This window comes from Pituophis catenifer, unplaced genomic scaffold, assembly GCF_029215685.1.
Source record: "Pituophis catenifer annectens isolate HBS135680 unplaced genomic scaffold, rPitCat1.0.hap2 SCAF_10, whole genome shotgun sequence".
NCBI classification, from domain to species: Eukaryota; Metazoa; Chordata; class Lepidosauria; order Squamata; family Colubridae; genus Pituophis; species Pituophis catenifer.
Window position 1 is genome coordinate 28,667,130 of NW_027256890.1, and position 68,674 is coordinate 28,735,803.

A 68,674-nucleotide genomic window follows, 5' to 3' on the forward strand; every position below is an offset into this window, starting at 1 on the left:
TGTGCCAATAAAAATTGAAAAGGCCTATTTTCGATATCTCAATAAGATAATAAGGAAATATATATGGCAAGGGAAAAAGGCAAGAATAAGCATAAGAATGATGCAGGATACGAGATTGAGAAGTGGATTTTGGTTACCAAATTGGGAACTATATTACCAGGCAGCAACTCTGACATGGTTGAAGGAATGGGTCGAGCTAAGAAATATAAGTTTATTAACATTGGAAGGTTATGACTTGCAACTGGAATGGCATACTTTTTTGTGGTATGGTAGAAATAAGATACACACATATTTTCATAGACACTATATAAGAAATGCATAGTTATTGGTTTGGGAGAAAGTAAGAGATAAATGCTATGTCAAAATACCAGCATGGATATAGACTATGGAAGCTTTAATACACCCAAATGTTTTCAATTTTGGTAATATTGTTAGATATAAGGATTTACTAACAGACAAGGGGGAATTGAGAGGGAAACAGGAACAGAGTCCCTTGGGAGTTGGGCAGCATAGAAATTCGATAAATTAAATTTATTTATTTATTTATTTATTTGTTTAAATTTCTATACCGCCCTTCTCCAAATAGGACTCAGGGCGGTGCACAGCCTAAGTAAAAACAAAGCATACAAAATTTAAAAAACAGTATTAAAATAATTAGATATTCTGGCCGTAAATTAAAACAACCCAATTTAAAACCAATTTAAAATTTAGCTCAAGCCAGCCCAGCTAGTTGAAATAAATAAGTTTTCAGGGCCCGCCGAAAAATCCGGAGGTCTGTTATTATACGTAACTCCGGGGGAAGGTTATTCCAGAGGGTGGGCGCCGTCACAGAGAAGGCTCTCCCCCTGGGGGTCGCCAGCCGACATTGTCTGGCGGACGGCACCCTGAGGAGGCCCACTCTGTGCGAGCGTACTGGCCGGTGGGAGGCTATTGGTGGCAGTAGGCGGTCTCGTAAGTACCCCGGCCCTAAGCCGGATTTTAAATTAAATTAAATTAAACTAGAAGGACAGGGGATTGAGACAGACTGGTATATGTATATGCAGATACAAACAAGATATGAGAAAGATGCTAAACTATATGGTTTTTATATGGAAAAGGCTGAGTTGGATGGGATACTCATGGGAACAGATGATAATTTAATAAAAAAAATATAATTTTTTGCTTAGTATTGAATTAGAGGAGGAGCAAGTAAAAGAAACAATGATAGCTTGGGGAAGAAACTTTGGATATTCAATTGATTTGGAAAAATGGCAACAACTATGGGAAAGGAATTATAAATTAAGGGTGTCCACTGCATATAAGGAAAATCAATATAAAATGTTTTATAGATGGCATATGCCCCCTGAGAAATTAGCAAAAATGTTTAAAGAAAAATCAGCTAAATGTTGGAAGTGTCATCAACTACCAGGATCATATTATCATATGTGGTGGACATATCCGGAAGCTAAAAACTATTGGATTAAATTTAAGACTTGGTTGGAGGAAATGATAAACAAACGTATTGAATTTAAACCAGAGCTGTTCCTATTGGGTATCCTACTGAAATTATTAGCAAGGAAAATATTTGATAATACATGTAATAACAGCTGCAAGGATTGTTTATGCACAAAATTGGAAAGCGGAGAAAATACCTTTGGAAGAAGAAGTAATAAAAAAAATCTTAGACTGTGCTGAAATGAATAGATTAACCTTGATGATTAAAGATAGAGAAGACTCAGAATATTTTAAAATATGGAATGATTTTTATTATTGGTTGGAAAAGAGATATAAATGATTAATTATATAAGTATGCATAAATATGTGATGAGTAGAATATTGTGTTAGTGATGAAATGATATTGTGGACGGGAGAAGGATCAAGAGAGAAGAAACGACAACTATATAGAAGAAGAAAGATTTTTGGAAGAAAACACCGAGATGTCACAGGGAAGAGAAAACTGATGTATTAAATGTTCGTTTGTTTAAAAAATAAAATACTTTTTTTTTAAAAAAAGTGTTGTACCTTATGATCCTTGACGAATGTATCTTTTCTTTTATGTACTCCAAGAGTGCATGCACCAAAACAAATTCCTTGTGTGTCCAATCACACTTGGCCAATAAAGAATTCCATTCCATTCCATTCTTCTCTTCTCTTTATTCTCCTCTCCTCTCCTCATATTATTCTATTCTATTCTGTTCTGTTCTGTTCTGTTCTGTTCTGTTCTGTTCTGTTCTGTTCTGTTCTGTTCTATTCATTGGAAATTTGTTTTTGTTGTAGTCCATTGTCACGGATCACAGGAGGAGGGGGGAAATCTTTCTAGGCACTGAGGCTCTCCAAGGATGTGTCTGCAAGATAACCCTTTGCCTTTTGGGTTTCTTGCGGCCGTCCTGAGCAGTTGTGTAAACCAGATTGATCTGTGGTTTGGCAGTTTCTCAAGCAGAGGATGGGTGTGGAATGAAGGGCAGGGAGCCCACGCAGATTGCAGACAATTGTGCAAAGAAACTCACACTTCCCCTTCGCACTAAAGGTCATTGCATTGCATTCTTTTTTTTTTCCAAAAATGGTATAGAGCATAAGAATGGTAGTTTGCTCCTGAATGTGTCTTCACAGAGTTGGAAGGGACCTTGGAGGTCATCTTGTCCAAACATGCCCAAACAGGAACATGCCGGTGCATGTGTGTGCATGTACATTCACCGGAGCACCGGAAACCCGAAGTCCAGTTGGTGGGCGGGCGCATGCCTGTTTTTTAGCTATTTTGGGGGCCGTTTTCAGGCAATTTGGGGGGGGCGTTTTCAAGCCATTTTTCAAACTGTTTTCCAGACTGTTTTTGGGCTGTTTTCTGGGCTATTTTCCAGACCAGAAATGGCCCAAAAATGGCCCTGGAAAATGTCCTGGAAAACAGTCCGGAAAACGGCCGGAAAACAACCTGGAAATGGCCCAAAAACGGCCCCAAAAAATGGTCTGGTTTTTGGTTGTTTTCTGGCCATTTTCTGGCACTCCAGCACCCGCAAAGACCAGCTGGTGACAGCACACATGGACACAGAGAGGAGCTGAGGTGGCGCAGTGGTTAGAGTGCAGTACTGCAGCTACTTCAGCTGACTGCTAGTTCAGCAGATCAGTGGATCAAATCTCACCAGGCTCAAGGTTGACTCAGCCTTCCATCCTTCCGAGGTGGGTAAAATGAGGACCCGGATTGTTGGGGGCAATATGCTATTTAGTATACTGTCTTTGGTGTAAGCCGCCCAGAGTCCTCGGAGAGTGGGCAGCATAGAAATATGAATAATAAAATAAATAAATAAAATAAATAGGTTCGCCATCACGGCCCTATACCTTTTCAGATAAATGATTGTCCTTTTGGGTCTTACTTGATTCTTTCTTTCTTTCTTTCTTAATTAATTAATTAATTAATTAATTTACATTGGGCATCTTCATGAGAAACATTCTCTGTTCTTTTTTTCAAAATTATGGTTTTATGGGGCTATAACGTGCAAGCGATACATAATATTATCTCGCCTCATCTCTCGGAGCACACCTGTAAAGAAGTGGCTTTTGTTTGCCTTCCAGGTGCTTCTTGGTTATAAAATATGCAAATCTTTTCCATTCCTTCAGCTGACTTCTTCTCTCTTTTTTTTTTCTTCTGCTTATGGTTCCATTGCTGACCTCACACTGGGAGGCTCAGCTGGGCCAGCTGGCGCTCCGTATCTACAGCAGCTGCTTAGAAGCCAAGTCAAGATTGCCTTCGATCAAGGGGAATTGTTAGGAAATACGTGGGACTTCGTAGGACTTGACAAGTATGGGGACCTTATACCATTCCAGACAGGTCCAGTCTCTTCTTAAAAGCTTCCAATGATGAAGCACCCACAACGTCCGGTGGCAAGCTGTTCCACTGGTTAATTGTCCTCAATGTCAGGAAGTTTCTCCTTAATTCCAGGCTGCTTTTCACTTGGATTAGTTTCCATCCGTTGTTTCTCGTCCTGCCCAATGCTGTAGTTACATTTTAATATTAGTTAAATTTTAATATTAATTACATTTCAATATTAATACATTGTTATGTCGTTGTAATTCAGTGCTGTTATAACTTTGGAAGGTCACTAAGCAAACTGTTGTAAGTCAAGGACTACCTTCATTCATATCAGTCCAATTATATTATTCTATTCCATTCCATTCCATTCCATTCTATTCTATTCTAGTCTGTATCTATCTGTCTATCTATCTATCTATCTATCTATCTATCTATCTATCTATCTATCTAATTTATCTCTATCTCTTTCTATATCAATCCATCCATCCATCCATCCATCCATCCATCTGATCTATCTATCTATCTATCTATCTATCTATCTATCATCTATCTATCTCATCTATCACTCAATCATCTATCTATCACTTTTTTCTGCAGAGTTGAAATAGATAGGATATAGCAATATCCACATATTCCTGCCTGATTTTAGGAAGAAATACAAATCCTCATAAGATTCCCCAGCCAATCAGATCAATGGGTCATTGAATTTTGAGTGAGAGTCTTACAAGATTTTGAGGTGATATTACTGAAACCTCACGTGATTGTTTAAAATTACGACCAGGTTTTAGCAATGGAACCTTATCAACCTTTGCTCTGTGGCAGGATTGAAGGACGAGGGATTCCAGCTGCAAGATCACATTTTGTCAACCCCTGCATGGTGAAAACCTACACACAGGACTCTGTTTTATCACACAACGTCTACTAACACGATGTTCTTTGCTTGGTTCTTCAGATCTTCCTCACTGGGTTGTCCAGCAAAGTTCAGCGTTGACCCTCATGGCACAGAAAGTGGAGAATGACAAAATTGCTCTAACCGAAAAACAGATCCAGGACCTCAAGGCTGCCTTGACGATGGGGAGTTTTGACCAGCTGACCAAACGCCTACAGGATGCTTTTTCCTCCCTGGAGAACATCAGCTTAAATGTGGCCATCATTGGAGAATCGGGAGAAGACAGGGCGACCTTCATCAATACCTTTCGAGAGCTCTGTGAGGAAGACGAAGGGGCAGCTCCTACTGGAAAGACGGAGGCCCATAAAACTCCTGTGGCTTATCCACACCCCAAGTACCCTAAAGTAATCCTCTGGGATCTGCCAGAGATTGGGAATCCAGGCTTCAGTGCCAAACGTTATGTGGAGAAGATGGATGTGGCCTCCTATGACTTCTTCTTAATCATTGCTTCTCAGCACTTCAGGTCCTTCCATGCTAAGCTGGCTCATTATATCAAGAAAGCTGGCAAAGGATACTATTTTGTCCGCTCCAAAGTGGAGGCAGATCTGGAATTGGTCCGTCAGAGCAACCCATCTAGCTTCAATGAGATGGTCACCTTGCAGAAGATCCGGGAAGATTGCCTTCAAGATCTTCAAGCCGAGAAAGTGAGATCTCCCAAGATCTTCCTTATTTCCAGCACTTTACTCAGCAAGTATGACTTCTATCTTCTGGAAGAGACTCTGGAGAAAAACCTGGATCTACTGAAGAGCCATTCGTTCCTCCTTGCCACTCCCAACAGCTCCCATCGCATCTTGGAGAAGAAGAAGGACATGATGCTGGATCACTTGTGGTTGGTGGCCGTGGTGGCCTGTGGGATCCAGACTGAAGCTATCCCAGATATTTCAGTGGTGTGTAATGTGGACCTGCTGGTCGGAACCATGCGAGGTTACTGCATCAGCTTTGGCTTGGAAGAGGAGTCCTTAAGGAGGACCGCTGAACATGTAGTCCAGCCCGTTGAGCAGTTGAAAGCCCTGGTCAGATCTCCACTGGCTGCTGCAGTCACCAAAGGACTTGTGGTGGAACTGCTCATCCAAGCAGCCAGCAGAGCGCCCAATCTACCAAAGCAGCTGGTGCCCATGGCCTCGGTTGGGTTGTCGTTCGCTGTGGTCTACAGCATGTTGAAAACTTTTGTGGAGGATGTGGCAACTGATGCCCACAGGCTTCTGGTCAAGGTGTTTATGAGCCATAAGGGCACAAGTGAGCCTGGGACATCCATATCAAAAGTCTTGGAGAACCAGGGCCATTCTTAAGAGGTTTCCAAGGAGCTTCCCGTCCAAGGTGGACTCCATGAAGTTCTAGAAAAGAAGCTACATGTTTATCTTCTCCAATGTTCTTCCAAACCAGGGTTGTTTGCTTAAGAGAGTAAATCAGGAGGAACCCTCCCAAAATCTGATCCATTCCTCCCAAATGGAGTACTTCCCTCAGGTGCTTTACTTTGTTGTCCACCGTTGTCCGTTTCTCAACCTTGTTGATTTTAAGGTGGGTGGACTTCAACTTCCAGAATCCCCCAGCCAGTCATGCTTATGAAATATCTTTGTGCAATGTGTGACTGGCCATTTCTGTTTGTAATTTTCCCAAGAAATCCGGAGATTGCAAACAGTTGAGTAGGCTGCGGTTTGTACATTATTTCACAAGCGTGTCCCATATAAGGTGGCCTCCATAATATTTATAATTATAAATATTGATATTGATATTTATAGGGACAAGCTGCCTAGAAACATTTGGGGAAGAAAGATTTTTATTTTTAATGATTGCCCTTTTGCATATTGCTTTGGGAGAAAGCACAATTAGGTCAGCATTCAGTAAGTAAACTAAAAATACAAGTAGTCCTTGACTTACAACAATTCATTTAGTGACCAGTCACAGAAAAAAGTGACTTATGACCTTTTTTCACACTTGGCAACTGGCTCATATTTATGGCGGTTGCAGTATCCCAGGGTCACAGATTCACTTAACAACTATCTTACTAAATTAACAGCTGCAGTGATTCACTTAACAACTGTAGCAAGAAAAGTTGTAAAATGGGGAAAAACTCACTTAACACATGTCTCACTTAACCACAGAAATTTTGGGCTCAATTGTGGCTGTAACTCAAGGACTCCCTGTAATTCCTTTCTCTGCTCTACTCCGCCTGCCCCCAATGGTGTCTCTGCGATGTAGCATTTTCCTTCAGGATCAACATCTGGAAGGGTGATTGAGGTTCATCCCTGGAGGCTTTCAAGAAGAGACTGGACTGCCACCTGTCAGAAATGGTGTTGGGTCTCCTGCTTGGGGGGGATGGGGGTTGGACTGGATGACCTACAAGGCCAACTCTGTTAATCTAAAAATCTAAAAGGTTAAAAAACAGAATCTCTCAGCTGCGAAGGGACCCTTGGCTAATATGATGGTTGCATCACTTCGATGCATGGACAGCCATTTGTCCGGAATGATATAGTCCCGTGATGGCGAACCTACACAGCTGGCATGCAGGGCCTTCTCTGCAGGCACACGAGCCATCACCCAGTTTATGTCCACTGCGCATACACACACGTGCCTCCCACCAGCGGATTGATTTTCCAGATGCACAGGGGGCAGGGGAGAGCGCGGGTGGAGTGGCGCGCGAATTCCGGAAGTGCAGAAATGGCCCTGTTTCCGGCCTTCGGAGAGCCTGCAGAGCCCTGGGGGAGGCTGTTTTCACCCTTCCAGAGGCTCAGGAAAAGCCTCTAGAGCCTGGGGAGGGCAAAAAATAGGCCTCCCGGAAGTCCAGAAATGGGCCCATTTCCGGCCTCCAGCAGGCCTTCAAAGCCCAGGGGAGGCTGTTTTCGCCCTCCCAGAGGCTCAGGGAAAGCCTCCGGAATCTGGGGAGGGCAAAAACACCCCCCCACCGCCGCCATAGTGCAGGTTGCTAAAATTTTTGAATCCCACCCCTGGCGCATTTTGGCACCCGAAGAGAAAAAGATTAGCCACCACTGATAGAGTCTCTCCTCTTTGAGCAGGGGGTTGGACTAGAAGACCTCCAAGGTCCCTTCCAACTCTGATATTCTTTATATGAGAGAAAGACCAATCTGCTTCCATCTTCTTTGCTGTGACTGGGCCAGCCTGGCGTCTCCCCCACCATCAGTCAATGGGGACAGGCTCTGAAGGAACAGCACCAATTCCAAGGAATGGCAAAGAGAAAATGCCATTTTTCTCCCAAAAGTGATCCTATTGGAAAACTGTGAGCCTCCTATGGTAGATAAAATAAGTCCAAAAATGCTGGAGAAGCCTCCAATAAATCAGCCATCAAGGGGCACGTAGAGATAAACAATATTTCCACACCCTTCAAAATATACATCTCATTGAAGGTTCTATTCCAGAGCCCGATGGGGGGGAAATTGTATAGTAGGTTTTTGGTCCTGATGGTATTATGTTAGCTAAATAGAAAAGGATTCCTTTTTCTTTGAATTCATTCATGTGCCTGGAGAAAACCTATTTCAGGAATCAGTTGTTCGTACTCTTAGTGTATAGGCTTTTTTTTTTATCTGAGTCCTGTTAATGTTTCTATATTTATGATTTTACTGGATTGCAAGGCAGCCAGAGTCGCTTTGGAAAAAAAAGAGATGGGTAGCATGTAAATGTAGTAAAGAAAGAAAAGAGACAATGAAAACAAAAAGACTGAAACACCTCCTCCCTAGCAATCAACACCCAGATAAGCAGGGATTAACACCAGACAAACAGCCAAACAATAAACAGCAGCCTAATCAAGGAAGTACCAAGAAAAAACAACCCTCCCACCAACAGCAACACAGCAAGTCACTAAAATATCAACAGAGAACAAACCTCACTCCCTTCTAGCACAGATGATGTTACCTAGATAGGTCAGGAAGTGTCTGCAAGAACCAAGCTCAGAGAGCACCAGGAGCCTACAGTCCTCCTCCTCCTCTTCCCCCTCCCTGCAACCCCCTCCTTCTAGCACTGAAGATGTTACCTAAACTGAAAGACAAAAAGAAAACTGAACTGAAGGACAAAAACGACAACTACAAAAAATGGAAAAGAAGGACACACAGATAGCCAGAATCTGCAGAGACGAAGTCAGGAAAACAAAAAACTCAGAATGAACAAAGACTTGCAACAAAAGTCAAAGATAATAATAATAAAAAAGTTTCTTCCAACATATAAATAACTTTTGCAGAATCTCCTCCAAAGGCCTTCAAGCTTTTGTCACTGCCTTTCTTCTCCTTCTTCCTGAAATACACCCGATTACCTGCCATCCCATTTATATATAACATATAAATAAAGAAATCAAGGGAACAGTCGGTCCACTAAAGAGAGAAGACGGCAAGGAAGCTACAGGCAGCAGAGAGAAAGCAGAGATGCTTAACTCGTTCTTTGCATCGGTCTTCACGCAAAAAGAAACTATAGCCCAACCTACCAACAACCCCTTCATGGATCATTGCCTTCGCATGGTGAAAGGGCTTGTGCAGCGCAATGAAGCTAAGAGCTATGGTGGCCGTGCAGGGCCACCCAAGACGGACAGATCATGGCAGAGAGCTCAGGGCAAAATGTGATCTTCTGGAGAAGGAATGGCAACCCACTCCAATATCTTTGCCACGAAAGCCCCATGGACAGTACCAAAAGGAAAAAAAGATATGATGCCAGAAGATAAGCTCCTCAGATCAGAAGGTGTCCAATATGCTACTGGGGAAGAGCAGAGGGCTAAGAGTAGTAGCGCCAGAAAGAGTGAAGCGACTGGGTCAAAGCCGAAAGGACGCTCAGCTGTGGATGCATCTGGTGGTGAAAGGAAAGTCCGATGCTGTAAAGATCTACTCTCCATAGGAACCTGGAATGTAAGATCCATGAATCAAGGCAAACTGGACGTGGTCAAACTAGAGATGACAAGACTGAACATCGACATCTTAGGAACCAGCGAACTAAAGTGGACAGGAATGGGTGAATTTAATTCAGATGACCATCAGGTATATTACTACGGGCAAGAATCCCTCAAAAGAAATGGAGTAGTCTTTGAACTCTATAAATGGGAACTACAGCCAAGAAATTAAAAGACGCTTGCTCCTGGGGAGGAAAGCCATGGCAAAGCTAGACAGGATACTAAAAAGCAGAGATATCACCCTGCCAACAACAGTGAATATAGTCAAGGCCATGGTTTTCCCAGTTGCAATGTATGGCTGTGAAAGTTGGACCATATGAAAGGTTGAACACCAAAGAATGGAGGCCTTTGAACTCTGGTGCTGGAGAAGACTCCTGCGAGTCCCTTGGACCACAAGGCGATCCAACCGGTCAGTCCTAGAGGAGATCAACCCTGACTGCTCTTTAGAAGGCCAGATCCTGAAGAGGAAACTCAAATCCTTTGGCCACCTAATGAGAAGGAAGGACTCCCTGGAGAAGAGCAATGCTGGGAAAGATTTGAGGGCAAATGAAGAAGGGGACGGCAGAGAAGGAGGTGGCTGGATGGAGTCACTGAAGCAGTCGGCATGAGCTTAAATGGACTCCGGGGGATGGTAGAGGACAGGAAGGCCTGGAGAAATGTTGTCCATGGGGTCGCAATGGATTGGACACGACTTTGCAACTAACAACTTCATCAAAAACATAACTATAAAAGACAGACTAGAAACAAAAGTTAAAATAAGCAAAAAAAAAAATAGTAAGAGAACACCTGTCTGATCTGGATGACTATAAATCACCAGGACCTGAAGGATTACATCCCAGAGTTTTGAAGGAGCTGGCAGATGCTATCTCACAATCACTGCACCACATCTTCCAAAAATCCTGGAGCACCAGGGAACTACCAGAGGACTGAAAAAGAGCTGATGTGGTTCCCATCTTCAAAAAAGAAGAAAAAAAACCAGGAAACTACAGACCAATCAGCCTAACATCAATAGCCGGGAAGTTACTGGGAAAATAATTAAAAAACAGATCTGCTAATATCTAGAAACAAGTAAAGTAATAACTAGCAGTCAGCATGGGTTTGTTAAAAACAGATCACACTAAAGCAATCTTATTTCATTCTTTGACATAGTGACTAAATTAGTAGTTCAGCAAAATACTGTGGACATAATATACTTAGACTTCAGCAAAGGCATTCGACTAAGTAGATCACAATCTACTTCTTGGTAAGCTAGAAAAAAGTGGGATAGATAGCTTCACCACCAGATGGATTTGTAGCTGGTCTACATAGAGGGAAGTAAGTAGTTGGGTACCACAAGATTCCATCTTAGGCCTAGTACTCTTTAATATCTTCATAAACAACTTAGATGAGGGAATAGAAGGGGAACTCACCAAATTTGCGGATGATGCTAAACTGGCAGGAACAGCCAACACGCCTAGATGATGGGCTCAAGATCCTGATGGATCTTGAACCCTGGGCCCTATCTAACAAAATGAAATTCAATGGAGAGAAAAGCAAAGTGTTACACTTAGGCAAGAAAAACGAAAAGTACACATACAGACTGCGGGAAACCAGGCTTAAGAGCAGTAATTGAGCCAGCCCTGTGCAGTGGCAGCCAAAAAAGCTAATGCAATCCTAAACTGCATTAACAGAGGGATACAATCAAGATCAAAGGAGGTACTGATACCACTCTATAAAGCCTTAGTAAGGCCACACCTAGAATCCTGCATCCAGTTTTGGTCACCACACTATAAAAAAGAGATTGAGACTCTAGAAAAAGTGTGGAGAAGAGCAACCAGGATGATGAGGTGACTGGAGGCTAAAACATACGATGAACAGTTGCAGGAACTGGGCCTGGCTAATCTAGGGAAGAGAAGGACCAGGGGAGACAGGATAGCAGTCTTACAATATTTGAGGGGCTGCCGCAGAGAGGAGGAAGAGGGTCAAGCTATTCTCCAAAGCACCCGAAGGCCAGACAAGGAAGAATGGATGGAAACTGACCAAGGAGAGATTTAACCTGGAAAAGAGGAATTTCCTGACAGTGAGAACAATCTACCAGTGGAACAGAAGTTGCCTTCAGAAGTTGTGATTGAGGTTCATCACTGGAGGCTTTCAAGAAGAGACTGGACTGTCCTCTGTCACAAATGGTGTAGGGTCTCCTGCTTGGGTGGGGGGTTGGACTAGAAGGCCTCCAAGGTCCCTTCCAACTCTGTTATTCTGTTATAATCAGGTAATACAACATCTGCATGGAAACCACCAAGCTCAGAGGGCACCAAGTTTATCCTATTTGTTGACTTCTGTATTGGCCAACCCAACTCTGTTGCAAACAGCCCCTCTTCATTTCAGGATTTCCTGCTTTTCCCTTCCTTTTCCTGATGGGAGGTTGAATTTCAAAATCCAGCTGCTTAATAAATTCGTGCAAGAAGACCAGGCTGATTTGAGCTTCCTGTTTCTTCAGCCGAAGCGATCTTCCCCATCCAGGTAAGACCAACCTGTGCTCAGGGCATTTATCAAAGAAACATCAAAGAAACGCTCCAGATCCATCAGGTAAGTCCAAAATTTGCCAGAAAGGAGAATGGGGGTCCGTTGTTGGGGTGCAGATGGAAAACCCAGGAACTAGCGTGGATTCTGCAACGCACAATACTTAAAGCGTGCCTTTTTTATTTACGGTAGCAGAAAAATTGAGACATTTGTTCAATGGGGGTTGTAGGCTGCATTCTCACAACATGCTCAACCCAAGAGCCAAAGATCACTTTAAGCCCAGCATTCATAAGTCTTTTTAGAGTTCACTAGTATGTCATATAAAATTAACCTCTAATAAAGCACATAGAATAATTCTTTTTTATTGGAAGGGACTCTGGGGATCTTCTAGTCCAGCCCTCTGCTCAGACGACCCTATAACATTCTGGGTTTACTTTTAAGACTTTACTTGTTTCCCAAACTAGTCTTAACTCAGTGCCTTACCTAAATAATGTCCCCCCAAAAAATCTTTTCATTGCCTTTTTTTTATTGAAAAGTTTTACAAAAAAAAGAATCCCCCCCCCAATATTCCCCCCACCCTTTCCCTCCCCTCCCCCCCCCAGACTTCCCAGAGCAAAATACAGGGTATTTCAATTAACAATCATAAGCTTAATTAACCTATCTATCCTCAGACTACTAAATCCCCCCCTGAAACCTTAACTCCACTATAGATAACATAATACTTCTAATACTTAACGTTCATTCATAAGCTATTTGATATTTTCTTGTCTGATACTTATTTTGAATATAATCAATCCATCTTCTCCATTCCGATACGTATCTTTCTTGTGTATAGTCCTTCAAATACGCTGAGATTTTCGCCATTTCTGCTAAGTTCGTTACCTTCAGTATCCACTCTTCAACAGTAGGCAAAAAGTCCTTCTTCCAGAATTGCGCTACCAACAGCCTTGCTGCTGATATTAAGTTCAAAATCAATTTAGTCTCTAATACTGTACAATCCATCGTTATACCCAGTAAAAACAATCAAGGAGTAAATTTCAACCTTTTTTTCAGAATGTTCTGCATCACCCACCAAATTTTTATCCAAAATGCCTTGATTTTCTTACAAGTCCACCATATATGATAATAAGTTGCATCATCACATTCACATCTCCAACATTTAGCTTGCAAATTTGAGTACATTCATGATAATTTTTTAGGATCTAAATGCCATCTATAAAATCTTTTCATTGCCTTTTAAAATCCTCTGCTGTTGCTTCTTTTTGTGGCAACATTTCCCAAAGTCTCCATGTAAAACAGCAGTCTTCAAACTTGGCAACTTTAAGACTTGGGGACTTCAACTCCCAGAATTCCCCAGCTAGCATGGACAAGTCTTAAGGTTGCCAAGTTTGGAGACTCCCGATCCAACAGATTAATAGAGTTGGAAGGGACCTGGGAGGTCATCTAGTCCAACCTCCTGCCCAAGCAGGAGAACCTACACCATTTCTGACAGATGGCAATCCAGTCTCTTCTTGAAAGCTTCCAGGGATGAAGCTCCCACAACTTCCGAAGGCAGCTTCTGTTCCATGGGTTGATTGCTTTAACTGTCCGTCTAAAAGAATACGGTTTCCTTTTATAAGACAACCTCACAGGATTATGATCCAAAAATACCTTGGGAAGTAAATCTACTTTAAAAAGCTGAGTAGCCAAGTACTTTGAGATTTAAATCCTGTTTATTCATTAAAAAAAAAAAACTGTTCTTCAGGAAAGTAGGTATCAAATGCAATTTTCTCTGCCAAATCAAAGAAAACTTTTGGTAATTTGCCAGAAGTGATTTAATATTTTTCTCAGAACTCCTGCGGCAAAATCATTCGCGCCCAATCTCCCTTCAAATCTGAAAGATGGATTTCACAGCTTAAAACTCTGGAGCTCTGGTGGTTCAGCAGACTAATTAACATCCACTTACATCTGCTGCCTGCAATTACTGCAAGTTCAAATCTCACCAGGCTCAAGGTTGACTCAGCCTTCCATCCTTTCTTGTCAGGTATAAATGCTCTGCCCGTGCCAGGGATCAGCTATAGTGCAGCAGTGCAGGGGTTAACCCAGACTCCCACCTGGTCAGCTCCTCCCATAGGCCCCTCCTTACCTGAATCCCCGCCCACAGGTATAAAAGGTGGGCACACCTCTCCTCACCCCAGTTCCTGATGCATTCAAGTGATGATGTGATGAACCTGCAAATAAAAGAGTTATATTTTACCAGATGACTCAAGTCTCTTTATTGGGCCTGATCCACCATTCCTTGTAACAAAATGGTAGCAGAGGATGGTTGGTAAGGCCCAAAGATCCCAAGCCACAAAACAAGGACCCATACCTACCTGCAGAATGGCGACACCTCCGAAGCAACGGGAGAGCAACCCATCGGACTCGCCAGGGAAGGCAGGAACCTCAGCCACCCCCAAAGCCACAGCGACGGAAGAAAGGGGGGAGATCGAAAAAGGAAAAAGGGCCCACCACCACGACCAAGAGGAAGAGAAGCTGCGACTCGACGTCCTGCAGCTGCTGAAAGAGCGAGCCGGTGACAAGAACCTCCTTGCCGACCTGCGGAGCTTCATAATCGACCGCGAAGTGGCAAGGAGCGAAGAGGGCTCGGACTCTGAACTTGAGGAGCTGGACTCGGTGAGTGGATCGCCCAAAAGGGCACTTCCAACGGCCACCGAGCCCCAAAGCCCCGCTCTAAATTTGAAACGGCGGCCATCTTTGTCCACATGGTCAGACAAGATGGCCGACCCCCAACCAATCAGCGATCAGAATTCAAAATGGCCGGCGCGCGAAAAATGCCGGGCCATAAACAATGATGAAAGTGACCAGGGAGAGGGAACCGAATCTGACTCCGACCCCTGGTACACCCCCAGCGAGCGGCAAGTCGATAGGGCCATGAAGACCCTTGCCGCCGCCTTCGGCCCAGGCCTCAAAATTACCAAAGAGAAGCCGGAGAGGCCGAAGCAGAAGGGAAGACGAGGAGAGGGACAGCGGAGCGCCCACCCAAGAGCCACCGACGCCCGCGGCGATTCGCCAGCCCATCTTCGCACCCCAGGGACACCGCGCCTCCGATCGCCCAGGCCGCGCACCCCGGACCGCATGGATTGGGGCAGCTACTTACAGCCGTCACCGGAGCCCCAACGCCGCCAGGATCTTCACTCGGGAGAAGCAGCCGCTGGACGACGCCCCCAGGAGCACATCTGGACCCCCAAGTACGAAGCCGAGGCCTACCCGACCGGCAGAGGCCTCCACAGCGGAGCCGCGATGAACAGGTCCTTCCTCGGCGACGGCGGAGCTGAAATGGACTTCGCGCATGCGCTCTTCCGCCTAGAAGAAGAAAAAAGAAAAAAATTACAAAGCGGGACTTTTAAATTACCGGCAAGCGTTCCTATGCCCTATTGCTGCTATAGAGACATAAGGAACCATGGACAGCAGCCAGCAGTAAGTAATTTTACTACTAGTGCTGGGAACTTACCTGTTGACTTTCCCAAGTTGAGGATGGATGGGGGCAATATCCTAGAGTGGTCACAGCAGCTCCAGGTGGTATTTCTGAAAGAAAACATGTCTCATTTTATTAATGACCCCCCTGAGAGACCATGGACTTTAGAGCTAGATTGCATGCACCATAAGGCATTCTACCTTTTAATTGCCAGTATTTCCCCCACCATTTACCACTGTATTGGCCACAACCTCACAGTATCCGAAATCATAGGGAAAATGTTTGGGTTGTTTTATAGTGAGAGTGTGTCCACCACCACACAAATTTCCAAGGAATTCTTTTCCGCCAGACTTAAGCCAGGGACACCCATGAGTGAGCACCTAGTGTCCTTAAGCGGTACCAGAGCAGAGCTACATCTTAGGGGAGAAGTTATTTCTGACCAAATCATGAAGAGTGTGATAATCAACTCTTTAGATCACTCATGGAATAGCTTCCTGACACACTTAGACACCGTCAGCCTAGGGATGCTGTCTGTGGAGAGGCTATCCAACAGGCTCATCGCAGAAGATAATCTGAGGAGGGGCCGCCCCGGCCCTCCCAGAGAACACAAGAGTGAGAAGAGAGTAGTCTTCCAAGAGAAACAACACAACACGCCCGAGTGCTACATCTGCGGGTCGAGGGGACACATCAAAAGGGACTGCCCCAAGAACTATAGGGAGAGAGGCAGGCCAGAGCATAGGTACAGACAAACAGAAAGGCACACATCCGAAGATAGGTATAGGCGTAGAGACTCACCCATCCCCAGGGATAGGAAGGGAAACAGGGACAGCTCACGCGACAGCAGGACAGGGTCCCTATATGGGATAGGGGAGCACACACACACCACACACCAAAACAAAGACACCAGCTCTTGGCTCCTGGACTCGGGAGCCTCCAACCACACCACATACAATCAGGAACTACTCTCATCATTCAAGAGAGAGGATTTTTCTATCAAAGTTGCAGACCAAAACCAAGTTAGAGTAACAGGCAAAGGGGCAATTACATTACCAGGCGTAGGGAAAATAGAGGGGGTACTACTAGTCCCGGAGATACCCCACAACATCCTGGCTGCAGTAAAACTTAGCAGGGAATCAGGGATTGAGATGATATTCTCAAAAGGCAACGTGAAGGTTAGCAAGGACGGGAAGGATATAGGGAGAGTAACCATTGACCAAGGGTTACCATACATAACTTTCTGTGAGGATTACGCCCACAGCATAAACACCAGCTCAGAGAATGCAGAAGACACTGACCAAGGCAGGGCTGAGGGTGAACAGGTAGACTGGAGGGAGGTAGATAACAATGACAACACGACACCAGAGACACAACACAACAAATACACCCAAAGGAGACCCTCAATAGGCAAACCAATGCACGACAACTGTGCCCACCTGCTGCATCGCAAGCTTGGACACGCCAGTTTTCCTGTGATACAAAAAATGGCCAATTGTACCGAGGGTGCCATAATAAAAAACTGTGAAAACTACCTCGAGTGCTCGGTGTGCAAGTGTTCAAAACTAAAAGTAAAACCCAGACCCAAGAAGTCATTACGCGCCGCCAACCAAATATTCGACCTAGTACACATGGACCTGGTAGGGCCCCTAAGGCCATCCATAACTTATAAAAAAAGGTACTTCCTCACCATAGTGGATGACCATAGTCGATATGGCTTCGTCTACACCTTAAGAAAAAAGGATGAGGCCTTCCAAAAATTCAAAGAATTCTATAAAAGAGTAGAAATCCAAAACAACAAACAGATCAAACAGATCATGACCGACAGAGGGTCTGAGTTTCTATCTAAGGACTTCTCACATTGGCTCAGGTCCAAAGGCGTGATTCACTTTACGTCGTCCCCGTTTTCCGCCTTTCAGAACGGGGTCGCAGAACGACGGAACTCCACGCTGCAAACGATGGTCAGGTGCGCCCTAGAGGACGCGGGAATTGGCCAACACTTCTGGTCTGAAGCCCTGGTCTACTCCAACTATACATTAAATAGAACATGGTCCAGTGTGATAGACAAAACACCCTACGAGGTCATGTATAACAAGAAGCCGCAGATAGCACACCTACATGTGTTCGGTGTAACGGCTGATGTACACATACCCAAGCAGTTGCGCAAGAAAGGGGATAAGCTGTCCAGAAGGCTCAGGTTTATGGGGTACGAGCCAGGAACCAAGGGCTTCAGGTTTGTGGACAATAATAATAGGTTTGTGGTCTCCAGAACAGCGGCATTCCATGAGCAAGCCAACTGGTCCAGGTTACACCTAAATGAGGTACCCACCAAGCAGGAGGATAGCCCAATCGAGCAAACCCAAAACAAAAACAAGACAGTGAGTAAGCAGGAAGGGAGCAGGCCCAAGCCCGACCTCCAAGGCATCAAGGTTGAGGGATGGAAAGAGAATCATCCCAAGATAAGTGTCGAATCACTGACACAAAGAGAAGCCAGATATCTGCATGACACTGAGCAGGCAGCAACCAGGCCGGTCAGATCGACCAGAAACCAGCTGCCAAAAAGGTTAAATGATTACGTGATGCACGTGCATGCAAACCACGTTACGCCAAACTCATACGAAGAGGTGCTAAGACTACCCCAGGGAGAGAGGGCAAAGTGGGAGTTAGCCATGGCCAAGGAACTGGACAGCCTGAGGAAGCTGGAGGTGTACACCCCCACCAAAGTCCCAGAGGGCAAGAACACAATAGGCACCCGATGGATATTCAAAGTCAAGAACTTAGAGGGGGGCCAAAGCCTATACAAGGCAAGATTAGTTGCCCAGGGGTTTGCTCAAAGGTTTCCGGAGGATTACACAGACACCTATTCGCCCACCGTAAGAACAGAGAGCGTCAAGAGCGCCCTGGTCATCGCATCCTTGCTAGGGCTGGAAGTACACCAGTTCGATGTGCAGACCGCTTACCTGCACGCCAACCTAGACAAGGAGATATACATCAGAGCCCCCCACAGCAAAGAAACCAACAGAGGGGACACCTGGTTACTTCATAAGAGCCTGTATGGACTAAAGCAATCAGGCAAACGGTGGTACGAATGCCTGGTAGAGGCCCTGAAGTCTATGGGATTCACGGCGACCATAGCTGACAACTGTTTCTTCACCAGGAAAGAGGGGGACTCACCAGAATACATCCTAGTTTACGTGGATGACATTCTATACATCAGCAAACACGAAGCCAACCGCAACACCTTCGCCAGCAGGCTGAGCGAGCATTTCACCCTAAAGTACCTTGGGAGGATAAACCGATACCTGGGAGTACAAGTCAACCAGACGCCAAAGGGTTTCCAACTGTCGCAGAAAGAGAAGATAGAAGAGTTGCTCCATAAATGCAACATGGCAGACGCCAAGGGATGTGATTCACCCATGCAGGCGGACTTTCTAAAAAACATGCATGATGAATCACCCGAATTTGGAGACAACACGCTGTACAGGTCAATCATAGGCTCCCTCCTGTATATCGCCAACTGGACCAGACCGGACATTGCCCTATCCGTTAATTTACTATCCAGGCACGTGAGCAAACCCACCACATACCACTGGGACGCAGTGAAAAGGGTACTAAGATACCTGAAACAGAGTGTCAATGCATGCTTAACCCTAGAGCCTGAAAAATCCGAAGAACCCATCCTCTCATGCTACGCTGATGCTGACTGGGCCGGAGACGCCAAAGGCCGCAAAAGCACATCTGGGTACATATTCTACTTAAACAACTGCCCAGTGCATTGGTACTCAGGCAAACAAATCCTGGTGGCAACTTCGACTACCGAAGCCGAATACATATGCCTCTCCAAAGCCGCCAACAACCTCATCTGGTTCGACGACCTACTTGCCAGCGTGTGGAGAGAACCAGCTTACCCAATAAATATATATGAAGATAACAAAGCCGCCATAGAGATATCCATGTCCGACGCTGTAGGACAAAGGTCAAGGCACATAGACATAAAATATAAGCACGTTAGACAGCTCTCCAGAATTGGTTTCATAAAAGCCATACACTGCGATACAGAGGAACAGACCGCAGACATACTCACGAAACCCCTACAAGGCAAACAACACTCACACTTAGTTTCCAAGCTCAACATCCACCCCAGGGTACCAACTAGTCAGTCAGGCCTACAGACACGGGTCAGGCATTTAGAGGGGGATTTGTCAGGTATAAATGCTCTGCCCGTGCCAGGGATCAGCTATAGTGCAGCAGTGCAGGGGTTAACCCAGACTCCCACCTGGTCAGCTCCTCCCATAGGCCCCTCCTTACCTGAATCCCCGCCCACAGGTATAAAAGGTGGGCACACCTCTCCTCACCCCAGTTCCTGATGCATTCAAGTGATGATGTGATGAACCTGCAAATAAAAGAGTTATATTTTACCAGATGACTCAAGTCTCTTTATTGGGCCTGATCCACCATTCCTTGTAACATTTCTAAGGTAGGTGAAATGAGGACCCAGTTTGTGAGGGTAATAAGCTGACTTTGTATAAATATACAAAAGGATGAAGGCTATTGCTTAATGCATTGTAAGCCGCCCTGAGTCTCCGGAGAAGGGCGGCATATAAATCAAATTTTTAAAAAAACGATTTAAAAACAATTACTGCTGTTTGTTGAAATCTGGGTCTTGTCACCTGTGGCAGAATTGGAAAAACAATGGGCAAAAAACAATGCTTGGAAATTGGCAAGAAGGTGGATTAGACACAAAGTGTGCTTAACTGCTACAATCAAACATTGCCAGTAGGATCTTCTTGTGCAATTGCACCTTTGCACAGACTCTTAAAGGGCCCCATCTCTGCTTTTAATTCACAGATTAATTCACATTTTTCTCTAGAGGCTCCTCCACAATGAAGTCATTGGCTCTTCTGTTGCTGGCCTGGGCTGCCTTTGCAAAAGCACAACCTGCAGGTGAGTGAGTAACCGGTGGATTTGTGGGAAAGTGGCTTCTCTCCTTGAAGGTTGCTTCTCTCCTTAGTTAGTTTCCACCAGGGGTGAAATGCTACCGGTTCAGAGCGGTTTGGGAGAATCGGTAGTAAAAAATGCTACCGATTTGGGCGAACCAGTATTTCCAACAATCAGCTGGGCGATGATCAGCAATTTATATTCGCCATAATCATCGGATTTCCTGCTTTCTAGCTAATGTAAATCGTGTGGCACAGCAGGTCCCATCCCCTCACTGTTCTATTTACTTTTGCAGACTCAGAAGGCTTCAAAATGTTCCCTTTTTTAGTGCTGCGCGGGCATGCCTCAGATCCCCTCATCCTTCTTTTCATTAAACTAGACATACCCAATTCCTGCAACCGTTTATCATACATTTTAGCCAGGGGTGAAATCCAGCAGGTTCTGACCAGTTCTGAAGAACCGGTAGCAGAAATTTTGAGTACTTCGGAGAACCGACAAATACCACCTCGACAAATATCCTTCCCCCAGGAGTGGGGAGGGAATGGAGATTTTGCAGTATCCTTCCCCTGCCATGCCCACCAAGCCACACCACACACACACCAAGCCACGCCCACAGTACCAGTAGTAAAAAAAATTTGGATTTCACCACTGCTCCAGTCCCCTAATCATCTTTGTGTTTCTTCACACTTTCTAGAAATTCTTTCATCAATATGAAAACAATAATACATAATTAAAAGAACTGTTTTCATCAATACTCAGCATTGGGTTATATTGCAGGGCAAATTCAGCACAGAAAGTGTGAATTCCGTAGTGTCACTGGCCAGGATAAGGAGAATATGGATCAGAATATTATAGTATTAGTAGCGGAATAGAATGGAATGGAACAGAGCAGAGCAGAGCAGAGCAAAACAGAACAGAACAGAACAGAACAGAACAGAACAGAACAGTATATAGAATATAGAATATGGAATATAGAATATAGAATAAAGGAATGGGATAGGATAGAATAGAATAGAATAGAATAGAATAGAATAGAATAGAATAGAATAGAATAGAATAGAATAGAATAGAATAGAAGCTGGAAGGGACCTTGGAGGTCTTCTAGTCCAGCCCCTTGCTCAAGCAGGAGATCCGACCGATACCATTTCAGCCGAGTGACTCTCCAGCCTCCTCTTAAAAACCTCCAGGGATGACCAGTATTAACTTTTGCAGAATCTCCTCCAAAGGCCTTCAAGCTTTTCTCACTGCCTTCCTTTTTTTTTTTTTAATTTGATTTATATGCCGCCCTTCTCCGGAGACTCAGGGCGGCTTACAATTCTCCTTCTTCTTGAAATGCACCTGATTGCATGCCATCCCTTGAGCAGGTTTCCCTGTTTCTGAGCCTTTCTCTGGAGGGAAATGCTAAAAAATATATATCTTTTAGATTTACTACCAGTTCTGTGGGCGTGGCTTGGTGGGAGGGGTAATGTGACTGGGTGGGCGTGGCCAATTTTTTTTTTTAACTTTTAAAACCATTTTTTCTACAAAAGTTGTAAAAAAAATGCTTTCAAAGCCTCTGACGATCCCAGCTGAGTTGCCTGATCGGCAGAGGCTTTTTTTTCTTTTAAAAGCCTCTGCCGATCAGGCAACTCAGCTTGTATCGTCAGAGGCATTTAAAAGAAAAAAAGCCTCTGCCGATCAGGCAACTCAGCTTGTATCGTCAGAGGCATTTAAAAGAAAAAAAGCCTCTGCCGATCAGGCAACTCAGCTTGTATCGTCAGAGGCATTTAAAAGAAAAACAGCCTCTGCCGATCAGGCAACTCAGCTTGTATCGTCAGAGGCATTTAAAAGAAAAAAAGCCTCTGCCGATCAGGCAACTCAGCTTGAATCGTCAGAGGCATTTAAAAGAAAAACAGCCTCTGACGATCAGGCAACTCAGCTTGAATTGTCAGAGGCATTTAAAAGAAAAAAAAGCCTCTGCCAATCACGTGACTCAGCTTGAATCGTCAGAGGCACTTAAAAGAAAAAAAGCCTCTGCCGATCAGGCAACTCAGCTTGAATTGTCAGAGGCACTTAAAAGAAAAAAAGCCTCTGCCTGGCAACTCAGCTTGGATCTTTGACAATCCCAGCTGAGCCGCGCGATCATCAGAGGCTTTTTTTTTAAAAGCATTTTTTCAGCTGAAGAGGTTGTAGAAAAAATGCTTTTAAAAGTAAGAAAAAAGCCTCTGATGATTGCGCGGCTCAGCTGGGCATGGGGGGGGAGAGGGATTTTTGCTACCAGTTCTCCGAACCACCCACCTCCATCGCTACCAGTTTGGGCAACTGAGTCCAAACCGGAAGCATTTCACCCCTGAAACAAACTATCTTTACAATCCCCAACACATGTCACAACGTTTCAGCACGCCTAATCTTTGGAAAGCTGTAAAACGTGAGATGCCCTCATGCCCTACCAGGAAATATCTCCCTGGGTAAAACAGCTGGCACAAAATATTTTCAGGAAAAGGACAAACGGAGACAGAAGGATTAGGAGAAATGCGACAGAAACAAACAAACAAATGGGACAAGGAGACAGCTGAAAGTTAAAAAATAAAATCTTAAAAACCATTCAGCCGTTAAAAGATAAATATAAAGAAAACCACAGGATAGTATCCTTAAATGCAGCTAGGACTATCTGTATTTAATTCTAAAAATTAATAGTTTGGTTCTCCCCAAATGTTCAAAGCATGCCTTTTACAGGGAGTCCTTGGCTTACAACAGTTCCGTTCGAAGTGACCTTATGACCGTTTTTCACACTTACGACCTTTATAGCATCCCCATGGTCACATGATCAAAATTCAGAGGCTTTGCAACTGGCATGTACTTATGACAGTTGCAGTGTCCCGGGATCATCTGACAAGTGGGGGAGCCAGATTCATTTAACAACCATGTTACTAGCTTAACTTTCTGTCATGATTCACTTAGCAACTGTGGCAAGAAAGGCCATAAAATGGGTCAAAACTCACCACCACGGTCTCACTTAGCAACAGAAATGTTGGGCTCCAGGCTGGTCGTAAGCAAAGGACTACTAATGGAAACTAACCAAGGAGAGAAGCAGCCTGGAATTAAGGAGAAACTTCCTAACAGTGAGGACAATTAACCAGTGGAACAGCTGGCCTCCAGAAATTGTGGGCGCTCCATCACTGGAGGTTTTTAAGAGGAGACTGGACAGTCACTCGTCTGAAATAGTATAGGGTTTCCTTCTTGAGCCAGGGGTTGGACTAGAAGATCTCCAAGGTCCCATCCAGCTCATTCATTCTTTTCTACCGTTTTATCTTTTTAATATTATCAGCCGCCCAGACTCACCCGGTGGTAAGATGGGCAGCCAATCAATTTTAAAAATAAGCAAATCAAATAGAAATAACGCCCAGGGACCAATGGGCAGCAATGGGTACAACAAACATCCTTCTGGCTTTTTCATTGAGTTTACACTTTATTGCATGTTGTCTCGACAGCCTGCGGCAGCTGCGTCACCACAGATGAGAAAAAACCGCAGAAGGAAGTGAAACCGGAGTGTGACAAGCCATGCTCCAAGACAGACTGTCTTCCGAAGCTGTCCGGGAGTTGCAAAGAAATCCAGAATTCTTCTGCAAAGGCTTCAGGTGAGCAAAGAGGCCGCTTCATCCCCATCAAATCTCTCCGTTTCTGGGTACCGTATTTTTCGGAGTATAAGACGCACCGGAGTATAAGGTGCACCTACCTTTTTTGGTTGTTGTTTTTTTTAAAAGTTTTTTTAATATTTTTAAGACAAACACACCTACAAACATACAATGTATTTTCTTTGAACAGAGTATTTGGCTGGTTCACAAATTTAAACAGTGTTTAGTCATTTTAATTAAATTTACAATTTCTATATTTCCTTTTTGCCATATTTATTCCTCATCTATTTTTTTTTAAAAAAAACCAATATTACCCTTCATTCTCATCTCTAATCTTAATCAAATTCAATTTTTCCCTTCTATTCTATATTATACCCCTTCCCATTGTCATCTATTTTTATATCCATCCTCACATTGGTTAATTATGTAATATTACAATTGTTTAATACAAATTCAATATTTTTATATAAATCAATTAGTTATAACTATCTTTTTTGTACATTAATCAATATGAACATGAATATTCCAATTATTTCCATGCAATCCAATTTCTTACAAATCAATTAATTATATTTACCAATAATAATAAACCAAATAATTTCCCCCGTATATTCCTCCAAACCACACGTTAACCATTTCTGCTTTCAACACAATATACAATTAACAGTATCTCAATTATTACAATTCCCTAGTTAAATAGAGCTTTTTTTCTTTTGTGTTTTAAAATCTCCTCTTTTTCCCTAAATTTCCCGTTGTTTGCACCTACCTTTTTTGGTGAGGAAAAAGAAAAAGAAATCTCTCTTTGCCTCATTTTGTCACGTTGCAGCAAAGACCCTGCTTTACTTTCAGTTTCATTTTTTCAGCATAGCTAGGGGGAAAAAAATCTGCTCCAGCACTCTTTGCAGCAGGCAGCAGAGCCCTGCGCAAAACAGCTGAGAGCAAATCAGCTGAGAGTCGGGAGGCCGATCTAATCAACTTGTGCTAATTAACCTATGCTGAAGCTGAAAGGGGCTGTTTTTTCTTGCTGTTTGCTTGCAAGGAGGTAAGTGATGCGAGGCACAAGCCAAAGGATGGGGGCCAGTGGGTGGGCAGAGCTACATTCGGTGTATAAGACGCACCTAAATTTTCATCCCCTTTTGAGGGGTAAAAAGGTGCGTCTTATACTCCGAAAAATACGGTAATTTCGGTCCATCATAAACTCCTTTGCGATAAATGGGTGTCTCTCCCTCCCTCCGGTTTCCACCCCAGTGCAACACAGTTTGCAAGAGAGTGGCAAAAAAGTCAAAATGTTGTCCACAAATAGAGGATTGGAGGCCAACCTTGGTTTAATGGGCATTGGGAGGCATGGAAAAGAGAGGAGGGGGCTTTGACTTCATGGTCGTGGTTGCCGTTTTGACTTTATGACACCACACACACAAACACAATGGACATCCCTGCTGTGGTCAATCTGTATTGACCAGGACAGTATTAGTACCGCTTTATAAAGCCTTAGGTAAGGCCACACCTAGAATCCTGCATCCAATTTTGGTCACCACAATATAAAAAAGATTTTGTGACTCTGGAAAGAGCGCAGAGAAGAGCAACTAAGAGGATCAAAGGCCTGGAGACTAAAACAGACGATGAACGGTTGCAGGAACCGTTCATCTCTAGTGAAGGACCAGGGGAGACAGGATAGCATCTTCCAATATTTGAGGGGCTGCCACAGAGAGGAGAGGGTCAAATTATTTACCAAAAGCACCAGAAAGCAGGACAAGAAACAATGGTTGGAAAATAATCAAAGAGAGCAGCAACCTGGATCCTCATCTTGATCCTTTATTACAGGGCTCTCCAAACATGGCAACTTTAAGACTTATGGACTCCAACTCCCAGAATTCCCAGGCCAGCCATGAATTCTGGGAGTTGAAGTCCACAAGTCTTAAAGTTACCAACTTTGGAGGCTCCTGCTTTATTCAGACAAAGTTCTGCTCAAATCCAGAGGACTGTCAGTGTTGTAACGCTGGCACAGAGAGAGAGCAGAGGAGAGCGAAAGATAAACTCTGAAACTTTTGCCTGCTAAATCCCTTTGAAGCCCGGTTGTCGTGGAAATGAGGGGAGGGGGCACATTCCTGGGAAATGACGAGGAAAAGAAGTCTGAAGAATGACTTGGAAGACAGCCAATGAGAAGCAGAGATTTGGGGATCGGAAAGGGAGGGATTGGGAGGCAAAAGGTCAGTCTTCTCCGTGCGGAGTCATGATCCGGTGGCTGAGCAAAATTAAAGAAAGATTTCCTTAAAGATTGGCAGTTTGGAAATTCATTTAATTTTGAGATAGCACCGCAGTCTGACAAGGACATTTTTTTTTTCTAAATGCCAGAGGTCGGCAATCTTTCAGCCCCATTTTTCATGCCAACAGTGAGGATCTAACAGCGTTTCTCAACTTGGGCAGCTTGAAGATAAGTGAACTTCGACTCCCAGAATTCCCTGGCCAGCCATAGTTAATTTCTATGAACCTAATATGTATAGATCTGGGTTATATAGTACGGAATCATTACAGCTCTTTTTACCTTATAGTTCAAAAGTGACCTTATCCTCTACCACTTATGTAAATTGGTTATTATGAAATGTTTGTGGAAATGAAAAGCAGACGGAGGAGGAGGAGGAGGTCAAATGGAGGAGGAGAGGAGGAGGAAGAAAGAAAGAGGAGGACAAGTGGAGGAGGAGGAAGAGGAAGAAAGGAGGAGGGAAGGAGAGGAGGAGGAAAGAAGGGAAGAGGAGGAGGACAAATGGAGGGGAGGGAGGGGGAGGAGAGGAAAGAGGAGGAAGAAGAAAGGAGAAGGAGGAAGAGGGGGATGGAAGGAGAGAAGGAGGAAAAAAGGAGGAGGAGGAGGGAAGGAGAGAAGGAAAAGAGGGGAAGAGGAAGAAAGGAGGATGAGGAAGAAGAAAGAAGGAGGAAGAGGACAAATGAAGAAGGGGAGAGGAAGGAGAGGAAGAGAAGGAAGGAGAGGAAGAGGAAGAGGAGGAGGAGAGGAAAAGGAGGAAGGCAGGAGGATGGAAGAAGAAGAGGATGAGGAGGGGCGAGGAAGAAGACTGTGGGGTTCTTGGTGCTCTCTGAGTTTCTTTTCAGCCCCCAGTCGTCAGACGTTTCATTATCCAACCAGATAAGATCCTCAGTGCTAGAAGGGAAGGGGGGTTACAAAGAGGAGGAGGAGGAGGAGGAGGAGGAGGGCATTTTGAAATATCAACCATTGAGCACAAATGTATATATATCTATATATACATTTCTATATCTATATCTCCTGTGTGGCAGATGGACTGTATAACCTGACAACTGAAGATGGTGAGATCTACCAGACCTTCTGCGACATGTCCACCAACGGAGGCGGCTGGACGCTGGTGGCCAGTGTCCATGAGAACAACATCTTTGGGAAATGCACCGTTGGCGATCGCTGGTCTAGCCAGCAAGGCAACAATCCCAACTACCGCTACGGAGATGGAAACTGGGCCAACAACAACACCTTTGGATCCGCCATAGCAGCCACGAGCGATGACTACAAGGTAGGCGGAACTCATTTCAGGGGAGAGGAAAGCAAAGCAAACTTGTTTAGCCACAGGCTAAACTCAGTCTCAAAGAGATGGTAGCAATAGGCAGCGTTGGGAATAGTGTCTAATACTTGGTGCAAAAAACAACAGATGTTGTCCATCCAGTGTCATTCATGTAGACCTCAACATCTGTGGTCCCCTTGAACCTAAATGTGGTATGTCTCTCCTCTTTTCCAGAACCCAGGCTACTACGCTCTTAGAGCCCAAGATATCGCCATATGGCATGTTCCCAACAACACCCCAATGAAGAAATGGCAGGGCGTTTCCTTCTTGAGATACCACACCGAGACAAGCTTCTTGTCTGACCTAGGGGGTAACCTTCTCCGGCTCTATGAGGTGAGCCCAACCAACCTGACTTTTCTGCCTGTTGACTCACCAAATACATCCGTCTCTTGGATCTGATCTGGCTGATCCTAAAATGCTAAATATGCATTGGCTGGTTGGTTGGTTGGTTGGTTGGCTGATTGATTGATTGATTGATTGATTGATTGATTGATTGATTGAATGATTGAATTCATAGCAACCTTAGGCTTTGGTGGTTGGTTGAGAGACCATCAGAATCCCAGAACTGTGTCTTAGAACTAGGACATCTCAAAAGAGGATCAAAGCCGACTATCTCCATCTTGACATTCAGAAAACCTCTAGCTGGACCTTCACTTGGTCGTCGTAGTCCAAGAAGTCACCATGAATTAAGCTCAGTTTTGATGACTGCACCTCGGTTCATCTCAGAGTCTTACAGCCAGGTTGAAAAGGACACCATAAAATGTCTTCATCTTCTGCCTGCTTTGCTAATGGACCAGTTATGCGTGAAAATAATCCAACTGTGATTTGTTTTCCAGAGATACCCGGTGAAATATGATGGTGGTAGTTGTCCACATGATAACGGCCCAGCTATCCCTATTGTTTATGATGTTGGTGATGCCCAGAAGACTTCAGAATTGTACTCTCCCCATGGACGGAGTAAGCATCCTTGCCTCGGTTAGAGGGCTGCCCCACAATACAGGGAGGTTGAACCACCTGTGGCTCCTAGGCTGGGACATCCTCTTTTGAAGCTAAAATCCAGGAGGAAGGTAAAGAAAGGAGCTCCTTTCCAAAATTGGTGCCCCAGTTGAGATGGTTTAGAAAGCAGATCGAGCAGGTTGGGCTAACGACGTATTTTCTTATCTTGGGGGGACATTTTGTAGCCCCCCAAAATCCAGCTGCTAGGAAAAAGCAATAGGAATGGGAAGAGTTCTGTACAGTATTATGCAAACATGGCCACTTTTAAGTGGGTGGACTTCAACCCCCAGAATTCCCCAGCCTGCTTGCTTGAAGATGGGTGGACTCCAGCTCACCAACATGCTGTGGGGAATGCTGGGAGTTGAAGTCCCAGATTGTCAACTGTCATCAACCAAGATTGTGAAAATAATTATGATCCTCATAATTATTTAATATCTCAACCACATTTAATATCTCTCTACTGTTTCTCAGCTGAATTTGTCCCTGGCTTCGTTCAGTTCCGGGTGTTTAATAATGAAAGGGCAGCATTGGCTCTCTGCTCTGGCATTAAACTCACCAGGTGCAACTCAGAACATGTGAGTATATCCCGGCCTTCCCGAAAAACACATCCTGCTTGAGTATCCAAATAGAAGTCCAGGATCATTTCATTTCTGAAAACCTTTCTGTTTCTTGAATACGTGGCATGGTAATGGCGAAGTAAAACTCACTCTGAAATTCCAAGGCATCAGAACATAATATTTAACAATGATTTTCCCAGCCGAACCCCCCAGACTTCCACTTAGCTCACGTAAACAAGTTTTCTTTTTCTTTCTTATGGGAACCATCTGCCTTCTTCTTCACACCTGCTAAAATGTCCTTGAAAAGCTCTCAGACTTCCCTCACCAGCTTCACTGGAACTGGAGAAGTTTCGTTTCTCTAACTAACCCATTTGTAATCAACACCTCCCCACCACCCACCTTACTCTAAAGGCAAGATGAAACAAAAAGGCACATAGTTGCCACGTTTTTCACTCTTGACACACTGCTTGACACACATGTAAACCAGGGACTTACATACATCCTTTTGAGCTGTGCTTTTCATTCCAAGAATTCCGAATTTCTAGAATGCTGGATTTGTGTGTGTGTGAGAGAGAGAGAGATAGTTTTGTACCCTGTCATCCATGCACACACTGTGGCATTTCAGAACATAGAACATAGAATCCTCAGCTTGGAAGGGACCTCGGAGGTCCTCTAGTCCAACCCACTGCTCGAGCAGGAGAATCTATACTGTTTCAGACAAATGGCTGTCCAGTCTCGTCTGGAAAACCTTCAGTTTTTGGAGGCTTCTGGAGGCACTGATTAATTGTTGTCACTGTCAGGAAATAGACAAGATGCTTAACTCCCTTTCTTCCTCCCTTAGCACTGCATTGGAGGAGGGGGCTTTTTCGCAGAAGGAAACCCCCGTCAATGTGGTGATTTTGCCAGCTTTGACTGGGACGGCTACGGGACTCACCGCGGATGGAGCACTTCGAAGACCATCGTGGATGCGGCCGTGCTGATCTTCTACCGCTGAGTCAGCAGCCGAATCAGAATCCGGAGATGGAGGCGCCTGTCCCGGAGCAGAAAAAATTATGATTTAAACACACAATCTGACAACGCTTTGCAACAAAAATAAAAGCAGAACATTAAAATTTGGCCTCTGTTTTGTCTTTCTTTTTTCAAAGTAATCCTTGCCATTAAAGTTTACAAACGCAAAATTGAGGAAACAATAAAAAGCAAGAAAAATATAAAAAGAAAAAAAAATGCAAAATGTAGAAATCAAGGGAATGGAGATAAGAGAGAAAAGATATAAACTACAAGCATTTGCAGACGATTTGGTATTGATTGTTGAAGAACCACTAGAGACAATTCCGAAATTGTTAAAAGAGAAAGAGGAGTTTGGAGAGGTAGCAGGACTGAAAATAGAGAGGAAAAAACCTAGTTATAGTTAAAAACCTTACACAAGGTTGTGTATCTGGTAGAAAAAGTGGATTTTGAAATAGTCAAGAAAGTTAAATATCTGGGAATATACTTAACAGCAAGGTGTGCAATGCTAAAAGAAGACAATTATATGAAGCTACTTAAGCAAATAAAATTAGATTTAGAAAAACGGAAACTCAATGTCAGGAAGGATTGCTACGATAAAAGCAAATATCCTATCAAAACTGCTCTTCCTGTTCCAAACTGTACCTATAGAAATTGAAATTCTTTGATGATCTGAACAAATTGATGCTGAAATTTGTCACAAGTAAATGCCTTATTCTCCATTATGTAAATAGTATATGAACAGGGTATCAGGGGTTAACTTATTCTTCACTTCTTAATGTATTCATACTTCACCACTCCCATATCTAGCTCCACCCATTGTATATATAAGGAGCTGCATACATCCCTTCTTCGCTTCTATCTGTGAATATTCAGTGAATATAGAATGCCTTATGTAAATAAAGAGAGATATATTTGAACTCTTAATTCTCAAAATTATTTATTGAGTCTGATCCTGAAAATATCGCAACAATCTGGTAGCAGAGGATGGTTGAATTGACTCAATAAAAATTTAAATATGTCTAAAAGAGATAGACCCAACACCAGGGCATACAGCAAAGAAATGGAAACGGATCAAGAAATAATCGATGAGTCCACGAATGCAATTTCGAGAGAATCTGAAGAATACACCACAGAAGACGAAGAAATAATAAATGAAGATGATGACCAGGAGGAAAACGAAATAGAAAACAACGAACTCAGGTCAGAGATACTAAAACTTTTAAAAAGCCAAAAGAGCGATGAAAGTCTCATCGCGAAACTCCAAGATATGCTAAAAAACAACGGAGCAGTGAGAGAGAAGCACATCGCTACTGAAAAGCCAAAAGACTCAAAAATAGTGAGTGAGATGCTTACAGACAAAAACACAGTGAAGAAGAAAAACAACGATCCCGCGCAAAATTTCAAATGGCAGCCATCTTGGTTTCAACAGACCCCCAAGGTGAGCGAAGCAGAGCCAATCAGAAAGCAAGATTCAAAATTTCTGGCGCGAAAGGTCTTACTCGATAAAGAAAATAAAAAAGAAAAAATATATACCTCAGAAGAATCAGAATCAGAGAACGAAGAAGATTCAACAGACATGCAAATAAAGTCAGCAATGAAAACGCTTTTTGCTGCATTTGGACCGAAACTGAAGATTACTAAAAAATCAACCAAAAAACAAGCAAGCAAGTCAGAGCCTCAAAATCTACCCGCTCCTATCCAGACAACGAGAGCAACGACACCTGAACCCAGAGAGCCCTGCAGATACCACCCCACGCCGCAGACTGACCCAAGGACCAGCACCTTCAGCAGAAGGAAACGAGCACCCGCTACCACCAGGACTCCCAAGATCGAGCCGGAGACTGATTCATCGGAAGAAGAACAAAGCGAACGAGCTGCAGCAGCGAGAACCTCTCACGACGACTCCAGGGACGAAATGAGCAACGCGCATGCGCAAGACTACAAGGACGACCCAGGAAGACATGAGATGCGGAGAGAATCATGCAGACTCGTTGCGAGCATTCCCACGCCGTTTTGTAATTTCCAGCATTTACGAGACCACGGACTACCCCCGGTTGTAAGTAATGGACCCAACAATGTTGGGAATTTACCCAGTGACTTCCCAAAGCTGAGGATAGATGGCATTAATTTGCAAGAATGGTATCAGCAGCTCCAGGTTGTCTTTATGAAAGAAAATTTATTGTTTTTTATCACTAATCCCCCAAAAAGACCTTGGACTCTAAAGTTAGATTGCCTACACCATAGAGCATTTTTCTTATTAATTTCCAGTGTGTCTCCTGCCATGTATCACAGCATTAAGCAGAATCTGACTGTCTCAGAAATTATTCAATGCATGTTCAATTTATTTCACAGTGATAGTGTAGCTACTACCACAAGAATGTCTAAAGATTTCTTCTCTTCTAGGATAAAGCCAGGGGTTACCATAAGTGAACATTTAATATCTTTAAACAAAATTAGAGCAGAACTACATTTAAGGGGGGAGGTGATTTCAGATCAAACGATGAAAAGTGTTATCATCAACTCACTTGACCCATCAGGGGGTAATTATATGTCACATTTAGACACAATCAATCTAGGATACTTATCCATAGAAAGTCTATCCAATAAGTTAATAGCTGAAGACAACTCAAGGAGGAGTCGCTCTAACAATCACATAGAACACAAACAATATAGAAAGGTAGCATTTCAAGAAAGATATCATGAAACATTTAGATGCCACAATTGTGGGTCCAAAGAGCATAATAGGAGGGATTGCCCTAAAATTCCAAGAGAGAGGCACAGGCCAGAATACAGAAGTAAGTACAACAACAGACAGTCTTCCATTGATAGACATAGGTATAGAAGTCCACCTAATTATAAAGAACATAGAGGGGGCAGAGATAATTCAAAGGATAGAAAATCTGGTTCACTGAATGGACTAAACAAACAAGACAACACTAACATACAACAACCAGAGAACAAAAATTGGCTTATTGATTCTGGAGCAACCAATCACACTACAAATAATAGAAATATATTGTCTTCATTTGTAGAGGATAAATTTGTAATCAAAGTAGCTAATCAAGAAAAAGTCCAAGTAATAGGTAGAGGGAGTGTAACCTTACCTGGTCTAGGAAAAATAGAGGGGGTATTACTAATACCTGAAATACCTCATAACATACTTAGTGCCATAAAACTAAGCAGAGATTCTGACATTAACATTGTGTTCTCAAAGGGAAAAGCAACATTAGAGAAAAATAGAATAGATATAGGTACAGTAATAATCAAAGGAGGCCTACCTTATTTAATGACAAAGGAGAAATGGTTACACAACATTGATTCAAATATGGAAGATAGCATTGAAATAGATAATGGAAACAATAGTAACAGTGACAATGATGAATGTGAAGTAACTCATAATCACAAAGATACACACAATGAAAAAAAACCTAAAATAGGTAAGCCAATTCACGATGAGTGTGCTCATGTTTTACATAGGAAGTTAGGACATGCCAGTTTTCCTGTAGTACAAAAGATGACTGAACACGCAGAAGGTGTTAAAATAAAAAATTGTGAAAACTATTTGGAATGCTCAGTATGTAAGTCTACAAAGCTAAAAACTAGTCCCAGACCTAGAAAATCAACAAGGTCAACCAACAAAATTTTTGATTTAGTACACATGGACCTAGTTGGTCCACTAACACCATCAATTACTTACAAAAAACGTTACTTTCTAACCATTGTAGATGATTATAGTCGTTATGGATTTGTTTACACATTAAAACATAAAGATGAAACCTTTCAAAAATTTAAAGAGTTCTACAAACGTATAGAAACACAGCACAATATTAAAATAAAGCAAATCATGACAGATAGGGGATGTGAATTCATGTCTAAGGAATTCTCCCAATGGCTAAAGGACAAAGGAATGTTACATTACACATCTAGCCCATTTTCCGCATTCCAGAACGGAGTGGTAGAGAGAAAGAACTCAACATTACAAACCATGATTAGATGCACATTAGAAGATGCTGGCTTAGGCAAACAATTCTGGTCAGAAGCCCTACAATATTCTAATTACACACAAAATAGAACTTGGTCCAGCATTGTAAATAAGACACCATATGAAGTAATGTATAATAGGAAACCAAAATTAGCACACATGCACATATTTGGAGTCACTGCAGACGTACACATACCTAAACAATTAAGGCGCAAAGGAGAGAACGTATCCAGAAGACTTAGATTTATGGGATACGAGACAGGCACAAAAGGATACAGATTCATCGATAATAATAATAAATTTATAGTTTCCAGAATGGCTGTGTTCCATGAACAGGCCAACTGGTCTAAAATACATCTTAATGAAATATTCCCAAACGCCAAATCAGATTCCAAACTCCAAAAAAAAGGTACTATAGAAGAACACAGTAACAACATGTATAGAAACAAAACCAAAACATGGACAAACAGTCAACACAAAATAAAGACAGACTCATTAACAAAAAAGGAAGCAAGGTATTTACATGACAATGATAGTAAGCCTGAAAGAGCAATCAGAAGTAGCAGGAATCAAGTGCCAAACAAATATAAAGATTATGTAATGTATATGAATGGAGAATCAACAACACCTAATACATATGAGGAAGTGTTAAAACTTCCTCCTGAAGAAAAGGAAAAATGGGAATCAGCAATGACAAAAGAGATGGATAGTTTACGAGGGCTAAATGTATTTACACCTGCAATTGCACCAAAGGACAAAACCATCATTGGCACTAGGTGGATATATAAAATTAAAAATTTGGAGGGAGGCAATACACTATACAAAGCTAGATTAGTTGCACAAGGTTATGCACAGAAATATCCCGAGGATTATACAGACACATACTCTCCCACAGTAAGAACAGAGAGTGTCAAAACAGCTCTAGTTATAGCATCAGCACTCAATCTCAACGTGTTCCAATATGACATACAGACTGCGTATTTACACGCAAAATTAGATAAAGAAATATATGTAAGGGCACCTCACAGTCAATACACAAACAAAAATGAGACTTGGTTATTAAACAAAAGTTTATACAGGTTGAAACAATCTGGTAAACGATGGTATGATTGTTTAGTAAAAGTGCTTAAAACTATGGATTTCAGTGCCACTACTGCTGACAATTGTTTCTTTGTAAAAAAGGATGGTGATTCCATAGAATTTGTATTGATCTATGTGGATGATATTTTGTACATTGGTAAACATAAAGAAAGGAGAGAAACATTTGTAACAAAACTAAATGAACATTTTTCACTGAAATCTTTGGGTAAAGTAAATAAGTATCTTGGTGTTCAAATCAGTAAAACCAGAAGGGGATTCAAACTTTCTCAAAGAGATAAAATCATAGAACTCTTGAATAAATGTAATTTAAGTAATGCTAAGCCCTGTGACACTCCCATGCAAACTGATTTTCTAAGGAATGCAGACGAATCATCCCCTGAATTCAAAGATAATACATTTTATAGATCAATCATAGGTTCTCTTCTTTACATTTCCAATTGGACTAGACCTGATATTGCCTTGCCTCTCAACTTATTGTCCAGACATGTCAGCAAACCAACACTATACCATTGGGAAGCTGTCAAAAGGATATTAAGATATTTGAAGAATAGTTTAGACTTTTGTTTGTTATTGGAACCTAATAATATCAAGGAGCCCATCCTCACATGTTACGCCGATGCGGATTGGGCTGGCGACACTTCATGTAGAAAAAGCACATCTGGTTATATATTTCTCCTTAACGGTTGTCCAGTTTACTGGTACACTGGCAAACAAGATTTAGTAGCCACTTCAACAACAGAAGCAGAATATGTTTGTCTATCTAAAGCAGCAAATAACCTTGTATGGTTTAATGACTTACTTTCAGACATTTGGAAAAAACCCACTTTACCATTTATCATGCATGAAGATAACAAAGCTGCTATCGAAATATCTAGATCTGATGCTATTGGACAAAGGTCCAGACATATAGATATAAAATTTAAACATGTGAGACAGTTATCTCAGGATGGATTTATCAAAGCAGTTCATTGTGAAACATCAGAGCAAATAGCTGACATATTAACAAAGCCTTTGCCGTCCAAGCAACATAAATATTTGACTTCTAAGTTACATATTTTATATTGTTCTGAATCTGAATGTAATTGGTGTAATATATCGAATCGGCATTTAGAGGGGGATTTGTCACAAGTAAATGCCTTATTCTCCATTATGTAAATAGTATATGAACAGGGTATCAGGGGTTAACTTATTCTTCACTTCTTAATGTATTCATACTTCACCACTCCCATATCTAGCTCCACCCATTGTATATATAAGGAGCTGCATACATCCCTTCTTCGCTTCTATCTGTGAATATTCAGTGAATATAGAATGCCTTATGTAAATAAAGAGAGATATATTTGAACTCTTAATTCTCAAAATTATTTATCGAGTCTGATCCTGAAAATATCGCAACAAAATTTATTTGGCAAGGGAAAAAAGGGAGAATATCATTGAAAAAGCCACAAGAATCTAAAGAAAATAGAGGGTTTGGACTACCAGATTGGTCTTTATATTACCAAGCATGTTCTTTTAACATGGTTAAAAGAATGGATAATCCTTAGATACAAGAGACTGTTATATTTAAAAGGTCTTTCTCTTTCCGAAATAATCCTTGACATTAAAGTTTACAAATGCGAAAGTTAAAGAAACAATACAAAGCAGGAAAAATATAAAAAGAAAAAAAATCCAGAGACAAAGGAAAATAAGAAGGAAAATAGAAAATAGATATATAAAGAAATGATAGCACAAAAATCAGCAGAAGTGATAGTGCCGCTGTCTTAAAAATTTCTATAATCACACAATTAAAAAACTAATATCAAAACGGCAAAAGAAACAAAGAATGTATTTTCTACCATCTATGAAGTCAGTCAGTTCTGATTAACATTTTTATTAAATGAGCTGCATCAGAAAGCCAGAAAAATCAAGAAATACATATTTTCTTTTACAGATTTTTCTCCCTTCACCCCCTTTATTCTTTGTTCCTTTTTTAAAAAAAAACATTTTTCTTAGTTTGCATTATTTTGCTATCTTTGTATTTTTAAAGTTCAATAAAAATATTACCATTTAAAAATAAAGTCAGAAAAATATATTTCAAGGAAAACAAAACTGCCTTCCTTGGTGGGCTGGGATGGATCCTTATTTTAAAAATAATAAAGGTGGGATATAAATAAAAAGATAAATAAATTAGGCATTCTAGCTTATAAAGATCAGTCTTAAATCTGCAAAGAAACAAGATTAATTTTCTCTAAGTGTTCAAGTCAGAATGCCAGGGTGAAATACTAACAACCGCCACAAGGAAGCAGTATTCATCCATAAAACTGGTCATATCCCACAGAATAAAATATTTGTCATTCAGATAGTAAAGATTATTTGCTTAGTGTATCATCCTATGTCTCAGCAACTGTAGGATTTAGGGAGAAAACACCCATAATTCTGTGTGACTGATTGTTGTGCTGAACTTTGATGAGAAGATTTGTGGCCTAATCAAACGGATGGGTCCATGCAAAGACAACCAAGAGCATTTTTAAAATGCAAAAGTGAAATTGAAACAAAAAATGTCTGGCTTCACAATTAAGAAGGACTTTAGATGTACAACTTTTGTGAGATAAGTCATCATATCTATGATTTAAATACCTACATTATTGGTTTTCAACCTTGTCAGCTTCCAAATGGCTTGGCGTTCAATTCCCAGAATTCCCCAGCCAACCAAGGGAATTCTGGGAGTTGAAATCCACCCATCTTTTTTAGAATAGAATAGAGCTGGAAGGGACCTTGGAGGTCTTCTAGTCCAGCCCCCTGCTCAAACAGGATATCCTATACCATTTGACAAAAGTGACCGTCAAGTCTCTTCTTAAAAATCTCCGGTGATGGAGCGTCCATGATTTCTGGTGGCAAGCTGTTCCACTGGTTAATTGTCCACACTGTTAGGAAGTTCTCCCTTAATTCCAGATTGCTTCTTTTTTTGATTAGTTTCCAACCATTGTTTCTTGTCTTGCCTTCTGATGCTCTGGAGAATAATTTGAATAATCTTCTTTGTGGCAGCCCTTCAAATCCTGGCATACTGGAATCCTGCTATCATGTCACCCCTAATTCTTCTTTTCTTTAGACTAGCCAGACCCAAATCCTGCAACCGTTCTTCGTATGTTTTAGTCTCCAGGCCTTTAATCATCTTAGTTGCTCTTCTCTGCACTTTTTCCAAAGTCTCAACCTCTTTTTTGTAGTACAGTGACCAAAACTGATTGCAGAATTCCAGCTGTGGCCTTTACTAAGGTTTTATAAAGCGGCACTACTACTTCACGTGATTTATGCCTCTGTTTAAACAATCCAGGATTGTATTCGCTTTTTTGTCTGCTGCCGCACAGCACTGGCTCATATTCAAGTGATCATCCACTACGACTCCAAGCTCCCTCTCACAGCAGGGGTGAAATGCTCTCGGGTCGGACCGGATCGCCCGATCCAGTAGCAATGGCGGCAGATGATTTGGAGAACCGGTAGCAAAAATCCCTGCCCGCCCCCCATGCCCAGATGAGCCACGCGATCATCAGAGGCTTTTTTAAAAATATTTTTAAAAGCATTTTTTCTACAACCCCTTCGGCCGAAAAAATGCTTTTAAAAGTAAAAAAAAAAAAGCCTCTGATGGTTGAGCGGCTCAGCTGGGATCGTCAGAAGCTTTTAAAAGCATTTTTTCTACAACCTCTTCCGCTGAAGTGATGGTAGGGGGAAAAAAGCCTTTAAAAGCCTCTGATGATCCCAGCTGAGTTGCCTGATCGTCAGAGGCTTTTTTTCCTTTTAAAAGCCTCTGATGAGTTGCCTGACCAGCAGAGGCTTTTTTTCTTTTAAAAGCCTCTGATGATCCCAGCTGAGTTGCCTGATCGTCAGAGGCTTTTAAAAGAAAAAAAGCCTCTGCCGATCAGGCAATTCAGCTGGGATCGTCAGAGGCTTTTAAAAGCATTTTTTAACAACATCTTCGCCGAAGAGGTTGTAGAAAAAATGGTTTTAAAAGTTAAAAAAAAAAAAAGTTGGCCACACACACCCAGTCACATTAACCCCCACCACCATTAAGCCACACCCACAGAACTGGTAGTAACAAATTTTAGATTTCACCCCTGACTCACAGTTCCTGTTTTTGAGCCAGGTCTCACCTAATCTGTACTTCTACCTTTGATTTTTCTTGCCTAAGTTTAAAACTTGGCTTTTATCCACATTTAAAATTCGTTTTGTTGCGTGGGGGGCCATTGTCCAAGTTTGTCAAGATCTAATCCAGACGGAAGATTTATTATCCATGCCATCATGGGATAAAAATAAAGGCCTCCCGTGACATCCTTTGAGTAAACTTGAAAAACAGACTCTAAATTTAACTAAACAATACATTCGTTGGGGGGGTTTTATCTGTTTGGCTAAACTGTGATAAGTTTGTTTGGTTCCGGCGTTGATGCAGTCCGTAGGCATTCAAAACAACTGCGATCACATCAGGAGTAAAATGATATCGTGACTCAAACATCAGCCTCAAATACTCTCATTCCATTGGCGTGGTGTGTGAGTGAGAAGTCCCAGGTTGTGAGTCATGATAGTAGAGTGAGGTGTGTTTTCTCGCTTAGGTTTGCCACCTTCACGAACATCTAAGGCAGTGTTTCTCAACCTTGGCCACTGGACGATGTGGGGACTTCAACTCCCGGAATTCCCCAGCCAGCAAAGCTGGGAGCCAGAATTCTGAGAGTTGAAGTCCACACATCGTCCAGCGGCCAAGGTTGAGAAACACTGATCTAAGGGGTGAACAGTCAGTTATTCTGTCTCATTGAATCATAATGCTGGGAAGGACCTTGGAGGTCTTCTAGTCAATCCCCTATTCTGGCAGAAGACCCTATACCCGTGATGGCGAACCTATGGCACGCGTGCCACAGGTGGCACGTGCATCCATATCGGTGGGCACGCGAGTATTGCCCTAGCTCAGCTGATTTTTGGGCCTTCTGGGCCCACCGGAAGTCGGGAAACAGGCTATTTCTGGCCTCCAGAGGGCCTCCGGGTGGGTGGGGAAGGCTGTTTTCGCCCTCCCCAGGCTCCTAGAAAGGCTCTGGAGCCTGGGGAGAGCAAAGAATGGGCCTTCCAGTCCCGGGCCGTTCCTGGCCTCCGGAAGGCCTCTGGGGGGACGGGAAAGGCTGTTTTCACCCCCCCCAGGCTCCAAGAAAGCCTCTGGAGCCTGCGGATGGCAAAAAACGGGCCTACTGGGCCCACCACGCCATCGCGTGGCAAAAGCGGGGGGAGCACACTGAATTAAGGGTGTGGGCATGCATTGGCGCAAACCCCCCCCCCCGCTCTCCCCCACTTTTGGCACACGACAGCAAAAAGGTTAGCCGTCACTGCCCTATACCATCCGGGTCAAATTGTTGCCCAGTTTCTTTTTAGAAATTTCCAGTGTTAGAGCACTCATAACTTCTGGAGGGAAGCCATTCCACTGATTAATTGTCCTCACTATCAGAAAATTCCTTCTTATTTCTAGGTTGCTTCTCTCCTTGGTTAGTTTCCATCCGTTGCTTCTTGTCCAGTCACTTTTTTTCAGGGCCGTTGGAACTTCAGTCACTAAATGAAGAGTTGTAAGTCTAGGACTACCTGTATAGAATAGAATAAAATAGATTATCGCCTAGGGCAGAATAGAATAATAAAGTTGGAAGGGACCTTGGAGGTCTTCTAGTCCCACAAAACTCCCCCACTGAAAAAATCTGGACACCGATGTTCTCTAGAAGATGCCCTCTTGACGTCCATTCTGGGTATCTAAGCATCCCTGTACAGAAGAACACCCCCCCGAGCTCCCTCCAGGTTATTGGGCAAGACTGGTGACCGCATTGAGTTCAGGGTGCCAAAGGTTAGATGTCCTCTGGCCAAAAAAACTCTTGAGGAGCCTGCTATGCCTGGAATCTGTTTCAGATTACAAGCCAAGCTTGGCTACGGGCCCTGCATTTTTCTCAAGTATTTGCAGAATGCATGACTTGCTTAAGGGAAAGGGTGGTGGGTTAGTCCCTTAAGATCAGTTTAAGGCTGTTCTAGATGAAACGGGGCAGGGGGAATAAACATTTAAGTGTATTAAAGTTTATTAATAAGCAGGGGTCTCCAAATGTGGCCACTTTAAGGAATTGTGGACTTCAACTTCCCAGAATTCCCTCAATTGCAGACCCATTGCAGACCCCTGCCCTAAATGCCATTTCAATGCAGTGGGGGGGTGGGGGGGCTTAATTTGCAGGGAAGTGAAACAAAGACAAAGAAAGGAAGGAGGAGAAAACAGGCAGGAAAAATTAAAATGTCTCTGTTTCTTAGAAGCTTCCTGCTATTTGTACAGCCCCATTTTAAAATGCCTTCTGAGATGAGGTTGTGTTTCCTTTTGGTTTCATACTAGGTTGGTGAGCTGATGAAAACTATTATTTGATACATAATAATTTCATAATTTTATGGTGTCTTTAAAACACAAAATCACAGAAAGGAAAAAAGGAAGGAAGGAAGGAAGGAAGGAAGGAAGGAAGGAAGGAAGGGAGGAAAGAAAGAAAGAAAGAAAGAAAGAAAGAAAGAAAGAAAGAAAGAAAGAAAGAAAGAAAGAAAGAAAAGGAGGACAGGAGGGAGGGAGGGAAAGAAAGAAGGAGGGAAGGGAGGGAGGAAGAAAGAAAGAGAAAGAAAGTAAGGAAGGAGAAAGAAAAGCAAGAAAGAAAGGTGGGAGGGAGGGATGGAGAGAAGGAAGGAAGGAAGGAAGGAAGGAAGGAAGGAAGGAAGGAAGGAAGGAAGGAAGGAAGGAAGGAAGATGAGAGGGAGGGAGGGAAGGAAGGAAAAAGGAAAGAAAGAAAAAGAAAGCATGGGGAGGGAGGGAGGGAAGGAAGGAAGGAGAAAGAAAGAGAAAGAGAAAAAAGAAGAAAATAAAGGAACAAGAAAAAGAAAAAAGGAAGGGGGGAGAGAGAGAGAGAGAAAGAAAGATAAAAAGAAAGGAAAAAGTACTGAAGAAAAACAGAAAAGAAAAAAGATATCAAGAAGCTGTTTTCTCTATTTACAGCAGTTATAAATCCAAACAGTTTAACCTCTCTAAAGTTATAATCTTATTACTCTTCTTTCTGTAATTTATCTTATCTTAAACATGAAAGCCATAAATCACAAATTAATTCTTTTCATTTTTATGTAAAAAAAAAAAGTCCGCAATAGGCTTTGAATCACCAATAAAAGCACAGACTAGAACTAAAGGAAACAATTTAGAAAATATATCATGTTTTTCAATGTATTTCATAGCATTTCCCATTGCTCTGCTGTATTTCAAGTCACATTTTGACCTGTTTAAAATTCTCCTCAGAAAGGAGAATATTGGCTAGTTTTTAAGAGCACTTCTTCTTTACTTTACTTGTATTTTGCTAATTGGACTTCACTGTTTTGTTCTCTTTTACGTGCCCTTTATCTTTCATGGTTTATATTATTTTTTTTCAAATATGTAATTTAATTTTTTTTAAATTTAAATGTGTACATTTTTTAAAAAAAAGATGGCACAGAATTCTTTGCTCCACAAACTCCACAAAATGGACAAGTTTGGATCTGTCATCAAGGCTGTAAACAAAGACAAGTAAATGTGACTTTATATGATGTAAAAATAACCCTTTGTTTTATTTAATGTTTTTGGGGGCAACTTTCAAGCTCTGAGTTTTTATTTTTATGTTATTTTTATGGGTCACCCATGTCCCACATTGGGAAAGCGGTTGAGAAAAAGTCATGCCTCAAGATCTTTTTTAGCACCAGGACTATTGCAAAAAATAAAAATAAAAAAGTCGAAACATGCTAAAAAAAAAAAAAAGCAAATATATGCCATTTTATTTTGGCCAAAATTATTGCTCCTTCTTAACCTTAATCTAGAAATTGCGGCGTGGAAGCTCCCCAGCCAAGGTTAGAGTCCCTTTATCAAATATGCTGACTTATTATTGATAGGAGAGAAGGAAAAAAAATAACTACTATATATATATATATATATTTATTCAGGTTTGAAATTGAAACTTGCAACCAAAGGTGTGGGGGAGGGGCCACAAAGCAGAAGTTTCTGCAATTAGAACAGTCCCCACCCGGGACGCCGCGCCCGATTGGCGAAGAACGTAGCGTTCTTGGCTTTCCTCGGATTGGGATTGGTCGCCTTGAGCCGTCACTCAACCGCTTTTGGGTCTTTCCCGGCTGCTTGTCTTCCAAAGCACAGCCCGGCGAGGGCTTCCACACACGGTGTCCACGCGCCGCTGGCTGGCTTCCGATTGGCTGCCGGGATCGTAAACACGGCGAGGGAGCCAATGGGAGCGCTGTTCACGAGCGCAGCACGCGGGCCCACGAGCCGGCCGCATGGCGCGTGCTGAGATCAACAACGGAGGGGGGCGGGGGCAGGAGGGCGGGAGCGAGTATAAAAGCGCCGGCTGCGTCACCGCACAGGCAGAGCTGGGGAAGCAGCCGAGCAGGACGGAGGTGCTTCGCTGTGCGCTCGTCTCCCAAAAAGTGACATAAACCGCGTCCTGCATCGCTCGCCCCGCTTCCCATTCTTACAAAAGCAGCCTCGGGAATCCGGAGAGCCATTGCATTTTTTGCAATCTCTTTGCATTTTTGCAATTTTGACACACGCACACACCATGGTGGTCTTTAAGCGGATCAAGGCGTTGCGGCTGGATTTCGAGGAGAACGGCCGGGTCTATTCCAGCGGCGAGAAAGTAGCCGGCCGCGTGGAAGTGGAAGTGGCCGAAGTCACGCGTGTCTCGGCCGTGCGGTTCCTAGCCTGCGGGGTGGCCCGCGTGCTGTGGATCCGGGGGCCCCAGCAGTGCAAGCAGGAGATGGAATACCTGCGCCACGAATCGGTGCTCCAGCTGGAGGACCAGCCCGCCGGTGAGGCTTTGCACGGAGGAGGTGGGCTTTTGGGGCGGGGGACTCCAGGTCCCATGCGTCTGGGAGTGGGAGCGCCCCCCCCATCGGTGGCTTGGCATGCATGGCTGGGAAGGAGGATTGGGCACAGCAGCCGGGCATCTCAGCCACTCTTTTAAAAGAGGGGTGGACTACAACTCCCAGAATCCCCCCTCCGGCCAATTATGGGAGTTGTAGTCCTCCCCTCTTTTAAAGAGCGGCCGAGGTTGAAGATGGTCCTGCTTCTGGGGTGTGAAAACAATTGGGTAGGAACAGCAAATTTCCTCTACTAAAAAACCTTCTTTTAAAGAAGTTTTAAAATCGAATTTTAAAAACTTCTTTAAAAGATTGCACCCAAAAAAATCCCAGGGTCTTGATTCCTAAATAAACCCCAGCTTGCCATCCCTAAATGTCTAGGAACTTTAATTTATATATTTAATTATTTGTATATATATTAAAATGTATGTTTAATTTATATAGTCAACTTTTACAGCCACCCAGCTCAATCAAGTGATTGTTTATTCTGTCTTCTTTGATGTTGAAGGAAGGGTTAGGATGCAAGGAGGGAATAGATTGCTTCCAATTTAATCCAATTTATTTTAAAAAAAAAACAATCGGAGGTCACCAAGGAAATCCCTAAAAGGATGTTAAAAATGCCTTTTAAAAAAAAAAAAGAGAGAGAGATTGGACACTCATTTGTTTGAAATGGTATTGGGGTCTCCTGCTTGGAACAAGGGGGTTGGACTAGAAGACCTCCAAGGGTCCCTTCCCAACATGTTATTCTGAGAGAGGGACCGAGGTGAGGGGGACACCCTCCTGGAGTTTTTAAATTTTGCCCGAGTTCCGCTGCTTTCCAAGAAAAGAAATTCTGGATGGTACAGTATGTCCCAGGCAGGAGACAATTTTGGCAACCTTGTTTTAATCGGAAGCGAATTCCCCGGCCATCCAGGTGTTCCCTTTACAAGGGAGGCTTTAGCTGTCAAAACTTGGCTGGAGATCACAGCCAGAGAACGAAAGCTGGAAAGAGAAAAATAAATCCATTTCTGTAGCTTGTTTCTGAGTTTTTAAAAGAAGTGGGATGAACACTGGTTGCGTTCCTTATTTTTAAAAGGGGAAACCCCTTGGAAACCCTTCTTTCTCTTCTGCTGCAAATGTTAATTTTCAGCTTGGAAAAAGAATCCATAAATCTGATTTCTTCCTTTGCTTCTCGTATTTTTCTAGATAAAGATGGTTCTGTTTTGCTGAGACCAGGAAACGTTTACCAATACAAGTTCGAATTTGAACTGCCCCAAGGGTAAGTAAGAGATCAAATAAAAGACTTTAAATCGGTGTGTAAAGTCCTTTCATCCGTCATGGATCTGCCCTTGTTCTCCTTTCGTCTAACCTGCTGGGGTTTTCTTTCCAGGCCTTTGGGCACCACCTTTAAGGGCAAGTACGGCTGTGTGGATTACTGGGTGAAGGCCTTCCTGGATCGGCGCTCTTTCCCAACTCAAGAGGTGAAGAAGCGTTTCGAAGTCATGGATCAAATTGACGTCAACACTCCAGATCTGATGGTAACTATCTGCTGTTGATTTCCTTCAATCTTTCCTCTCAATCACGCAGGGTTAAATTAGTTAGAATTGCAACTTTAAATACCTGGTGGTTTTTTTTCTGTCTTTCTCCAGACCACCTCCCCAAACTTTTGGTGAAGTTTTTGGACTTTTGGGTGGGAATTAATAACCTGTGTCCAAGGAAGTAAAATGTTTCTGGATCATTAGTTTTATAACTGCCTGACTTGGAAGGAAGTTCGCTAAGGAAGAATTTGCAAAGAAAAAAAAAATCCAGTTGAATGTAGTTTACAGTGGATCAGATGATGGTTAATCAAGTTTTGTCTGACTTTGTCGTGTGTTTCTCCGTAGTCTCCGGTCTCTGCCAAAAAGGAGAAGAAAGTTTCTTGCATGTTCATACCAGACGGGCACGTTTCTGTTAGCGCCAGGATCGACCGCAAGGGATTCTGTGAAGGTGAGATTCTTGGGAGCATGGCAATTTCTCTGCCGGTTTTACCTCCATCTGGTAACTTTTATTTGTAAAAACTTTAGCTCGCCCATTGGAGGTAGAGCAGATCAAAACAGGGTTGCCAGCACTGAGTCATTTTTAAAGTCCAGATCTGGGGTTTTGATCTCTTGTCTGTGTTTCTAGGTTTATTTCAAAATCTTTTTTAAGTTTTTCTATATCCATAACATATTGCATATGTTAAAAATAATGTAACAGAGTTGGAAGGGACCTGGGAGATCATCTAGTCCAACCCCCTGCTCACTCAGGAGACCTGTACTAGGGATTCGAACTGCTGACCTTTCTGAACAACAAGCTCAGTGTCTTAGCTTGTATAATACAATAAGTTGTATTAAGTTAATATAAGTTTAAGGCTAAGTTTATCTAGGTTATCTAGCTTTTTTTGTGTAGAATCTGGGTTGATTGAAGTGTGAAGTAAAAATATAGTTTTAAAACTATTGTGGGTTTTTTCTTTTCTTTCGTTTTTGTAGAATCTGGGTGGATTTGGGTGAAAAGAAACCCTGACTAGATAAAAGTGTAGTTTAAAGCTTGTTAACGCTTTTAGTTATCTACGGGGTTTTTTTGAGTAGGATCTGGATTTGAATGTGAAATCCGGAGGTGCTTTTTTTTTAGGAAGCCTCCACTGGCAACCCTGAATAAGAACATTGAATTAATTTGAGGGGATTCCTAGGTGACTTGGAAACACAGGCTGTTAAGTGCTCTTGAGGGTCTAACCCCCACCATCTCTTCCTCTGCCTTCCTTCCAGGTGATGACATCTGCATCAACGCAGACTTTGAGAACACCTGTTCTCGGATCGTGGTGCCCAAGGCAGCCATCGTGGCCAAGCACACCTACCTAGCCAATGGTCAGACCAAGATGTTCTCCCAGAAACTCTCCTGCGTCCGAGGCAATCACATCACCTCTGGCATGTCCGAGTCCTGGCGGGGAAAAACCCTCCGAGTCAGGAAAATCAAGCCATCCATTCTGGGCTGCAATATCCTGCGCGTGGAGTATTTCCTGCAGGTGAGAGCAACCTTGGAGACGGAGCCCCACTCCTACAACTCTTAGCTCCCATTGCAGATCGGGTTAGATCCAGCTAATAAAATAAAGAGGATATTTTGTAGCTCGGGGTTGAACTGTGAGCTCCTTGGTGCTCTCTGAGCTTGCTGGCAAGCCATTTCATGACCCAGCTAGGTAACATTATCAGGCCTAGAAGAGGAGGGGGGATTGTGAAGAGAAGGAGGAGGTCCCTGGTGCTGAGTTTGATGGTTTCCTGGCAGGCATTTCACTGCCCATCTAGCTAACATCAGGAGTTAACTGCAGAGCCGTCTCTTCCAAGTGCTTAAATTAAGCTTCAGGGTCCCAGTTTTTAATTTCTTAAAAATTATCGATTCTAACCAGCTTCAACTGGTTCTAGTTTAGCCAAAGTTTGGCTCTCCCAGAACCTGTTTTTTAAAAAAATCCAGGTCTCTTCCCCCTTATTTTCAAGGACGTTCTTGAGCCAATCCTGTATCACTACCGTGTTTCCCCGAAAATAAGACGCTGTCATATATATATATATATTGAACCCTGAAATAAGCCATGCACTCAAAAGCCCAATTGGGCTTATTATCAGGGGATGTCTTATTTTGGGGAAAACCAGGTACATGTGGGATTAAACTTTTAGAGAAAGAGCCTCTTTTAATCCAGGCAGGTGTCTCTTCCACCTAGCAAGCCTCCCCACCTCACCGTTGTTCCTCTGTCCTTCCTTCCCCAGATCTACGTCAGCGTCCCCGGCTCCAAGAAGATCATCCTTCAGTTGCCCCTGGTCATCGGCAACAAGTCCAGCTTCGGCAGCCGCAATTCCAGCATGGCCAGCCAGACCAGCTCCGAGATGAGTTGGGTGGACCTCAACATGCCCGATGTTCCAGAAGGTGAGAAGCTTCGATGTCCTTGAGTTTGACCCTTCAAAAAAGGTCCAGGGGAGAGCCTTCTCACTGGCTTTGTTATTTTGAGAGCTTTCCTAGACACCTTGCAATGTCCACAACTGTCCCTTGACCCTCCAGAGCTGACCACCACCTCTTTTCCTCTCCTTTCTAATAGCACCTCCATGCTACCTGGACATCATTCCTGAAGACCATCGGATCGAAAGCCCCACCACTCCTCTCTTGGACGAGCTGGACAATTCCTTCGACAGCCCCATCTTCATGTACGCTCCCGAGTTCAAATTCATGCCGCCACCAACCTACACAGAGGTGAGGTTTCTTTTTAAGGGAATGGGGGGGGGGGAAGGGGGCACTACACAAGTCAAGTTTTGCAGAGCGCAAGTTTTTAGGTCTTGTGTTGTAAGGTTGCCTTGCCTGCTTGGGGGGGGGGCGGGATAGGGGTGTCTAGGCCCCCATCCCACCCAACCAGGCCGATCTGGGATTGAACACTGGCAAATCACCTTATGGAAAATCCCCTCATCCAAAGGGACAGTGCATCTGTCAAAGGAGGGATGATATGGGCATGCATGCAAGCCGTGGATGCAGAAAAAGTGAGAAAAAAAAAGATGGGATAAAGAAAGGATGGACAACCTCCGATCTTCTCTCATCCCTTCTGAGAATGAGACTTAAATTAACCCCCCCCTTCCATTCAAGCTATGATTTCCAGCTGAGTTAGTTCAATCAGAATAGAATTAGAAGGGACCTTGGAGGTCTTCTAGTCCAACCCACTGCTCGAAGAGACTCCTAGACCAAGGGTCTCCAACCTTGGTAATTTTAAGCCTAATGTAATGGTAATTAAGCAAGCTGGCTGGGGAATTCTGGGAGTTGAAGTCCTCCAGGATTAAAATTGCCAAGGTTGGAGACCCCTGGCCTAAGGCCATTCCAGAAAGGTGACTTGTCTAGTCTCTAAAAAAAAACCCTCCAGATTTTATTTTATTTTAGTTTGCACAAAGAAGAATGTTTTCACCTCCAGTTTACACTTCTCCCTTTCCTATCTCTCTCTCTCAGATCGATCCTTGCACTGCGAACAATAACATTGTCCAGTGAACTCTCCAAAGAAAACTCTGGTGTGGCTGTGATTTTATCCAGCTTTTTTTTTTTCCTGGACTTTCAAAAAAATTGCCCTGGTAGCAATTCTGCAACGCAGCCGAAAAAAAGGCGCACAGAGAAAAACCTTCCAGGTTTGTCAAAATTGACCTCTCAGGAAACCGAGTCAGCAAAGGAGCAAGAAAACAGGCTTCCTAGTGCCTTAGCACACACGTGTTCCAGATGACAAAAAAAAAATGGGGGACATGTATGAAGGAGGGGTTTTTTCCCCTTCCTCAAAAGCCTTTGCAGAGCAAAATGTGTGCCCCTTGCAAAACTGACCGGTGCTAATGCGATTGTAGGGGTGGTAGAGGCAGGTGTGCCTCGTTTTTTTTTCCCCTCCTTGACACAAGGGAAAAAAGGGGAAGTAGAAGAAAACTCAAAGAAGTTTTTTGAGACTTGGGTAGTAAGGGACTTCACTGCTACCGAGGCACAAAAATTCATACCTCTACACTTTTTTGTAGGTGTGACATTGTGTAGTTGACGAACAAAAAAAGGGGGGGCTTCAGCCATTTCGTGGTTAGGGTGCAAGAAGGGAGAATAATTGGCTGGAAGAGTTTCCGTTAGGGAAGGAGAGAGCTGCTCATATTGGGTGGAGGTTGAATGGAGCTGCGGGGTTTTTTTCCCCCCCAGTCTTTTAAACCCTCCCACCATCTTAATTGTGGCAGCTTTGGGAGGAAGGAGCATGTAGGGGGAGGAAGAGTGGCTAGGAAAAGGGATCAGAGGTTAGTAGAGGAGGTGGTGAGGAGGAGGCTTCCTCTCGCCAGCCTCCAGGAGAAGGAGGAGAAACGAGAAGCAAAGAGAAGTTGGAAAACTTTGCATAGCAATAAAGCTATTGCGGCATCCGAAGAGTCTATATAAGCAAATAAATAAAGCTTGTTGAACAATGCAAGATAGCAACTTGGGGTCCTCTTGAGTTGTTATCTGTTTATTTTTTTTTATAGCACTTAAATCCTGTATATTTTTTTCCTTTTGTCTATAAATCTGTTAAGTAAACAACTTTGTTTGTTTTTGGTAAGGGAGAAATCACTGTTTTGCCTAGGATCTCCAATAGATGTTCCATGTTCAGAAGCGTGGGGTAGATTGATTGACAGGTTTGGGGGGGGGAGGTCGCAGATGGGGGGGGTCAGCAGCCTTATTGAAGCCCCCCCCAGGGGCCACCAGAAGATCAAAAATGCTTTTTTGCCAAACGATGCTGCATTACAAAAAAAAAATGAATGTAGACACATATCTATAAGCAAAGAGCTTCAATATTTCAAGAAGCATTTATTTTTGGTCAGTATCCGTCCTGCGACACTCCCGACTTGTTTACCTCCAACAACTTGTGTGGTTTTTTTTGTTCTCCCCACGTCAGAAAAAAAAAAAATACGCACTTGAAATGACTCTGCACTGCATAGCCGAAGTGTTAATTCATCCCATGTTTTGTTGCCACAAATACCTTGTGTGTCACACAAACGGGTGTACTGATTATTATTATTATTATTTTTTCTTAAAACTTGTTTTTTTTGTTTCACTGTTTTGTATTATTTGCGACTCAAGTTATATTTTGTACCGTTGAACTATGGTGTATAAAAAGCCTTTTTTCCTAATAAATTATCAAAACATTAAAATGCCGTGTTTGCTTCTGATTTGGGGGTTGTGGTGCAAGATTTGATGTCAACCTCAAAAAAAAAGTTTTACATGTGCAAATGCAAGTTCCTTGTAAGCACTTTTTTTTTACAGATTTAACAGTTGGAAGGGACCTTGGAGGTCATCTAGTCCAACCCCCCACCCAAGCAGGAGACCCTACACCTTTTTGACAAATGGCAGTCCAATCTTTTCTTCAAAGCTTCCAGTGATGAAGCTCCCACAACTTCCGAAGGCAACTTCTGTTCCATGGGTTGATTGTTCTCACTGTCAGAAAATTTCTCCTTATTTCTAGATTTAATCTCTCGTTGATTAGTTTCCATCCATTCTTCCTTCTCTGGCCTTCGGGTGCTTTGGAGAATAGCTTGACCCCCTTCCTCCTCTCTGGGGCAGCCCCTCAAATACTGGAAGATGCTATCCTGTCTCCTCTGGCCCTTCTCTTCACTACACTAGCCATGCCCAGTTCAGATTAACAGAGTTGGAAGGGACCTTGTAGGTCATCTAGTCCAACCCCACACCCAAGCAGGAGACCCTACACCAGGAGTTGGAAGTCCACCCATCTTAAAGCATGCTGGCAGGGGGATTCTGGGAGTTGAAGTCCACAAACCTTAAAAATTGCCAAGCTTGGAACCCTGGTCTACCACACTGCCAGTTTCTTTTCTCCGCAGCTTCAAGACACCAACCAATGCGGGTAGTCCTCGCTTAATGACCATTCAGCGACCAAAATTATGATGGCCCTGAACGAAGGGACTTAGAGCCCAAAGGTACATCAGTTTCAGCCTTCCCTACAATCACATGATGATCTGCATTACAACCGCCTCGAGTCATGACCCTAATTCTGATCTCAATTGTGATCATAAGTCGAGGACTCTCTGTAACGGTGTTGGAAAGTCGATTTTGAGCAAAGGGTGTGCCAACTCCAGTAACCAGGCTGGGTGCAGTGAAGCCTCCATCCTGGCCTGCCTTGAGAAACGTCGGTCTCTCATGCCCTGGCCTTCAAAGGAAGCATTAATCAATAGATGTATTGATCCCTGGAGATTGGAAGGCTCTGGCAAAGATGTAGGAGAGAATTCATGGAAATGTCCCTTTTGCTGCGCCTATTTTGGGACTTCCTTTGGTCAGATCTGCTCTTGAGTGAGCCAGAAGAAGCTGTGAGATAGTTGTGCTGGGTTGTTTTTCAGCTCCCAGCAGCTTTCCAGAGACAGAATAACAAAATTGGAAGGGACCTTGGAGGTCTTCTAATCCAACCCCCTCCTCAAGCAAGAGACCCCAGACCCGTGATGGCAAACATATGGCACGCGTGCCACAGGTTGCACATGGAGCCATATCAGTGGGCACGACAGCTCAGCTCTGGGGCGCATGCGCGTGCCAGCCAGCTGATTTTCGGGCCTTCTGGGCCCACCAGAAGTAGGGAAACAGGCTGTTTCCTGCCTCTGGAGGGCCTGGGGGTGGGGGTGGGGAAGGCCCGTTTTTCTTTCTTACCTGGCTCCAGATCCTCTCTATTTATCTGGGAAGGGCGAAAACAGCCTTTCCCACTCCCTTGGAGGCCCTACGGAGGCTGAAAGGGCCCATTTCCCCATTCCCGGTGGGACAGGAAGTGACGTTTTTTCCTGTCCCCAGCCTCCAGAGACTCCTAGAGAGGCTCCTAGAGACTCCTAGAGAAGTTCTGGAGGCTGGGGACAGCAAAAAATGTCACTTCCTGTCCCACCGGGAGTCGGGAAATGGGCCCTTTCAGCCTCCGTAGGGCCTCCAAGGGAGTGGGAAAGGCTGTTTTCGCCCTTCCCAGATACACAGAGAGGATCTGGAACCAGGTAAGAAAGAAAAACGGGCCTACCAGGCCATCATGTGCCAGGAGCGGGGGGGAGGGGGTTGCGCACGCATGCGCGTGGGCACGTGTGCGCGTGACCCTCCCCCGCCCCCCTCTCCTGGCACGCGATGGCAAAAAGGTTAGCCATCACTGCCCTAGACCATTCCAGACAAGTGGCCGTCCAGTCTCTTCTTGAAAATCTTCCCTGATGGAGCACCCACAACTTCTGGAGGCAACTTCTGTTCCAACTGGTTGATTGTCCTCACTGTCAGGAATGGCTGTCCAATCTCTTCTTGAAAACCTCCAGCTCAGTGTTTCTCAACCTTGGAAGCTTGAAGATGGGTGGACTTCAACTCCCAGAATCTCCCAGCCAGCAGCACTGGCTGGGGGATTCTGGGAGTTGAAGTCCACCCATCTTCAAGCTTCCAAGGTTGAGAAACACTGCTCCAGCTTGTCTGGTTGCTCTTCCTTCAAGTTGTCTTCCTTGAGTTCTCCTGCTTCTCCATGGCAGGTCCTCCCAAGTGAAAGCAAACTCTACATCTAAAATTATACATCGTTTTCAGTGGTGGGTTGCTACTGGTTCACACCGGAGCGTTGCACGGGAGCATGCATACTAGTGGTGGGTTTCAAATTTTTTTACTACCGGTTCTGTGGGCATGGCTTGGTGGGCGTGGCAGGGGAAGGATACTGTAAAATCTCCATTCCCTCCCCAATCCAGGGGAAGGTTACTGCAAAATCCCCATTCCCTCCCGATCAGCTGGGACTCGGGAGGCAGAGAATAGATGGGGGCAGGGCCAGTCAGAATTTTTACTACCGTTCTCCGCTACCAGTTCTCCAGAACTGGTCAGAACCTGCTGAAACCCCCTCTGGCCCACACCCACGAGCAAACCAGTAGCGATGGGTTTCGAAACCCACTACTGATTGTCTTCCAGTCGTCCAGGCAAAGTTTTCTGGAAATTGATTCATGGCAACAACTGAACTTCTTTTCTTGTTTGGTGCAAAATGTTTTCCTGCTGATCCAAGTGGCTTCTTCAGTCCTGAACGAAAAAGACAGCCAGTTGCCATGACTCACCTTCCAGGAAACTCTACTGTTCATTTCGTCACTGTCAGATGTAAATGCCTTATTCTCTAATGTGTAAATAATGTATATATGGAACATCAGGGGTTAACTTATTACTTGAGCTTTAATGTATTCATATTTTACCACTCCCATTCCTGGCTCCGCCCCTTGTATATAAAAGGAGCCATCCTCCCCATTTTCCTTGCTTCTATCTTGAATATTCAGCGAATATAGAATGCCTATTATGATTAAAGAGAATTATATTTAAACCTATAACTTCTATTATCTTTATTGAGTCTGATCCTGAAAATATTGCAACAAGCTGGTAGCAGAGGATGGTTAATTGACTCAATAAGTAATTAAAAATGTCCAAGGAAGATAGGCCCAACACCAGGGCCTACAGCAAAGAAATAGAAACTGATCAAGAGATGATCAACGAATCCACTAATGCGATTTCGAGAGAATCCGAAGAATACACCACTGAAGAAGAAGAACTGATGAGTGAAAATAACGACCAGAAAGAAATCGAGATAGAAAATAACGAACTCAGATCAGAAATATTAAAAATACTAAAAAGCCAAAAGAATGATGAAAGCCTCATCGCGGACCTCCAGGAGATGCTGAGGAACAGCGGAGCAGCGAGAGAGAAAAACATCATTAAAGAAAAACCCAAAGATCAAAAAACTGTGAGTGAAATGACTACTGAGAAAATAGTTGTAAAAAAGAAAAGATGTGACCCCGCGCGAAATTTTGAACGGCAGCCATCTTGGTTTCAACGAACTTCAAAAGAGAGTGAAGCAGAGCCAATCAAAACGCTCAGTTCAAAATTTCTGGCGCGAAAAACACTATCAGACGAAGAAAGTGAAAAAGAAGTCTCAAACTCTTCAGATGAACCAAAATCAGAAAGTGAAGACGATTTAACAAAGTCTCAAGTAAAGTCAGCAATGAAAACGCTTTTTGCTGCTTTTGGGCCAAGATTGAAAATCTCCAAGACATCGACGAAGAAGCAAGAAATCAAACCGACAACTCAAGACCTGCACGCTCCCATCCTGACTTCGAAAACGACGACACCCGAGCCCAGAGAGCCATGCCGATTCCGCCCTACACCGCAGACAGAATCGAGTGCCAGCACACACAAGAGAAAGAGAAGAACCGCCGCCATCACCAAAGCCCCAAAAACCGAGCCAGAGACCGACTCATCTGAAGAGGAGCGGATCGAGAGAGCTGAAATGGAGAGAACCTTCCACAACGGCGCCAAAGAAGAAATGAGCAACGCGCATGTGCAAAACTACGTAGACGGCCCCGAAAGACTCGAACTGGCCAGAGAACCGCGCAGACTCGTTACAAGCATCCCAATGCCGTTCTGTAATTTCCTGCACTTGAGAGACCACGGACTGCCTCAGGTTGTAAGTAATGGACAAAATAATGTGGGGAACTTACCCAGTGACTTCCCAAAACTTAGAGTTGATGGCATTAATTTACAAGAGTGGTACCAACAGCTTCAGGTTATTTTTATGAAAGAAAATTTACTATTCTTTATAACTAGTCCTCCAAGAAGACCTTGGACTTTAAAAATAGACTGTTTACATCATAGAGCATTTTTCATAATAATTTCTAGCGTGTCTCCTGCAATGTATCATAGCATCAAACCAAACCTAACTGTATCAGAAATAATTCAATGCATGTTTAATCTATTTCACAGCGATAGCGTAGCCACAACCACAAGAATGTCTAAGGATTTCTTTTCTTCTAGAGTGAAACCAGGGGTTTCTATAAGTGAACATTTGATAAATCTAAACAAAATAAGAGCTGAGCTGCAATTGAGGGGGGAAGTGATTTCAGATCAAACTATGAAAAGTGTTATTATCAATTCACTTGATCCATCATGGGATAGCTTTATGTCACACTTAGATACCATTAATTTGGGATATTTATCAATAGAAAGTCTATCTAACAAATTGATAGCAGAAGACAATTCAAGAAAAAATCGTTCCAGTAACCAAACAGAACACAAATCTTTTAGGAAAGTAGTCTTTCAAGATAAATATAATGAAGCCTTTAGATGCCACAATTGTGGATCCAGGGAACACAGTAGAAGAGACTGTCCCAAAGTCCCAAGGGAGAGACATAGGCCAGAATATAGGAGCAAATACAATTACAGACAACCTTCCACAGATAGACACAAATATAGAAGTCCACCAAACTACAGAGAAAGTAGAGGGGGTAGAGAAAATTCAAAAGAGAGAAAATCTGGGTCACTAAATGGGCTAAATAAACAAGACAGCACCAAAACACAACAAGATGAGAACAATAATTGGCTTATTGATTCTGGTGCAACAAATCACACCACTAATAACAAAAGTATATTATCTTCATTTACAGAAGATAAGTTTGTGATAAAGGTAGCTAATCAAGAAAAGGTTCAAGTATTAGGCAGAGGAAATGTGACCTTGCCTGGTTTAGGGAAAATAGAGGGGGTATTATTAATCCCAGAAATACCTCACAACATACTAAGTGCTATAAAACTAAGCAGAGAATCTGACATCAATATAGTTTTCTCAAAGGGGAAAGCAACTATAGAAAAGAACAAAACAAATGTAGGCACTGTGATGATAAAAGGGGGTCTACCCTATCTGATAACCAAAGAAAGATGGTTACATAACATTGATTCAAATATGGAAGATTGTATTGAAGCAGATGATGAAAATGTCAGTAACAGTGACAATGATGAATGTAAAATAACTCATGATAACAAAAATACACACAATGAGAAGAAACCAAAAATAGGTAAACCAATTCATGATGAGTGTGCTCATATCTTACATAGGAAGTTAGGACATGCTAGCTTTCCTGTAGTACAAAAAATGACTGAACACGCAGAAGGTGTAAAAATAAAAAATTGTGAAAATTATTTAGAATGCTCAGTATGTAAATCCACCAAACTAAAAACCAGTCCTAGACCAAAAAAATCTAACAGATCAACTAACAATATTTTTGATTTGGTACATATGGACTTAGTTGGTCCATTAACTCCATCAATTACCTATAGAAAACGTTACTTCCTAACAATAGTGGATGATTACAGTCGCTATGGTTTTGTTTACACATTAAAGCACAAGGATGAAACCTTTCAGAAATTTAAGGAATTCTACAAACGCGTAGAAACACAATATAATATCAGAATAAAACAAATTATGACAGATAGGGGATGTGAATTCATGTCTAAAGAATTCTCCCAATGGTTAAAGGATAGAGGGATGCTACATTTCACGTCCAATCCATTTTCTGCCTTTCAAAATGGGATTGCAGAGAGAAAGAACTCCACACTACAAACCATGATTAGATGCACATTAGAGGATGCTGGTTTAGGCAAACAATTTTGGTCAGAAGCCTTACATTATTCAAATTACACTCAAAATAGAACATGGTCCAGTATTGTGAATAAGACACCATATGAGGTGATGTACAATAGAAAACCTAAATTAGCACACATGCACATATTTGGAGTTACTGCAGACGTGCACATACCTAAACAATTGAGGAGAAAGGGAGAAAACGTATCCAGGAGATTAAGATTCATGGGATACGAAACTGGAACCAAAGGGTACAGATTCATCGATAATAATAACAAATTTATAGTATCCAGAACAGCTGTGTTTCATGAGCAGGCCAATTGGTCTAAGTTGCACCTTAATGAAATTTTTCCTAATAAAAGCAAAGATAATATATCTTGCGAGGAAGGAACAACAGAAAATCAAAATATTAACAAAAGTAAGAACAAAACCAAAACTTGGACAAATAGTCAGCATAAAATAAAGACAGACACATTAACAAAAAAGGAAGCCAGATATTTGCATGACAACCATAGCAAACCTGAAAGAAGTATTAGAAATAATAGAAACCAAATACCAAATAAATACAAAGATTATATTATGCATATGGATGGAGAACAAATAACACCTAATACATATGAGGAAGTATTGAAACTTCCCCGTGAAGAAAGAGAAAAATGGGAACTAGCTATGGAAAAAGAAATGAAAAGTTTACAAGGATTAAATGTATTCACACCTGCGATCGCACCTAAGGATAAAACAATTATAGGTACCAGGTGGATTTATAAAATTAAGAATTTAGAAGGAGGTAATACCTTATACAAGGCCAGACTAGTTGCACAAGGTTATGCACAAAAATATCCAGAAGACTATACTGACACATATTCACCAACTGTGAGAACAGAGAGTGTCAAAACAGCTCTTGTAGTAGCATCTGCACTCAATCTAGACGTGTTTCAATATGACATACAGACTGCATACTTACATGCAAAATTAGATAAGGAAATATATGTAAGAGCACCACACAGTCAATACACTAATAAGAACGAAATTTGGTTACTAAATAAGAGTCTGTACGGATTGAAGCAATCTGGCAAAAGATGGTACGATTGTTTGGTAAAGGTACTAAAGACCATGGATTTCAACGCCACCACTGCTGATAACTGTTTCTTTGTAAAAAAGAGTAATGATCATATTGAATTTGTATTAATTTATGTGGATGATATTTTATATATTGGAAAGCATAAAGAGAGCAGGGAAATCTTTGTAAATAAGTTAAACGAACACTTCTCATTGAAATCACTAGGTAGAGTGAATAAATACCTTGGTGTACAAATTAACAAAACAAAAAGGGGATTCAAACTTACTCAAAAAGATAAAATCATTGAACTCCTAAACAAATGTAACTTAAATAATGCCAAAACATGTGACACACCTATGCAAACTGATTTTCTTAGAAACAATGGTGAATCTTCCCCTGAGTTTAAAGACAACACATTTTACAGATCAGTTATAGGTTCACTCCTTTATATATCTAATTGGACTAGGCCAGATATTGCATTACCTCTCAATTTATTGTCAAGATATGTTAGCAAACCAACCTTGTATCATTGGGAAGCTGTCAAAAGAATTTTAAGATATCTAAAAAGTACATTAGATTTTTGTTTAATATTGGAACCCAATAATGACAAAGAACCAAAAATTACTTGTTATGCTGATGCAGATTGGGCTGGTGATACATCATGCAGAAAGAGTACCTCTGGTTATGTTTTTCTATTGAACGATTGTCCAGTTTACTGGTATACTGGTAAACAAGAACTGGTAGCCACCTCTACCACAGAAGCAGAATATGTTTGCTTGTCTAAAGCTGCAAATAACCTTGTATGGTTCAATGATTTGATCACAGATGTTTGGAAGAAACCTACTTTACCATTTATTATGCATGAAGATAACAAAGCGGCCATTGAAATTTCTAGATCCGATGCAATTGGACAAAGGTCCAGGCATATTGATATAAAATTTAAGCACGTGAGACAACTATCTCAAGACGGATTCATCAAAGCAATACATTGTGATACTTCTGAACAATTAGCTGACATATTAACAAAACCCTTACCTTCTAAACAACACAAATATTTAACTTCTAAATTATATGTATTATATTGTCCTGAATCTGAATGTAACTGGTGTTGTATAACGAACCGGCATTTAGAGGGGGATTTGTCAGATGTAAATGCCTTATTCTCTAATGTGTAAATAATGTATATATGGAACATCAGGGGTTAACTTATTACTTGAGCTTTAATGTATTCATATTTTACCACTCCCATTCCTGGCTCCGCCCCTTGTATATAAAAGGAGCCATCCTCCCCATTTTCCTTGCTTCTATCTTGAATATTCAGCGAATATAGAATGCCTATTATGATTAAAGAGAATTATATTTAAACCTATAACTTCTATTATCTTTATTGAGTCTGATCCTGAAAATATTGCAACAGTCACCTAAGGCCTTCGTCCATCCTGCACCTTATAGAAGGAAAAATTTCTTGGAACCACCGAAAGTTCAGTCAAAGATTAAGATATTTACAGTCTTCACACAACACAGAGCACAAATGAGAGAGAGAGAGAGAGAGAGAGAGAGAGAGAGAGAGAGAGAGAGAGAGAGAGAGAGAGAGAGAGAGAGGAGAGAGAGAAAAAAAAGAGAGGAGAGAGAAAAAAGAGAGAGAGAGAGAAAGAGAGAGAGAGAGAAGGAGAGAGAAAAAAAGAGAGAGAGAGGGAGGGAGGGAGGGAGGGAGGGAGGGAGAGAGAGGAAAAGAGGGAGGGAAGTATGTTATAGTAATAGTATAACAGAGTTGGAATAATAATAATAATAATAATAATAATAATAATAATAATAATAATAATAATAATAATAATAATAATAATAATAATTTTATTTCTATACCGCCCTTCTCCCGAAGGACTCAGGGCGGTGTACAGCCTATTTAAAAACACAGACAAAACAGCAATTAAAATTTAAAATAATTAAATAAATTGGCTCAGATTTAAAACCCCAAAAAATTTAAATACCCCAATTTAAAACTATTATGTTGATAGTCCGGCCTGGCGGAAGGGGCCTCGCAGGTCCAGTGGTCACCAACTGGTGGTCCACGAGAAAATTTCGGTGGTCCACAGAAAAATTATTTGCGTTTTTTATATTGCACTCAATCAGGGGTCTTCAAACTACGGCCCCTGGGACGGATACGTGCAATGAACGGTTGTGTTGCTGCAGAGAGTCTCCCCCTTTGGGGTCTTCTTCTGTGGGTCGGAGGGGGGCAGAAATTCTGACTCGGGGTCTGCTTCGGCCTCCTGGTGGGGGGCTTTGGGCGAAGGCTGGAGGGAAGAGCCGCTGGTGGCAAAGAGCCGGAGGGCCTTGTTCCAGTGGGACTGCACCATGGCCTGGAACTGGCTGACCTTCTCAGCCCGCTGAGCCTCCAGGCGCCAGTACCTGGCCTTGCACTCCCGCAGGTCTTCCCTCTGCTTGGAAAGTTTATGCTTCTAGTCCTCAGTGAGGTGCTTCTGCTGAGCCTCCTTCTCGGTCAGATCCAATTTGAACTGAGCTGTTTCGCCAACTCTTTCTCATGGTGGCTGCTTAACTCCTGTTGGGGCCCTAAGGAGCCCAGGCAGGTAGGCAAGGAGTGGCAAGTAGAGAATGGCAAGGTGCCCCTCGACGTGAATGACATTGAATTGACCACGCCCACCCAGCCACCTGACCAACTTGCCACGCCCACCCAGCCAGTCATTAGGCAGATCATATTAGTGGTCTGCGGGATTTAAAATTATGAATTTAGTGGTCCCTGGGGTCCGAAAGGTTGGGGACCCCTGTTCTAGTCCAATCCCCTGCTCAAGCAAAAAGCCCTTAATCAGTTAAAGATTATGATGCTTACAATCCTCACGCAACACACAGCACACAGAGAGAGAGAGGGAGAGGGAGGGAGGGAGAAAAGTATGTTATAGTAACAGTATAATAGAGTTGGAAGGGACCTTGGAGGTCATCTAGTCCAACCCCCTGCCCAAGCAATCTTCACACAACACACAGCACGAAGAGCGAGAGAGAGGAAAAGAGGGGGAGAAGTATGTTATAGTATGTTACAGTATAACAGAGTTGGAAGGGACCTGGGAGGTCTTCTAGTCCAACCCCCTGCTCAGACTGGATTTGGCATTTTTGTCCACCTCTGGAGTTCTTCCCAAGGACTTGGGATAGGCTGATGTGGATGTTTGATGGGGTTGCAAATATTATTGCGGGATTTTAAGCCGTTCCAAAGTTCGTTGTGCAATTGACTGGCGTTGAATTTGTCAATTACGAAGGTATTCAAATAATGCGCCAGACGTTTTGCTATCTCACTCAAGGTGCCTATCACTATTACTACTACCTTTGTTTTCTTTTGGATTCCATTTCTGTTTCCAGGTCTTTGCATTTTGTGATTTTTCTCCAGTTCCTTCTCTTCTGTTCTGTCCAGATACTGCCACTTCCACTATCCGACTCTTTTTGTCTTCCTTATCGACAATTGTTAAGTCTGGCTTGTGATGCAGCAGGAGCCTTTCTGTCTGAAGTCTAAAGTCCCAGAACAATTTAATATCTCCATTTCCTATACTGTAACTTGCTCTATTTTAATATCCCACCAGCTCTTGCTTGCAGGCGAATAGTATTTCCTGCACAATGGTTCGTCACACAGTCAGCCAGATGTTGAGACTGGATTTGGCTTTTTTTTTGTACACCTCTGGAGCCCTTCCCTGGGATAGGCAGATGTGGATGTCTGATGGGGCTGAAGGTCTCATCGCAGGATGGAAACCTGTTCCCAATCAAGCCCCCTTTTGCAATTGACCGATGGTGAATTTGTCAGTGGCAATGGTGTTCAGGTAATGCTCCAGATGTTTTGGAATTATTAGCCAAAAGTTAGTATCTTCCCAAATTGTCTGCTGGGGAGATGCAAACTTTTAAACTTCCAGATTCATTCGGCTACAGTTCCCACCACAAGAAGGCAGCTGGTTGGGGTATCTGCTAAATTTGCTGCCTGTTGAGTCAAGATATAATGGATGGAAATTGACCAAGGAATTGACCAAGAAATTTTTATTTTTTATTTTTTATTTTTTATTTTATTTCCTATTTCTATACCGCCCTTCTCCCTGAGGACTCAGGGCGGTGTACAGCCAGAATTAAAAACATGCAATACAAATATTAAAAAACAATTAAAATATATATAAATTTGGCCCAAAAAATAAAAATCACTACCAATTAAAACATTTAAAAAAATTTCTTCTTAAGCCATAAATAAGCCATAAATAATTCTCCAAATAAGGAGAAATTTCCTGACAGTGAGAACAATCGACTCATGGAACAGAAGTTGCCTTTGGAAGTTGTGGGAGCTTCATCACTGGAGGCTTTCAAGAAGAGACTGTCAGAAATGGTGTTGGGTCTCCTGCTTGGGCGGGGGGTTGGACTAGATGACCTCCAAGGTCCCTTCCAACTCTGTTCATCTGTTAAACATCCCAGAGTCTTAGGCCAGAAAACACCTGGTTTTCCCCAGAAACTTGTAACGTTCCACTTTTGCTTTCCTACAAGATCTCCTATCTTTCAGAAACAACCTTGGGAACTGCTATTAAGTGACTCACTCCGTGGGTTTCTCAAGAGCGGAAAAAACAAATAAAAGCGAGAGAATTATCTGGAGCTGACCCAGCTGACTTCTTTATGGGTACGCTGCCAGCTCTGGAAGGAAGGTAAACAGGGACTGTAGAAGCCACAGACCCGGTGAAATCTCGCTTGGAGAGCTAAGAGCCAGCTCTGCAATCCAGAGCGTCTAAAAGTCTGAGCTGCAAAGGGGACATAAGAGGGGCCTCGAGCCAAACGAGTCTCATACATCAGGGGTCTCCAACCTTGGCAACTTTAAGACTTGTGGGACTTCAACTCTTAGAGTTCCTCAGCCAGCTTTGCTGGCTGAGGAACTCTAAGAGTTGAAGTCCCACAAGTCTTAAAGTTGCCAAGGTTGGAGAACCCTGTCATAGAACACAGAATCCTAAAGCTGGGAGGGACTTGGAGGTCTCCCTAGTCCACCTCCCTCCTCAAGCAGGAAACCCTAGACCCGTGATGGCGAACCTATGGCACGCGTGCCACAGGTGGCACACGGAGCCATATTAGTGGGCACGCCAGCTCAGCTCTGGGGCACATGCGCGTGCCGGCCAGCTGATTTTCGGGCCTTCTGGGCCCACCAGAAGTAGGGAAACAGGCTGTTTCCTGCCTCTGGAGGTCCTGGGGGGTGGGGGTGGGGAAGGCTCATTTTTCTTTCTTGCCTGGCTCCAGATCCTCTCTATTTATCTGGGAAGGGCGAAAACAGCCTTTCCCACTCCCTTGGAGGCCCTACGGAGACTGAAAGGGCCCATTTCCCGACTCCCAGTGGGACAGGAAGTGACGTTTTTTGCTGTCCCCAGCCTCCAGAGACTTCTAGAGAGGCTCCTAGAGACTCCTAGAGAGGCTCCTAGAGACTCCTAATTCTGGAGGCTGGGAACAGCAAAAAATGTCACCAGGAGTTGGGAAATGGGCCCTTTCAGCCTCCGTAGGGCCTCCAAGGGAGTGGGAAAGGCTGTTTTCGTCCTTCACAGATAAATAGAGAGGATCTGGAACCAGGTAAGAAAGCAAAACGGACATACCAGGCCATCATGTGCCAGGAGGGGGGGGGTTTGCACATGCATACGTGTGGGCATGTGCGCGCATGACCCTTCCCCGTCCCCCCGTCTCCTGGCACGCGATGGCAAAAAGGTTAGCCATCCCTGCCCTAGACCATTTCAGACAAGTGGCTGTCCAGTCTCTTTTAGGTTGGATCTCTCCTTGATAAGTTTCCATCGCTTGCTTCTTGTCTTGACTTCTGGTGCTTTGGAGAATAGGTTGACCCTCTCATCTTTGTGACAGCTCCTCAAATATTGAAAGACATGCTATCATGTCTCCTTTTCTCTAGACTAGACACAAACCTAGTTCCTGCACCCTTTCTTCATATCTAGGAGCCCCCGGCCCCTAATCATCTTTATTGTTCTTCTCTGCACTCTTTCCTGGATATCAAGATCTCTTTTTGTATTGTGGTTGACCAAATCTGGATGCAGGGTTTCAAGTCACCAGATCCTCTTAAAGCTATGTTTCTCAACTTTAGCAGTTTAAAGACCTCCACGTGTTTTGAGGTTGAAAAAGTGTGTTGTGAAACTTCTGCTTCAAAGACCTTCAGAAATGAGAACTTCAGATTCCAGGTCTTTGGCAAAACAGCTCCTTAGACTGGTCACCACACTATAAAAAAAGACGTTGAGACTCTAGAAAGAGTGCAGAGAAGAGCAACCAGGATGATGAGGGGACTGGAGGCTCAAACATACGATGAACGGTTGCAGGAACTGGGCCTGGCTAGTCTAGTGAAGAGAAGGACCAGGGGAGACAGGAGAGCCTCTTCCAATACTTGAGGGGCTGCCCCAGAGAGGAGGAAGGGGGTCAAGCTATTCTCCAAAGCACCTGAAGGCCAGAGAAGGAAGAATGGATGGAAACTGACCAAGGAGAGATTCAACCTAGAAATAAGGAGGAATTTTCTGACACTGAGAACCATCAACCAGTGGAACAGAAGTTGCCTTCAGAGGTTGTGGGAGCTTCATCACCGGAAGCTTTCAAGAAGAGACGGTCTCCTGCTTGAGCAGGGGGTTTGACTAAATGACCTCCAAGGTCCCTTCCAAGTCTGTTATTCTCAGGATGGTCTGAGAGGCATCAGTGACTCCCCTGCCTGGGGACAGACTCGGCAGCAAAAAAAAAAAAAAAAAGAGATGGTGACCTTTGTCCAATATCCTTTGATGCCCAACCTCTGCCAAGCGGGCATCTGATCCCAGCTCAGCTCAGCAATGCGGACTGTCCTGGACCAACTCCATGGCACGGCCGGCTTGTGGGACAGGTGGGGATGGGGCTTTGCGAGCCAACCGGGGGAAAGGGGAGCCCGGGGGGGAGGGGAAAGGATGTGGAGAGTTGTGGTGGAAACACGGAACAAGGCACAACCCAGCGCAGCCCAGGCTGACAAAAGCGGACCAATGCTCTGAGCTAAAAACGGGGTTTGGGTCGGGGGTAGACTTCAAAAACTTTAGTAAGAGGTTCTTTGCCCTATTGCTGGGTGGGCGTGGCCATGGTGGGCATGGCCTAGTTGGCCTCCTGCACCATGGCAGGGGGGGGCGTTTTTGCCCTCCCTGGGCTCTGGAGGCTTTCTTTGAGCTTCTGGGAGGATGAAAATGGCCTCCCCAGGCTTCGGAGGCCCTCTGGAGGCCAGAAACAGGCCCAAACTTCCTGTAGGTCCTTTTTCCGCCCTCCCTGAGCCTCCGCGCATGCCCTGCACTTACCTATATCCGAAATGTGGGGACTCCTGGGGGGGAGGGGCAGAGTGGGCGGGGCCATCCAGGAGTGGGCTTTGGGGGTTCTCCGAACCGCACAGAATCTTAGCGAGAGATTCTCCCGAACCCCTGAGAACCCCCCAGCAGCCCATCCCTAGTTTGGGGGTTCAAATGACATTTTCTTTCACTGGGGAGTCCCCGGCAGCTCCCAGTTTGGCCAGTTTGAACTCTAGCGCTTAAGGCACCAGGAGACGGTGAATTCTAGTTGCACCTTAGCCGTGAACGCTCGCTGTCATGTGATCTTTCTGCTAAATCACCAGAGTAAAAATGGTCGTAAAATTGGGGGGGGCTGCTGCCTGTGATGTCATGTGTAACAACCGCCACCCATTTAACAATGAATTTTATAGCTGGGAAATTGTGGCCGTAAGTCGGTGGTATACCACAGTGGTGGTATTTGAGCCAATCATCAGGAGATGGTGAGTTCTAATCCCGCCTTAGGCATGAAAGCCAGCTGGGTGACTTTGGGCCAATCAGCAGGAGACTGGGAGTTCTAGTCCCACTTTAGGCATGAAAGCCAACTGGGTGACTTTGGGCCAATCAGCAGGAGACTGGGAGTTCTAGTCCCGCCTGAGGTGTGAAAGCCAACTGGGTGACTTTGGGCCAATCAGCAGGAGACTGGGAGTTCTAGTCCCGCCTGAGGTGTGAAAGCCAGCTGGGTGACTTTGGGCCAATCACCAGGTGACTGGGAGTTCTAGTCCCGCCTGAGGTGTGAAAGCCAGCTGGGTGACTTTGGGCCAATCAGCAGGAGACTGGGAGTTCTAGTCCCGCCTGAGGTGTGAAAGCCAGCTGGGTGACTTTGGGCCAATCAGCAGGAGAGTGGGAGTTCTAGTCCCACTTTAGGCATGAAAGCCAACTGGGTGACTTTGGGCCAATCAGCAGGAGACTGGGAGTTCTAGTCCCGCCTGAGGTGTGAAAGCCAGCTGGGTGACTTTGGCCAATCACCAGGGGACTGGGAGTTCTAGTCCCGCCTGAGGTGTGAAAGCCAGCTGGGTGACTTTGGGCCAATCAGCAGGAGAGTGGGAGGTCTAGTCCCACTTTAGGCATGAAAGCCAACTGGGTGACTTTGGGCCAATCAGCAGGAGACTGGGAGTTCTAGTCCCGCCTGAGGTGTGAAAGCCAGCTGGGTGACTTTGGGCCAATCACCAGGGGACTGGGAGTTCTAGTCCCGCCTGAGGTGTGAAAGCCAGCTGGGTGACTTTGGGCCAATCAGCAGGAGACAGGGAGTTCTAGTCCCGCCTGAGGTGTGAAAGCCAACTGGGTGACTTTGGGCCAATCACCAGGGGACTGGGAGTTCTAGTCCCGCCTGAGGTGTGAAAGCCAGCTGGGTGACTTTGGGCCAATCACCAGGGGACTGGGAGTTCTAGTCCTGCCTGAGGGGTGAAAGCCAGCTGGGTGACTTTGGGCCAATCAGCAGGAGACTGGGAGTTCTAGTCCTGCCTGAGGCGTGAAAGCCAGCTGGGTGACTTTGGGCCAATCAGCAGGAGACTGGGAGTTCTAGTCCTGCCTGAGGCGTGAAAGCCAGCTGGGTGACTTTGGACCAATCACCAGGGGCCTGGGAGTTCTAGTCCCGCCTGAGGCGTGAAAGCCAACTGGGTGACTTTCGCCCAATCACCAGGAGACTGGGAGTTCTAGTTCTGCCTTAGGCATGAAAGCCGTCTGGGTGACCAGCCCCAGGATCAGATCAGTCCCAGGCAGAGTTAACCCAGGTGGAAGGTGGGGCCATAAAACGAAATCAGTTTCATGTTTCTAACCATTGACTCAAAATTGACGGTATAAAGAACCCTGGTCTGAATCTACTCAGTGTTTATTACCTCTGCAAGTTTCTTCCTTTTTTTGGGGGGGGGGGGGGTTTCTGAGTCACAGCTGAAACCAGGGTCTCTCCTCCTCCTTGGCAGCTCTCAGACATGCGGAAGGTTAAAGGTGCCCAGGATCGACTCCCAGGGGAAGCCGGTAGATCAGAATGACAGAATAATAAAACGGAAGGATAAAAGAAGGACAGGAAATAACAGAGTAACAGAACAACAAAATAACAGCACAACACAGAGTGGGAAGGGGCCTTGGAGGTCATCTAGTCCAGCCCCCTGCTCAAGCAGGAAACCCTAACAGAATAACAGAGTTGGAAGGTGCGACCTGCCCCCCCACAGTCACCTTCTAAGGAAGATGAGGGTCCTAAAAATATAATAATAAACCGATAAATAAATAAATACAATTTTGAAAACCCTTTCGGTGAAGAATGATGCAAATGAACATGCATTGCCTTCTTGGCTCAGAATATATTCAGTTGGGTTTTTTTTTTTAGATGACTTGGCAGCAAAAACACCATAATTACAGAGCCTTATTTTATTTATTTTTTTTCTAAGCAGAAACCCTATTTAATAATATTTTCCCACACTCGGATGGGCATGAGTAACCCAGGAAAGTCCAAGGTCAGGTAATTTAATGAGCTCTTAGCTTCATGTGAGGCCCGTCCTTCAGAAGCCAAGTAAACATCTCACAAAGTCAAAGGAAGAACGGAGGAGAAATTGGAGGATTTTTTTTTTTTCAGTTTCAGGATTCATTAGTTAAGAAAAGCATTTTTCTCTGGTCTGCTCAGCTCCACAGGAAGTTTAATTTAATTTAATTTAATAATAAAATTTATATGCCGCCCTGTCTCTGAGGACTCAGGGCAGCTCACAACAATAAAACAACCAGTTAAAAATATAAAATACATAATATATAATTTATATTAAAAAACCCCAAAATCTAAAAACCCTCTCAGTCCAGGCTGGTCTCAGAGTTACAAGTTACGACCGTAATTGAGCCTGTTAACTACGCTCATAAGTAAGTAAGGAGCCTTGGTAGTACAGTGGCTTAATGCACCCTGTTATTAAGACCAGCTGCCTGCAATTACTGCAGGTTCGAATCTCGCCAGGCTCAAGGTTGACTCAGCCTTCCATCCTTTCTAAGGTAGGTGAAATGAGGACCCAGTTTGTGGGGGCAATAAGCTGACTTTGTATAAATATACAAAAGGATGAAGGCTATTGCTGAGCACATTGTAAGCCGCCCTGAGTCTCCGGAGAAGGGCGGCATATAAATTAAATTAAAAAAAAAAAAAAAAGTTGCAACCATCATAAAACTG

General features: G+C 43.4%; 3 protein-coding genes across 3 annotated transcripts; all 3 read left to right on the forward strand.

Moving 5' to 3' along the window:
* The first annotated feature begins 4,777 nt into the window (after nt 1-4,777).
* On the forward strand, nt 4,778-6,019 carry LOC139322086 (interferon-inducible GTPase 5-like). The gene has a single exon (XM_070951067.1). It carries the CDS (start codon nt 4,778-4,780, stop codon nt 6,017-6,019), a length of 1,242 nt encoding a protein of 413 aa, XP_070807168.1.
* Nucleotides 6,020-20,448: 14,429 nt separating this feature from the next.
* LOC139322422 (intelectin-like protein) lies at nt 20,449-30,323 on the forward strand. Its single transcript, XM_070951521.1, has 7 exons — nt 20,449-20,509; nt 23,974-24,120; nt 27,403-27,650; nt 27,873-28,031; nt 28,535-28,655; nt 29,166-29,269; nt 30,093-30,323. The coding sequence occupies exons 1-7, from the start codon at nt 20,449-20,451 to the stop codon at nt 30,243-30,245; spliced, it is 993 nt and encodes a 330-aa protein (XP_070807622.1). The 3' UTR covers nt 30,246-30,323.
* Nucleotides 30,324-43,765: 13,442 nt separating this feature from the next.
* Nucleotides 43,766-50,902, forward strand: TXNIP (thioredoxin interacting protein). Its single transcript, XM_070951595.1, has 8 exons — nt 43,766-44,195; nt 45,432-45,504; nt 45,616-45,763; nt 46,109-46,211; nt 47,009-47,265; nt 47,999-48,155; nt 48,325-48,476; nt 49,215-50,902. The coding sequence occupies exons 1-8, from the start codon at nt 43,946-43,948 to the stop codon at nt 49,251-49,253; spliced, it is 1,179 nt and encodes a 392-aa protein (XP_070807696.1). The 5' UTR covers nt 43,766-43,945; the 3' UTR covers nt 49,254-50,902.
* The last annotated feature ends 17,772 nt before the right edge of the window (nt 50,903-68,674 follow it).

Excerpts from the sequence above, each read along its gene's own strand:
- LOC139322086 (XM_070951067.1), top strand. The coding sequence starts at position 4,778 with ATGGCACAGAAAGTGGAGAATGACAAAATTGCTCTAACCGAAAAACAG.
- LOC139322422 (XM_070951521.1), top strand. The coding sequence starts at position 20,449 with ATGAAGTCATTGGCTCTTCTGTTGCTGGCCTGGGCTGCCTTTGCAAAA. Across the intron at positions 24,121-27,402 it reads TTCTTCTGCAAAGGCTTCAG|ATGGACTGTATAACCTGACA; the intron begins GTGAGCAAAGAG and ends CCTGTGTGGCAG. Across the intron at positions 28,656-29,165 it reads GTACTCTCCCCATGGACGGA|CTGAATTTGTCCCTGGCTTC; the intron begins GTAAGCATCCTT and ends ACTGTTTCTCAG.
- TXNIP (XM_070951595.1), top strand. The coding sequence starts at position 43,946 with ATGGTGGTCTTTAAGCGGATCAAGGCGTTGCGGCTGGATTTCGAGGAG. Across the intron at positions 44,196-45,431 it reads GCTGGAGGACCAGCCCGCCG|ATAAAGATGGTTCTGTTTTG; the intron begins GTGAGGCTTTGC and ends GTATTTTTCTAG. Across the intron at positions 45,505-45,615 it reads GAATTTGAACTGCCCCAAGG|GCCTTTGGGCACCACCTTTA; the intron begins GTAAGTAAGAGA and ends TTTTCTTTCCAG.